The sequence below is a fragment of the Saccostrea echinata genome, unplaced genomic scaffold (genome assembly GCF_033153115.1).
Source record: "Saccostrea echinata isolate AGI-Se365-2 ecotype Australia unplaced genomic scaffold, CSIRO_AGI_Sech_v1 ptg000004l, whole genome shotgun sequence".
Lineage (NCBI taxonomy): Eukaryota > Metazoa > Mollusca > Bivalvia > Ostreida > Ostreidae > Saccostrea > Saccostrea echinata.
The window spans coordinates 6,086,778-6,158,866 of NW_026889753.1; the positions used below are offsets into that span (position 1 = coordinate 6,086,778).

The 72,089-nt window shown below is 32.5% G+C and overlaps 3 protein-coding genes across 3 annotated transcripts; 1 reads left to right on the top strand and 2 right to left on the bottom strand.

The window, feature by feature from the left end:
- Positions 1-2,614: 2,614 nt before the first annotated feature.
- On the top strand, positions 2,615-6,190 carry LOC133179433 (uncharacterized). Its single transcript, XM_061314193.1, has 2 exons — positions 2,615-3,132; positions 4,902-6,190. The coding sequence occupies exon 2, from the start codon at positions 5,085-5,087 to the stop codon at positions 6,084-6,086; it is 1,002 nt and encodes a 333-aa protein (XP_061170177.1). The 5' UTR covers positions 2,615-3,132; positions 4,902-5,084; the 3' UTR covers positions 6,087-6,190.
- Positions 6,191-16,462: 10,272 nt separating this feature from the next.
- Positions 16,463-21,673, bottom strand: LOC133179081 (leucine-rich repeat-containing protein 74B-like). The gene is made up of 13 exons (XM_061313808.1): positions 21,623-21,673; positions 20,292-20,586; positions 19,742-19,932; positions 19,390-19,497; positions 19,162-19,255; positions 18,863-18,912; positions 18,677-18,758; positions 18,463-18,548; positions 18,185-18,379; positions 17,950-18,045; positions 17,032-17,313; positions 16,791-16,876; positions 16,463-16,610 (listed from the first exon to the last, which is right to left on the bottom strand). Exons 1-13 carry the CDS (start codon positions 21,671-21,673, stop codon positions 16,463-16,465), a joined length of 1,764 nt encoding a protein of 587 aa, XP_061169792.1.
- A 3,194-nt stretch (positions 21,674-24,867) lies between these two features.
- On the bottom strand, positions 24,868-58,811 carry LOC133179085 (leucine-rich repeat-containing protein 74B-like). Its single transcript, XM_061313815.1, has 13 exons — positions 58,747-58,811; positions 47,349-47,505; positions 32,078-32,286; positions 31,738-31,845; positions 31,554-31,647; positions 27,839-27,888; positions 27,648-27,729; positions 26,933-27,018; positions 26,577-26,771; positions 26,259-26,348; positions 25,857-26,117; positions 25,534-25,619; positions 24,868-25,239 (listed from the first exon to the last, which is right to left on the bottom strand). The coding sequence occupies exons 1-13, from the start codon at positions 58,789-58,791 to the stop codon at positions 25,038-25,040; spliced, it is 1,665 nt and encodes a 554-aa protein (XP_061169799.1). The 5' UTR covers positions 58,792-58,811; the 3' UTR covers positions 24,868-25,037.
- Between the last annotated feature and the right edge of the window lie 13,278 nt (positions 58,812-72,089).

Sequence of the window (72,089 nt, forward strand, 5' to 3'; positions counted from 1 at the left end):
CCACTTAGTAAGAACCCCGTTCTTGAGTGGAAAGATGGGGTTCTGAAGACAGTGAGTAATGTTCATCCAAAATTATTAGTAGACGTACTAGTTGTTGGAGATGTAGAATTAAACAGAATAAACAGTCATTCATGGTTTACGGTGAGAAAGCTTCCTCGTGCATCAAGCGATCCTTTTATAGGAGTTCACAAACCTGTAAATTATTTATTTCAATAATAATCCTCAACTTGCAAATATATTACTTTTAATTAGTCAACTGGTCATCAAACCAAAACATTCTTTGAATTGCAATAGCAGTTCCTTCTTGATTCTACAATTCTGAAAATTTGTTTTTTATATTTACAAACTTAAAGTAGAACCAAAGCTTTAGATGTTTACATATATAGTTATATCATAGGTTTTACCTGAATCCAGGTTTTGAGTTCATGCAATTAATCTCTTATTTAAATTTCTGCATTATTGATTTCTTCTTGCACTCCATTTTATTGTCTAGTAAATGTATGTATGTAAAAGAAATGGATCTGGATTATTCATAGCACAATACAACGGCTTAGAAAAGAGAACGATGATCGACAACTCCTTGATCTGTGATGTCAGAAATGAATACGCTGATCAGAATATTCAGACCTAAAATTGTCTTTAACCAATTGACAATCTTTAATAGCCAGTAAGTTTAAAGATGGTATACCAGCCCTTTGGACATTTCAAACTTTTTTGGGACAACCAAGATTTCTAGATAAAACGATTTTTTTTTTAAATTTACAATATTTGTATCAATGGCGCACAGAAGAATCATCAAGCTTGTTAAGACACTTTATGGCAGGTAAAAACCTTTTTAAGGCAAATAAACAAAACTAAGAGTGTCCTAGAAGAGGGCTATAATTAACCAGTACTGAAAAATTATAGAAACAAAACTAACGTAGGTAATCCAGAAAAATCAGACAAAGTGAATGAATAAAATTTCATTGCGACGATCGAAACGGACCTCTGCATATAAAAAAGAGCATTACATCAAACATAGACTTTTTTGTTGTATGACCCAGTATATTATTAACATATAACATACAGCAGCTGTGAACGACAACTTGTAAATGAAATGATTTCAATGTGTCTTTAAAAAGTAGTTATATAGACTTAAAAACCAATAATCTATTGTTCAACGACCTTTATTTTGAAATCAAAACATTACCGAGAAAGGAAAGTGAAACAAAATTTGAAAACGATGGCCATTCACAAATTTAAACCTTTCTACTTGACTAAAGATCGCTTGCTAAATTCATGGCAAGAACTCTTAAACTTGATTGCCGAACAAAAGGTAGCTAGGTAGAGGATGAAATTACATTTTGTTAGGATTAATGTACGAGTAGCGCTCCATTCCTGAAAAGTTCCCCGAAGGAGGCGAGGCCCATTGCTTTTAAGGAATGGAGCGCTAAGAGTACATTAACCCGCTTAAAATCCACTGTTTTAAATGCTTGTAAATATTGTTTGTTAATATATAATAAGGATATATATAAAAGATACACAGTAAATATTTATTTAACATATTAGTAGTATTTAATATATATATAGAGAGAGAGAGAGTAAGGCGAGTAAAGTGTAATAAAGTAATTTAAATCCGTCGGCTGTCAACAGCTTCGATAGCGTCTGACTATCATGGTGAGGGTACCGGGATTGATTCTCGGTGGTGCCGATAGGTTGTTTTCTTAATATGAAAATAAACTTTAGTGAAATTTCCTAAGTTCTTTCTTCGGTAGAGACAGGGAAAGGAGAATTTGAACAAAGCAAATACCGTTTTTAATGTAACTTGCAACTCGCTATTCCTGAAAAATAATGGAGTGCTCAAACAAAAAAGTGATGTTACAAGTGGATTTTAATTTCTACTTCATCACTGTCAAGGTCATTACGGAACCACATGAGATAGCGCTAGCTTATCAGACTTCAGTGTGCGGCTAACTTGGCTTCAGTGTAGATGTTCTTATCTTGTGTCTGGATTAATTTACGAGTGCGTTTTGTGTGAACATTTGTTAAGGGGAAGTTTTTATATTTCATAAACATGGCCACGGGTCATGAGAACTCAGACGATATGTCAAAAGATGATTTAATTTTGGAGTCTGATAGACCTTCTACTAGCAAGGTGGACTCAGAAATGAGCATTTTAAATGCTCTGTCATCGCTGCAAGGCAGCATGGATTCAATGGCCATGGGCATTTCAAAAATGGGTGAAGCATGGTCAACCCTGGCTCAATCTAAACCGGTTAAGGACCGGAATGTCAATCTCAAGAACAAACGCAAGGCGGATGATTCTGAGAGTGAAATAGACTCAGATGTGAGTGACAGTGTTTTATATGACGACGAAGATGATGTTAAAAGCCTTATTAATGGGCTGAGTAACAAACAAACTACCAAAGAAGTAGACAAAAAAGAAAAGGATGATGATGAAGATCAGTGGTTGGAAGAGATTGGGCAATCATTAGAAGAAGATGATGATATAGGCCCAGATACTAATCCTAAATTGGCTAACATAGCTAATAAGGCGTTCTCCAAGTTAACTTCTGGAGAAATAATAAAAAAGAAAAAGAGTACTTACAAGAGACCAAAAAACTGTGAGAAGGTTGTGGTGCCAAGAATAAACAAAGAAATTTGGAGGCGCATGAAAGTGGGTTTCATGAAAAAGAGAGATATGAAAATGACACAAATTCAAACATGCATAACTAAGAGTGCATTTGCGGTTATGCAGGTTGCGCAATATATATTAAAACAAGATAAAGCAGTAGACGGTAAAGAGGATGCAGTACGTGCATGTACTGACGTTCTTTGTCTACTGGGAGATGCTAGCACATCAATATCTTACAGAAGAAGAGAACTATTAAAACCAGTTCTTAAGAGTGACCATGCTGGCTTATGTGACACAAACGTCCCAGTAACATCTTTGCTATTTGGGGACGATTTATCTAAAACTTTGAAAGAAAGCAGAGAAGCAAATAGACTGGGAAGAGATCCTTATCAGTCAAAAAACTGGAAAAGGACGGGCTACAAGTACCAATATGCCCAAAACAACGAGAAGCAGGAAAAACAAAGCCTCAAGAAGAAACAAAGAAAGTTTTAGAAGAAACTGTACAGACTGTAAATAAGGTAAACAGTTTTACTAGCATTCATGTAAATAATGTTATAACAAGGCAAAAAGAATGTGAAGATAGGTTTCAACAATTTGTTTCTAACGCGTGTACACAAGCAAATGCAGACATAAAAAATTTTAAGGGAGGAAGAGTAAAACAATTTTTAGATCAATGGAAGTCTTTAACATCAGATAATGAAATTCTAGGTATAATACAAGGGTTGCACCTCGAATTCATTACAAGTCCACATCAGGATAGAATTATAAGACAGAGGAAATTTAGCGAATCTGAATCATTGGCAATTGATATTGAGATAAAAAACCTACTTAGTAAAAGTGTTATTGTTGAAAGTCAACATGAAGAAGATCAATTTTTATCGCCTATTTTCTTGAGACCTAAAAAGAATGGGACTTACAGGCTGATATGTAATCTGCAAGAATTGAACGAAAATATTGCATATCACCATTTTAAAATGGAATCATTACAATCAGCAATTCAAATGATGACAAAAGATTGCTATATGGCTTCCATAGATTTAAAAGATGCATATTATTGCATCCCAATTAATGAAAAATATCAGAAATATCTCAAGTTTCAGTGGCGTTCTAAGATCTATATGTATACAGCGTGCCCCATGGGTCTTTGTATGAGCCCCAGAATATTTACTAAAACGCTGAAACCAATATTTTCCACATTGCGATATCAAGGTCATCAATCAGTTGTGTATATTGATGATACTTATTTACAAGGGGAGACAAAGGAATCGTGTTGCAGAAATGTTGAAGCAACTGCTACACTGCTAACAAAAGTTGGTTTTGTCATAAATCCTGATAAATCTGTGTGGCATCCCTCACAATGTATTGAATTTCTTGGGTTTATATTAAATTCAGTAACGATGACTGTGTCGTTGACAAAATCTAAAGTAGAGAGAATATCTGAATTGTGCAAAACAATCTTGAAAAAGAAATTAATTACAATTAGAGAATGTTGTCAGTTTATTGGAACTTTGATTTCTACTTTACCAGCAGTTTCTCATGGGAAACTTTTCTATAGGCAATTAGAAAATGAGAAGATAATAGCATTGAAGCAAGCTGGTGGTCAGTTTGAAAGTAAGATGCAGTTCTCACATATAGCAAAATCTGACATTAATTGGTGGCTTGAGAATATACATAAAGTAGTCAATCCCATTTGTAAGGGGGAACCAGATGTGGTCATTGAAACTGATGCTAGTTTGAAAGGTTGGGGAGGCGTTTGTCGGCAACTTAACCTGTTAGCAGGGGGTCCATGGAAAGAGGACGAAGCTAATTTCCATATTAATGTACTAGAATTGCAGGCAGCTCTGTACACATTAAAGTCCTTTTTCTCGGATAAGAAAAATATACACATACAATTGTTAATGGATTCAGTAACAGCTGTATCTTATGTCCGAGAACAAGGGGGCAGTAAATCATTAAAGTGTAATGAGATAGCTAGAGAAATCTGGATTTGGGCTTTACATAGAAATATTTGGTTAAGTTCTGCACATATACCAGGAAAAAATAATTGTCAAGCTGATTTTGAAAGTAGAAATTTTAATGAAGATTATGAATGGAAACTAGATGAAAATATATATTTAAGTGCAATCTATAAACTTCAGTTTAAACCAGAAATAGATTTATTTGCTAGCAGAATAAATCATCAAATTTCTAAATATGTATCTTGGCGCCCAGAACCAGAGGCATATGCTGTAGATGCATTTTCCTTAAATTGGAAAAATTTGAATGTGTATTGTTTTCCTCCTTTCAGTATCATTCCAGCAGTTCTCCAAAAAATGCATACAGACAAAGCAACTGGAATAGTGGTAGTACCAAACTGGCCAACGCAGCCGTTCTATGCAACAATCATGAAAATGCTAATAGACTATCCAATCTTCATAAAGAAAAGCCCTTCACTTCTAATGCTACCAGGGAAGACTTCGGTTCACAAAATATGGGACAGACTAGACCTCCTAATGTGCCTATTATCCGGCGATCCATTGAAAACCACCAACTTCCGGAAAATGTTACAAGCATCATCATGTCGTCATGGAGGAGGGGAACAACTAAACAATATAGATGCTACCTCAACAAATGGGAAATTTTCTGTAGTAGACGGAACATCAATTCACTTCACACATCTGTAAACAATGTGTTAATTTTTCTAACAGAATTGTATGAGACTGGCATAGGATACTCTGCCATTAATACAGCGAAGAGTGCATTGTCGAACGTTGTTTCACTGTCAGGAAATGACAGTGTACAATTAGGAAATCACGCACTTGTTAAGCGTTTCATGAAAGGAATATTTAATAGTCGACCTTCTCTTCCGAAATATACTCAGGTGTGGGATGTTTCCCTGGTGCTTCAGTACTTGAAGTCTATTTCTATTGAAGACATAACATTGAAACAGCTGACATTGAAAACAGTGATGTTACTTGCTGTATTGTCTGGACAACGTGTGCAAACTTTGGCGATGTTATCTATTACTAACATGTGTTTGACGACGGATAGTGTACAGTTTTATATAGATCAACTGTTGAAACAAAGTAGACCAGGAAAACATTTAGGGATACTACGATTTCAAAAATATCATGAAGAAAATGTGTGTATCATAAAACACTTGAATATGTATGTGGACAAAACGAAACATCTACGTGACACAGATAATTTACTTGTTAGTTACCAAAAACCACATGGGGCAGTAACGCCTGAAACGATTTCTCGTTGGATAAAAAGTGTGTTGGCAGCAAGTGGTATTGATACAACTGTATACTCCGCGCACAGCACGAGAGCAGCGTCTACCTCATCAGCGGTAGCTCAGGGGTGTCCAATTGATGTGATTTTAAAACAAGTGGGATGGTCAAGAGCAGAAACATTTGGAAAATTTTATAATAAAACTACTGATAACAATTATACTTGTACGATTGATCAGAAAGTGTTGGAAACAATTTAAAGAACGCTGAAATGTTTAAGCTGTTTAATTGTACAGTGATTTGTAGCATGCATTTATTGTTTTTTAGCAATAACTGGTAATCATAATAAATACTACAGTTAGTATTTGTAATTTTCTGTTTTAGGCATCCAATGGCCAAATGGCTTTAAAATCTCATGTGGTTCCGTAATGACCTTGACAGTGATGAAGTAGAATTGGAAATTAAACGAGACTTACCTGTAAGTTGAAGTTTGATTGGAATTCTACTTCATTACTGTCGGGAATGGAGGAATCACATGCCACACCCTTGCTAGCTTCCCCACCCTAGACATTTATTGCTACTTCATTTTTTAATTGGATTATTTGACCATTGGATTTTCTTTCTCGGTTTTAAATACTGAAGTCTGATAAGCTAGCGCTATCTCATGTGATTCCTCCATTCCCGACAGTAATGAAGTAGAATTCCAATCAAACTTCAACTTACAGGTAAGTCTCGTTTAATTTCCAATTCTACGAAGTACATGCACAAAGGAGCGCTTAATCTACGACAAAAATGGAGTTATGGACGGGGCCGATGTGCATTTCCCAAGGAAATGTATTTTAGCCTGAAACCAAGAATTGGAAGGAGTTTGGATGGGAGTATGTCTTTTAAGTCTCGGGAGACCGGACATTTTACCATACGGTAACCAATGTATTGCCTTACCAGCAAAAGATATTATTTTTTACCTAGGTGAAAAGTCAGAGAAAGCTGACGATGTTGAAACAGAGGAGGAGACCGACGACGAAAAATATATGCATAAACTGACCCCATCCTTAATGGAGCCGAGGTCGTTATTTGAAGAAAAAGAGAAATCTCCTCGTAGGAAAAAAGTGAAACCAAAAAAGATAAAAAATTTTCATGGTATGGAATGAAGAAAACCAACTGGAAGCGGGAGGAATTTCTTAAGGATTCATCGACAGAAATAAAAGCGAAGGGAAGAACAGAAGTCAACAAGAAAACAAGGATTAAAGATGACAGTATTAAATTCCTAAGTATGCCAGGAAACGATGATGCGCCTTTACTTTTCTTTGAAATTGCATATACCTTCAATAGACGTAACCAATACGTTCGGATGCTTCTCATTTCTAATGAGGACAGGCAGGTTGACTGGTGCAGAGAAAATTTGCTTGAAGTTCCTTTGGATAATAATCCCATTTTACAACTATGGAATGGAAAAGTGACGACATCAAAACATTCCCATCCCAAACTGATTCTGGAAGTTTTCATTGTTGGCGATATAAATCTGAAGAAAATACAAAGCGATCCGATCTGGTTAAGAACAAAGAAAGGAAAACGGTCATCACGTGACCCCTTCATTGGTGTTCACCGAAAATAAACATTGAAAACCAGGACAAGAATTAAATGATTCGAATCTGTGATAAATAATTCAGTGAGATAAGACTTTTAATTTCTATTTGAAGATACTAGTTTGCTATTTATATTTAAAACATATCACGAAAATGTACATGATAAAAATATAATATGTTATATCTCTCTTTTAGCTTAAGATATAGAATTGTGAAGGGAAAAAATTAGATCTGAAGGTATTTGGCGACTATAATTATGATGCACTTTCACTTTCTATTTTGTTTCGTTAAATGGGAAAATTATGGGAGGTATTCCTAATATTTAAACATTAAATGATTTGTTTATATTCATAGAATGTTTAAACCTGGGAGGTTTTGTTTGTGTTTCTGGAAAAAAATTCGATGCTGTATGGCTAGACTTGATTTAAAGGGATGACTCAATATATGTGAGATCAAAAAGAGCGATTACTGCTCACTAATACGCTCATATGCTGCACAAAAATTAAATCTTGTCTCGAAACTGTAAACTGAGAACAATTTTTCTGAAGTAGTTTTGAATATATAGCATTTTTCTTATCATGTGCTTGTATCAGAATGTCATACACACTTGAAACTTTTCAAACAAAATTAATAATTGTTAATTATAAATCAAATTAAAAAATTCAAATCTAAATTATGATGTAAATCTGTTATCAATTTATGGTCTTCGAATCTAGTATCTGTTTCATTTCTTTTGGATTGTAAATTATTTGTATTGTCAGTGTGTTTGCGTGTAAATCAAAGTAGAAGCACTCAATTTATATTCACCTTATTTTTTAATATATTGTATGTGTACTGTAAGAAAACTATTTTTTAAAATTAATTACAATCAAATCATTACAAATAGTATTTCAAAAAAGTATATTTTATATTAAATTGAAGAAATATTATATTACTTTTTGTGGCATGGAAAAAGAGTACTAGTTTTTTTTATGTAAATGTTTAACAGTTATTGCTTGTGGTTCCTAATTAGAAAAATTAAGAAATTGTGGAGAACTGAGAACTTAACACCTCTTAATTCTTTATCTTTATAATTTAAGAATAACATTTTTTCGTATCAAAAATGTGTTTTCGATAATAAGAGTTGGTTCTCAACCGAAAAAAATATAAATTGTAATGATATAGAAAATATGACAATACTCTTTTAATGTTTTTTTTATTTAATTATATATATTTTTTGTTATATATATATATATATATATATATATATATATATATATATATATATATATATATATATATATATATATATAAGGGGTGATCAAAAAGATCGCGAACTAATTGAATAACTTCAATAAAAGAAATATAATTAGGTTTCAGTATTTATTATTTTTTAAAGTAGTCCCCTCCGATTTTAATGCACATCTGCCACCGTTCTGCTCATGCACAAAACACGTTGTCCAGGCGGCCACGTGACATGCTCTGTAGCGTTCTTTCCATAGAGGACTCTGAGGTTATTTTTTTTTAACAAATCCTTATCCTTATCCACTATGAGCATGGTGTCCATCACAACCCGACTCCTCTGTCTTTGGTGCGTCGTTTATCTAATTTGGATCAAGTATGGGCGCCTTCTCTTTATCATATCCGATATGTTTAAAGTCTAAATTAAAGGACATTTAAGGGATTTTTCTAACTGTAGCCTGGCGATCTTTCATAACAAATTGCTCAACTAAGGACACCACTTTCCCATCTTACTTTCACTGGGCACCAGAACAAACATCATTTTTAACCATTTCCCTTTCTTCAATGAAACAGTCAACCAGATTAATGATTAAACTTCTGTCAAGTCCTTTATCTTCATAAACCTTGTACATATTATTATATGCTACTGCAAAGGAATTTCCGAAACTTACGTTAAACTTTACAGCCTTTCCTCGCTCGAGTACGACTGAGTCAACCATTTTTTGTCAAAAGTCATCTAAATATTGACGTCATTTTCACAGTGTGACGTCATAAACATAGAGCAAAACATTACGTAACATCTGCTATTAATAGAACATGTTTATATGTCTATATGTGTACCAAATTTCATTTTGATCTGAACTCGTTTTCTCAGGATTATAGATGTTTATTAGAGGTCTTTTTTCTTTGGGACGATCATAACATGTAGTATATCATTTGATGATGCACAAACAAAATATATTTTACAAAGACATATTGAAATTCCAATTAGAAATGACATTTCTATAAATTAAGAATTTTTTTTTTATAATTTCTAAAATATTTCATATGTAAATGTAAAATTCTTCAGTCATATGCGTTCCGATTCCAAAATTGTATTCGAGTTGCGAGTTGAAATGTTTGTTGATTTCGAGTTCCACACCTAAAGAGAAAAAAACCTTTTCTTTGTTCATTAAAAATGTTCAATTGAACATACGGTCTGCCAGTTTTCCGAAATTAAGAGTGTTTTTAATAAAATCTTGAGTACTTCGCATTTTAAAGTCAAAGGTTTAGCATCCACATAAATAGGGGAGATGAAAATATCACCATATGACCATCTAATTCTGTTATAATTTTCTGATGAGATCTGTACTCACAATAGGTGTGGTACATGTATGTTGCACTTCTTTTACTGGCAGTATGTCTTAAATTATCAAACAGCTCTTTTTTTTTTCAACTTTCAGAGTCTCCATCATCATTAAAATCAAGAAACAAATATTTACGACAAATTAATCTTTTCTACTTGGCACGCAGAGTGCCCTTTTTGTACCATCCTCTTTAGATGACACTCAGGAAAATTAATGCAATAATTCAGAAACAAAACACACTCTGACTCTTACAAATTTATACATCGAGGATGTAAGTTTAAAAGAAAGATTCTCTTTAACTCTGTGTTTTCCAAAGTATGGCATCTAAAATGTTAAGAAAATGTAAAAGAAATTTAAAAAGTCATGAGATCCTTCTATGGGTGATTCATTGAATCATATAAACTGTATAGATACCATTGATCAGTTACCTATATTTTGATATATATATATAGGTTAAGAAGTAAGCGCAATTTAATATTCTCTTTTACAAACTATATTACAGATATGTTGTCTGATTTTACGCAATACTTGGTCCTCACAATATCTCATCGTTAAAAAAAAATGGTTTTTGCATATTATTTTTAACCTAATTGACAATTTTATTTATGAAATATTTACACTGCACCTTAGGCCAAACAGGGAATCATTTAATATTTATGAAATTGATGGGAATTGACATGAATGCCAATAGTAAAAATTTGTTTGATACCTGCTCAGTAAATTTTTTACATACAACATATGTAATACGAAATATTTCGTCGTTAAAATTAAAATAAAAACAAAAGCCTAACAATTTATATGAAAAAAGTCAGCCAAAATACGATCCAGTGATAGGTTACATGTACCAGGTACATTTGCTAACAAGGTCATTATAACGACCACAAAGTTTACGAAATGCCGACTGGTTGTTGAGATCCACATATCATTAACTTACTAGTATCTGCCAATGGTAGTGTTATATATTTCGCCTTCCTGGCTTACTTTTTTGAAAGAGAAATAAAATATTTTAAAATACGTTTTTTCCCCTGAATTTCAAAAGTTGCTCGATACGTTTAAAATTGAGTTATCTATTTTCATTTCTTTTCGAACTATCCCCCTTTGCTAAACACATGAGAACAATGTACTTTATAATGTACCTTACGGAAAAGAAATCAATTCGCAATATAGATGTTAAATGGTTGTTTTTGAGATAACCATGTGTGAGGTAAAGATAAGTACCAAAGCGGGGGTCTGGTCACGGTAGCCTAGTGGTAGCCTGTTCACTTTGTGATCGGGAAGCCCGGGTTCGATTCTCATAGATAGTGACTGTTCCTTCGCCAATGGTCCGGTGTAACGACGAAAAGTGACCCCCGTAGAATATTGACCGGGGGTCATTTTTCTACGTAGAAATTTGACCCCCTGGTCAATATTCTACGTAGAAAAATGACCCCCTTTTTTGTAGAAATTATGGCCTGGGGGTCATTTTTCTCCGTGTGGGTTGTAGAAAAATGACCACGTAGAATAATGACCCTGTGTCTCTTTTTTTTAATACAAAAAACTGGTTTTTGTAGGAATATTCTTGTTAGGCATATACGTAGAGGTAAATCACGTAGCCTAAAAGCTTTAAAGTTTAAATAACAAAAGGTTATACTATACCTTACATGTACATTAATAATACAAGATGTTTTATCCCATTAAAGGAAAACAAATAACTATAGGCTATTATGCTGTTCGATGACTATAAGAGCAAAAATACAAAAAAATGTTCTTATATTTGTTTTATTAAATTTTATATAAATAAAAAAAAAAGTTTCCACAGTCGTTATTTAAAAAAAAACAAGATTATTTTCTTAACTGGTGTCAGAGAGAGAAACTTATATATGAATAAAAAATGCATGGTTTCTGTGTATAATTGTAACGATCCTCTTTAAATTTTACTCTGGGTAAATAATGTAAAAAAAAGAATGAAAATAAAGTCTCAAGCATTTTTTCTTCAGAAGTTACAAAAAGATTAATGTTTTCGAACCCTACCCAAATAAATCTGCATGAAAAAAATGGACAATTGTTAAGAAAATTAGATCTCATATATATCTTCGATTTTCTAGTAAAAAACTTCTCATAAAAATATGCGGAAGATTAAATTTGTGTAAAATGACAGACATGACTATATCAGTATTCCTTTGATATTCGATCTCAGGGACACAAAAAAATGGTTAGCTCAAAATCTTTATCAATGTCTTTTGTTGTTTGCTAGTGTCAACAAAACCTAAACAAAAAGAAGCTTTTTACAAAAAAAAATGATTAATTAATAAAAGAGGTGTTTGGTATACTAAGAATTGACACAAGTTTATACACAGTAGTACGTATTTCCCCTTTCTAGTTACATGTAAAAAATTTTACCAATAGAAAAAACCGAATGTTGCATTATGAAAAAGCTTTTCTGCCTAATTTACATATTATTTTTTCCCTACGTATTTTTGGCAATATTAGCACAATTGAAGTTGCGTTTGCAAAACTACATAGAACTGTGCCAAAAAATATTGTAACACATATTGTGTTCGAATCAAGTACGTGATTCGTGTCAGCGTATATATAGTGGTAAGTTTTGAGGGAGTGGGTAACGAGGATGTAACCCCGTCTTTAAATTTGCTAGCCTATAGAAAAAAAACTGGCCATGTCTTTCCTATAACAAATTAAGCGATCTTGCTGTGTGATACGAGGTTTGAAAAATATAAGAGTTTTTAGGATAAAAGTAAACAAAAATCTTTTTTTCTTACATCAAAATCCTACTTATAAGGAGTTACTTAATGCATATGTGCATGATAATCTAGATTATACATGTATCTATATAATAATCAAGGAAGGGGAGTATATTTCCAGTATTTCTATCACAATCGAAGTGCACTACTATCAAAAATTTACTGTAGTAAACTATAGGTAACTATAGTTTACTATTATTAACTATAGTTAATACTTTGATTAACTATGAAACTTTGTTTGGAACTTTTTTGAGATTTCAAAGCTAAAACTTTCTTAAATTGATATCAGTAATGTAAAACTTTGGGATGATATGTTAAATTGTTAGTGAACAAGAAATACGAGGGGTAATCAAAAAGTTCGCGAACTAATTGAATTACTTTCATAAAAGAGATAAAATCAGAATTCGATGTTTATAATTTTTTAAAGTGGTCCCCTCCGATTTGAATGCACATCTGCCATTGTTCTACCCATGCGCGAATCACGTAATCCAGGCGGGCACGTGACATGCTCCGTAGCGTTCTGTTCACAGAAATTAAAAGATATTTTGGAGTCTTATATTTCTCACCATGCAAGTTATTTTTTATAACAAGAATAGCCCATTTGTCACAAATAGGATTGGTGGATTAGGATATCTTTTCCCAGAATGAGCATAGTGACCATCACAACCCGACTCTTTTATATTGGGGTGCGTCGTTTATCCATTGTGGATAAAGTATGAATGACTTTTTCTTATCATATATGATATGTTTAAAATCTAAGGTAAACGATATTTTAGGGATTTAATAATTATATTATTAAGATATTCAGTTATTTTTCTAACTGTAATTTGGCGATCTTTCGTTACAGATTGCTTAACTGAGGACACATCTCATCCCCAGCTTACTTTCACTGGGCACCAGAACAAACATCATTTTAACCACCTCCCTTCCTTCACTAAAACAACCAATCCAATTAATGATTGAACTTCTGCCATGTCTTTTTGTCTTCATAAATCGTGTACAAATTATTATATGCTACTGCAAAGGAATTTCTAAAGATAAACGTTAAACTTTAAAGCAGTTCGTTGCTCAAGTACGACTGAGTCAACCATCTTTTGTCACGTTATCTACATACCGAGTCATTTTCATATTGTGACGTCCAAACGTGGAGCAAACCTCTGCTATTTATAGAACATGTTTATGACTAAATGTGTGCCAAATTTCATTTTGATCTTAACTGTGGTTTTGTAAATAGCGAGATAGTTCACGAACTTTTTGATCACCCCTCGTAGTTCTCTAAAATATAAAAAAAAATGTGCACATATAAATTTAAGAACATAAAATATTACAATCATATATCCAAAAAAATATTTTGATTTACTATAGTAAAATTTTTGATACTGCGACTTTGCTCCTCCCCCAATATACATTTGAAAGAAAAAAATCAGGAGACTCTAGGCCTTCACCGACCCTCCCCAACATCGGATTAACGAATATCACATCTCATTTCTAAAGATTTAATTATAAAATATAGTGAAAAAGTAGGGGGTCAGATTTCTATGGGGGTCATTTTTCAACGTGTATTGAGTCGTAGAATTACCGGCCTGGAAGGGTTTTCTACGGTCGAAAAATGACCCTACTTGCCGTAGAAAATTGACCGGGGGGTCATTTTTCTACGGAGAAATTTGACCCCCGGTCAATATTCTATGGGGGTCACTTTTCGTCTTTACACCAGCATAAGTGAAAGTCACACGTCTTTCGGACGAGACCTTAAAAACCTAGATCTCATGTCACAGTAGGCATTGGCACGACAAAGAACCCTCATTGCTCAGTGACCCTAAGTGCCGACTATTGGTCTAGATTTGAAGTCCTTCACACGTATGGTGATGTCTCTATATGTCTTAAAAATTCTCGAATGCGACGTAAAAAAAAATCACACAATCAATCAATCACCAAAAGCAGGAAAATACCATAAATTCCCTGGAAGTGCAACCGCGAGAAAAGAACCCAAACAAAAAAAATTAAATTTTTAAATATTGTTTGTTCAGTGTGTACATGTATTACTCCGCGTATAGATTTAGATTGTCTGTGTATGTTGAGCCTTGGGTGTTTTCTTGATGAATCTCATCATTGAAAGATAAGTATTGAATGATTAGAAACGAATCTTTATTATTTTTTTTATTTGATCGATGTATCAAAGGTAAAATTGGACGGAAGACTTCATCATTGCTCGTAGGTTTATATAAAAAATTTTCAGAAAAAGTGTATACTGTGGACTGATTAAAATTCGTAGGGCCAATTTTTAGTGGATTGCTTAAATTGTACAGTTTTTCGTTCATCTCTTATACCTTCAAGAGGAAATGTGACATTGGCACGATAAAGAACCCTCACTGCTCAATGTGACATTGATACCCTAGTTTATTAATTCGTGGAGGGTGTTAATTCGTGGATCAGAGGTACCTAAGAATTCCACGAAAACTGAACCATCACGAAATCAAATGATTCCACATTATTGTTTCATGAATTAACCAATTAATGTTTTGGTAATAATAATAGATATATCCAGTATTGGTACGAACGTTTTCCTGCAAAGCGATACCGATTTTTGGGCTAACATGGAATGCCTAAGGTGCTTCATAGCTATCAGAATAGCAAGATCTACCTGTGTAGAGTATACATTGTAATAAGCTTTCTGAATGAGGAAAATGCTTTTAAGAATTGGAACATAGGTCTAATTGACAAAATTGTCCCAAAGGATAGTTCAGTCTCTGTAAGTTTGAGTGGTAAAAAATTTTCAGATAGGTCCTTGGTAAAGATCTGGTCGAACAAATTAACAAAGAATTAATGGACATTAAAGAAAAGAAGAAACCAGATTCCTGAGGTAGAATAATAACGGAACAATTATTTACATGAAGAGATATATCATCATCCAAAATTCACCCTTACGCATACAGTTTACAGAGAATATTCGATCTAGTATGTAGAGAAAATGCATTTGAAAATATTGAATATTAATCCATCTTGATCAGTTTGCATCCTTTTTATATTTGATATCCGAAAGAGTCCATAAGATAAATGACTTCTCTGACCTCTTATATGATACATAAATGACAGTTCTGTGTTATTTTCAATAAAAACATAATACGCTCCTGTTTATTGTCAAATTCAAACGAGCTCCGCTTGTATGAGATGAAACTGTAAACAATTTTAACATCCTACCACTATCAGTCCTACACATGTGTTTGGTTGCGAGATCTGGAAAGCAAACGAAAGCAATGAAAAGAAAATAGATGCATTTCAGAAACAATAATAGAAACCATGAAAATAAAACACAACAGAAAATTTCAAATGAAGAATTCTACAAGAAAACAAGCATGAGCACCACCAAATCAGTACAAACACTACAAAAAAGCATGTAATAATGGATAGGATAAATTTCAAAAGTGTAAGACACCAGGATATGTTTAACATCTTTAACAAGAAAGGACAAATGGGTGAAGGAAGACCAAAACGTCTTTGGAGAGAATGGCAAACTTAAGGGTGATCGATCATACATTATGGGTAAAAGGAATGATGTGGAGCAAGAACGATGACCAACGACAAAGGGAAACTAACGAATGCACAGATTCGTGTGTGCCAAGGAACATAATGACAGGACTACATTCCACAAAACAGGGAAGAATATGCTGGTATATCACAACAATAACATACAATGATTTCGTTTTAATTTCAACAGAACAACAATATGAGATGATAAGAACAGGTTTTAAAATCTGCGCATAAGAAATCTTTTATACATGACTTTCCGAAGCAATCTGTCTATCCGGCCAATTTCAGTCTCTTCCACTGGCCGCTCGCCTTTCATGTAGGACTTCAGCAACAATTTATGCTTCTGCTGTGCTGCCATCAGTTCACTAGAATGTAGAGCAGAAGCGCACAATTTTACTTTGTCTTTATACTGTAATAAAAGGCATTTTTTAAAAGTCATCTTAGGTAAGGAAATGCATTGTGCAATGTGTTCTTACGTGAAAAGATTTGCCTATTTTATTTATAACAATCTATCTATATATATTAAATTCCAGTTATCTCTTTACCCAAAGTCGATTTCGCCGTCTCCATCTTTGTCCATTACATCAATTAGTCTATTTAAAGATTTCTTGTTCATGGGAATATTTACTTGCTGAAAAAAAAAAATAACAAATTCTGAAGGAAAGACATTCCTTGTAAGACACCAGGAAGATTGTTTGTTATCGAGCTTTCGATTCTTCTCTCAAACAAAGATTGAATGATAAACTTTTCCTTAAAATAATATTCTGAGATGGTACTACAACATACAGCGAGTCCTTTGGAAAATTCCTCCCTGTCGAGAGATCCACTGTTGTCTGTATCAAGCTGTTTAAACATGTCTAGCAACCGAAAGTTTTGTAACCGCGCATACTCAAATAAAACCAGCAGAGGATCTTCATTGAGGAGGTCTTCTTCTTCCGGTTCTTGGTCAGCGCTGGCCAATGATTGACGATCAGTAGCCCACACCATGCCATATATGACTGTGAATGGTTTTCTGACCTCCTGAAGCTTTTTGTAGAGGTTTTCAAATGTATCCATCACCGGTGTATCCTGTAGGATACAATAGATAAATGTTAATCGACAGCTAAACGATAATTGATACTATAAATAAGGTGAATCTAAAACAATTGTCTAAAAAAATTGTTAAAAACTACTATTACACTGAATGATGACACCACACCCTCTAGTGTAGCAACAGTCAACATTACTTGACGACTGGTGATATTCAAAAAATGTTGACTGTGCACATTTTATGTGCGTACAGTTCATCATTATTTAAAATAAATACATATTCATAGTTAGGGGTAAGATTGAAAATTTTCAAATCTCGCAAATCACTGTCAATCCTGGCTGCCGCTCAATTTTCTTGGAGGAAGATTTTCATTATTACCATCAACTACATGCAATATTTATATATCTACACATTCATGAACCTTTCAAATGAATTTACCTCATTTAAACAAAAGTCTAGATCCCATTTTGGGAGTACTTTTTTTCAAAACTAAAATTAACAGATTTTGTAATTGATTGAAAATATATCCGTTCAGTTAGTATTATTGAATGCCTTTAAAGTTCACACCAAATATTTAATTCTATCAAATTCTATCTGAAATTATATTCATTGGAAATTCTATTATAATGATCATACACCGAAAATATATGAAAATTATATCAGTGTTTACTTACCCCAAGGTCTAACACCTCCAATGCTATGCTTGGGGTGTTCTCTATACTTTCAAGAATTTTGTAAGCACCCGGTGGATATATCTGATTTTGAGCTATCTAAACACAAGATAAACACAAAATAACTGTCAATCTTTAAAAATGAATCTTGCAGAAGTAGATAATTAAGATTAAAAAAAATTACAAAATCGAGTAATGGCTGATAAATTTAGTTTGAAATGATAAATATTGTATTTACTCTGAGCACTTTTAAGGTTGAATTCTTTTTAAGTCCATTCACTAAGATTTGAATACATCCATCTGACAGTCTGTTACAACTTAAATTTAGCTCCAGGAGTGTGGTGTTAATTTCCAATGCTTTAGATAAAGTGAGAGCACCACGGATATGAAAACCATTCCATGAAATGTCAAGTTTTTCTAAATGTCGGTTTATCTGAAAGAAAAATCCGATATCAAAATTTTTAGCAAAAATTATGTTTATGATTTAAAAAAATGAATGTCAATGATTCAGTTTACCTGTAAAGCAGACCCTATTGCCATTGCACCACGCATGCGTAAATGATTCCAACTAAGATCAAGTACTCGAAGAAAGTCGTTGTTACCTGAAATATATCAAGGGGAAGTACTTCTAAAACTGTGATTATTTCACAGTACATGTACTAGTAACAATTTAATCCAATTTCTCAATGTGCAGTTTGAAAAAAAATGTAGGAATTCATGACTTGCTTACCTAAGCCATCAGCGAAAATTTCTCCTCCAACTTCTTGAAACTTATTGTGACTCAAGTATAGCTCCCTCAAAGCATGATTTTCCTGAATATGAATTATTATGGTCATATAAAATCGCTTTTTAAGTAGTAATAAATTGACATTTCAGCTTTCATACGAACTTTTAACGAATTTTAATTACATCTTACATCAAGCATATCTTTAAAATATTTTGCGTCATCCTCATAAAAACCATTCCCTGAAAAAAAATATTTTTTAACAAAACTATATTTTCAAAATCATACAGGTGCATTGCATGTTTCTTTTTCACAATCCATAAAGGTACAAACAGCTGTGGACTTAACCTAAATATTGTTGTTTATTGTGATTATACTGCAGTTTATATCAATTCAGCATTTTTCAAGTAAAATTACTCTTGTTTTACAAGCATATTGCCTATTAAAATATATTACATATAACAAATGGTATATACTTAACTAAAAAGTACCTTTCAAATCGAGACGACGAACATAATTATTTTTACGTAGAGCTTCACAAATAACTCGAGCACCCTCACTTCCAATATTGTTTTCAACTATTCGCTGTAAAAAAAAAAAAAAGATTGACTTTTTTCTTTTGAAAATTAATGTTAAACTTCATATTAAAAATATGTCATATAAAGCGTGATTAAGGATTTCTAGAACAAGTTCTCCTTTAACTTAAGTGACACCCTTACTATTTCTGTGAGGAATTCATTTCGGGATATTGCATCTGAAAAACATCTAGCACCATAACCACCAAGCTCATTGCTTTCCAGAACAAGAGTTTCAATTGTCGTATTGCGCTACAATGTAAAATTTGTATATGAATTTTGTGAAACGTAAAAAAAAACTTTAATTATGTTTAAAGTATATTTTGTACGTCTTATACACTGTATCTATATTTTTTGATAGCGGTAGTATATTAATCATATCAATGATGATAATAACACTTAACATTTTATCATTATACAAAAAGAGAAAATATAAAGATAATAATATAAATCCGTTGGTACTATGATAAAATACAAGTTGCGTAGAAGTAGTTACCAATAATCCTATTGCACAAGCCTTTGATTCTTTCTTCTTTAGAATGACCCCTACAATGGCCAGTTTCTCGGTATCTAACGCTTTATACACTGCTTTGATGGGCGTCAGTCTCATTTCTTTACACGCCTCCATGTACATTTTCTGGCTGACATCTTCATCCTCAGATTCGGTAGCCGATAGATCGCTGTCAGCTACAACGAATTAAGCTATTTTCTCACATCATGTTAGTTTTTCAAAGCTGCATATCAAACGGCAAAGATTTAAATCATGCTATTCTCAGCTGTCTTAGTATGTGATTACAAGCAGTAAAAACAATATATTTTGGTGATTTTCCTTCTTATATATAAAGAACTTAACTTTCGACATCTTTTTAATGATTATATTTTATTGACAATTCTTATTAACATATTTTATTTACAACATGTCAATGGAATTGGACAGAAGCTTTAATAACTTATGTGGTCCCCCAACTTTTAATTGCTGATTTTCGCAGGAATACTTTTTGACTTAACATGAAAGTCCAAATGAATTAAAATCTACTTCTTCATACCGTCAAAATCAAAGTCCTCGACATCTTCAATTTTTATCTTTTGTTTCCGCTTTTGTAGTAATTCCGCTTCCTTTTTCCGTTCTTCTTCAATCCGAATTTGTTCCATTTCCTGTTGGACCTGAAGGTCTATTTCCGCTTTTCTAATTCTGGTAACTTTGTTTGGAGGTTGTTTGGAGGGTGTAGACGAGACGGAGGGTACAGAAGAATTACTGGAGAGTCGGTACCTTGCCGCCATTCCCAGGGAGGTGGATTTCAATGTCCGGCGGGCCTCCCTCTTTGCCGGTGGTGTGACCATCTATTGAAAATAGATTAATAGAAGCTAGTGCCAAAACACTTGTTCATGTGGTACATGTTGATTAATGAAAGTCTTTGAGACTTTCAGTCTTTGAGAATTATTGATTATTTAAAAAAAAAAATTAAATACAATTTAAATTTATTTTGTATAATGATCAATGGGCAAAGCAAATACTTTTATTTTTGTGGTGGCTAACTATTCAGTATGTTAAAATTCAAACAATTGGATTGGTCATTTAAACTGTTGAGAATTGGCTTAATGTTGAGCAGTTCATATCGTAAATCGACATTTGAAACTTAAAACGGAGAGTTTACGACCAAAATACATTATGCAATCCCAAAAATAGTCCACTTAAGGGATTAAAAAAGCACTTTAAGTACCCAGTGTTTCATTTTGTAAAAAGTACATTTGAATAAAGCATCTATATACTTTGTAATGACTTTCATATTTACTAGACAATACAAAATGAAACAAGTACAAATGATGATAAGACATCAATTTAATTTTCATTTATGATGTTAAATATCAGAAAATTATGAGCCATTCATTGAGACTGGCTTTTCAGACACACTTCTAATTACATGCAAGTTGAAGTACACTGTAATTTTTAACTGTTTCAGCGTAATGGTACAAAATGAATAAAATTCTTCTGTTCAGTTTATAATAAGGAAGCAAATTTTCCAGCCTTAGAAAAAACACATAACCTAAGAAATTTGGTGCTATAAATATGTCATTCTGTTTTGATGGGTAAGTGAAAACTTTTCTATCAAATGTACAATCACCCAACATGCAGATTCAAAACAGAAAATAAAATACAACTGTACTTCTATTTACTCTAGAACTGGTTGCCATGTAGACAGAATAATCTGCAATTGAAAATCTTTGATTTTCAACTGTTAAAAAAAAAACTTAGTTTAGCTTACTTTTGTTATTTTGTTCCCTATTACCCATGTGATCTGGATCCATGCGCCTACATTTTTATAAACATTAGCAAGTGGAGTGCATGACTGAGTTTTAACACATTGACACTACTCACCCTGAAGATTTTTTCGCCCATGCTTGGGCTCTCGCTTCTCTGTACATCCATTGTGTATTGTGCGTCTAGCTTAAAACATCGCTATTTGGAGTTTACACAGGGACGAACACTTAAAAATGCACATCTTTCCATACATTAATTAATCAATGGCCTTTTTCGTGTCCCGAAAACCTAGGGCTGTTGAACATTTTACGGATCCAATCTTAATCGGATTATTGCAATTGAAATTGGTGTTCGGGTTAAAGGATTAAAAGTAATTAATAAAAATGGGTGTAAATATTCGATACATTAATCCAAAGAGCGATGTAAAATGTATAGATTTTGTCCAATTAAGCGGGTTAGACAGTTGTCAGACGTGTAACTGATCATTTAAACATATGCTCTATTAACATCTTGTTCGATCTTGTTTTTTTCTAAATTAAGAAAAAAAAAAGATTTTAAAAATTTTATATAAATGAGTGCACATGAAAAAAACCCACATCGTTCTCTGATTTGAGAGCAGTTGAATGTAGGTGTAAATCTATGGAGTTGATTTTTTTAAACAGCATGAACTTTTGCAATCAATATCTACACACAAATCATGTATTCAGTATATAAAATTTCCTTTTTTTTAAAAGTTGAAACGTAAGCGTTGAAAAGTATAACGCGAGAAAGTTTATGTACCATATGTCTAGCCAATAGGAGGCAGTTTATGTAAGATGAAGACATGTATGATATATATAGCCAACAGTGGGCAGTTTGTGTAAGATATGTCTAGCTAACAGGAGACAGTTTTTTTGTAAGCTATATATAGCCAACAAAGATAGTTTTATAATATATATCTAGCCAACTGGAGACAGCTTTATAAGATACTAATATGTCTAGCCAAGAGGAGACAGTTTTATAAGATATTTATAGCAAACAGGAGGCAGTGTAAGATATGTTTAGCAAATATGAGGCAGTTACGTTAGACAATACGGAAAATTAAAACGACACGCTTTTTGGCGGAGCTCTATTTTTAAGTAAGTAAATGGCATAATTTTATTTTTGAGAAAAAAAATATATTATATGTTTAAAGTTCATAAAAATTTTGTGTATTCAATGAGAAAAATAAAAAAAAGAATCGAGTCATCTTTTATCTATAAATGCTATAAAGCCTCGCAAGATTGTCCAGATTAGTAAAGTTTCCGGCAATACTTGGATCTTTTTTCAACATCAAGTCTAAAATGAATACATGACAAACTCATTTCCTACTTCAGATTAAACATTAATAAACGACTCATGCAATTGTATTTAAGTTTTATATATGTGTGAAATGAAAACAAATATAAAGGACAACTGCACGTACTTAAGAATATGCGAAATTTGCGACAAAATAAACTTTCAAAAGAAGCATTTTTCTTTTTATTGCAAGAATGGTCAACATCCAATCTACAACTTGTAATTAATAAAAGCATGTATTTACAAAGTTCGAATCTGTTTTCAAAGGCAGGGGTCATCACAATTTCTTGAATCTCCGTGTGATAATGAGGACGCCCACTTTTTTACTGACATTATACATAGTCAGCGCATGTTTGTCTATTGTTCTTCGTTTAACAGTAGTTGTATATTTGCATTAATTATAATGTGTCAAAAGGACATTAATAAACAAACATGCACTCATGGTTAAAAAGAGGAAAAACTGCTTCTTCTTACATTCGCTCTCTGTGTTGTAATCAAGCATTGTGACATGTTGAATATTATAATTCACCACGTGATTTCTTACCTCAGGTAACTTTGTGAATACGAAATTCCGTCACATGACTAAGGTAGCATGTTTTGGGGTAACTAGGACATTGTGTTCGAACACGTAAAGGCATCTGGCATTGATATAAATCTGCTTTAATTACATCGACGTGCTCATATTGTTAACTTGGTTTTTTAAAACCTTTGTCAGAAGTGAATATGTGCCATACAGAATGGAGAGGGAGATTGGAAAGAGTGATCACATTCTTTTTTTCAAACATGTCATTGTTATTTATCAAGTCTAATTTTAGACCCATTCTTACAATGTTAGCTCCACCTCTCATGCATATCTAATGTTCAATCAAGGGCAGGTAAGTTTAAATTCACTATATTTGGAAAGCAGTAAGGACAAAAAAAACATTGAATCATTTTATTGAATCACAGTCTAAAATCATTTTGAGTTTTAAATTTGGTTCCAAATTGACAGGATTCTTTCAAAAAACATACAAAAGTGAAATAAGGTTAAGATAAAAAAAAAAGCAACAGAAGCAACCGAAAAAGACCCAAAAAACAGGTGTTAAGTGCAGTCATCCTTTTACTGACATGATGTTCAAAAAATTTTGTTTTTTTAAAAAGATACATGAATAACTGCTGTAAGTGTATTAAGTAAACAGGTCTGATTGTGGCGGAAGAAATGATTGTTGTGAATTTTAAGGCTCTGTTCTACGACTTTGAACCTTTCGTCTTATGACAGTAGAGGGGGTTACCAGTACATGTATATGAAATCTGAAGACAACGAACAGTAATGGAACACAAAGTCCGTTAGAACGATCCGAATCTGGAGAAGAACAAACACAGATCTCTAAAAACATTGGAGTGATATCAGATGCCATGGAGAAACATGAAACAAAGACACACTGTACCTAAAAATACACTTTTATGACACAACATTCGTATCTTTCCGAGAAACTTCTGAAGTCGATTTAGTAAAGTTTCATTTCACAAAAGTGATTTAAATGCCACTATTTGTTATGTTCTGTGTAGCGTAGTGGTAAGCTTTTTAGTCTCGGAGAAAAAAAATCTTAGCACACTTCTAGTTACTGTCTTAAGAATGTACTTAAGTCTTTCTTAAGCATGGTCATGGAGTAAAGTACCCTTTATGTTATGACCCTCTGGTCCCAAGAGACTACAAAGATGGTGTCAATGAGAAATTCCAGCATCTTAATAGCATTGATTAATTTCAGGGTTTGTATGTATAATCAGAATTGTTTTAAAAACTAATTTTGTAGTTGATCAGTCAGAAGACATGAAAATGCAAATAATTTAAGCAATTTTTTTTTATATAAACAAAGCTTCGTTTTAGAATCTCATAACGAAGATGGATTTCATATAAGAAATGTTTTCCAAAACAATTCTCATGGTAATAATTTTAAAGTTAATATTATTTTTTATAATATTATAACCAAGTAAGGTGTATATATTTTAAAGAATACTCCAACAGTTAAATACTCTATGCGACGTTCAGTCTTAATAAAAAAAAATCATGTATAATATTTCTTTATTAAAATTTCAAATAACTAAAAACATGTACACCAGTAGCACATGTAGCACTGTCATATCATTTTAACCACTACTAAAGTATTTAAATAACAACAAAATAAAATTTTGCGTAAGCAAAGCGAGAAATCTACGAATTCATTCATCTTTCACTTCATGTGTCTTTATTCTCGCCATTTTTCTCTTTCGGTAAATTCAAAGCAGTGTACTTTTTAAGAAAAACTCCCTTGTCTTCAAACCATGTGAGAAGTTCTTGGTGTACTTGACCAATGTCACTTTGTAAAAATACCCGCTCTCCCTTATCCATCAGCTTCCTTACTCGTAAATTATGTTCCTTCTGCGCAATCATTAATTCACTAAAAAAAAAAAACAACAACAACAACACATTCAACAGATATCTATGAAAATTGTCTTGCTACCTTAAAGTGAAAAAGAGGACTTTAATCATGTATAATTTTACAAATGGTTTTATTTTTAATAAGTTTTTTCGCAAAAAAAGTTTTTATTTGGAAAACTAGTAATTTAGAAACGCTTAAGATTTTTGTCTCCAACGTAAGGCTGCTTTTAATCAGATCAAATGACTAATATTTCTTGCATGTTTTCTGCAAAATTTGAATTTAGAAAGTGGGGAAAAAAATCGAGTTACTCACGAGAAGTTTATTTCGCCGTCTAAATTAATATCAATTCTTTTTATTATGACGTCCAAATCACGCAATCTGACTGGGATCTTGCTGAACTGTAATATATCAAGAAGTATTCGATATATAATTTATTTAAATTTCTTACTAAATCATGCTAAATGGTCTTATATGAAGAACAGATTGCAATTTAAGTATGGTCCATATATTAAGCTAATCGAAATTAAACCATGGCTGAATAGTGTGTTTAATGATACTGGCAGATGTTTATATCTAAACATGAGCATATACAGATAAAATGCGGGGAAAGTACCAAATATATGGGAATTAAATACCTGTACACCTTCTTTAAACTCATCCCACGTGACAGAATGGCTACCATCTGTGTCAAAAGTGATAAATAAGTCTAGGACATCTATTTCTTTCATCCTGATAAATTCAAACATAATATTGACGGGGTCTCCCCGAATATACATGGTGGGATCTTCGTCTTCAGAGACTGGCTTTAGACAGACTTTGCCATAGGTGGCGTGTAGATCGCGACTCTTCTGGAAGGAAACCAAAGTAGTCACAAAGTCCATGTCAACTGGTTGTAACTATAAAAAAAAAGAAAGTAAAGAAAACTTTAGTAGAAATATAAACATTATTAAATAAACATCTTTATTTTCCAAACAACAGATTTTATGCAAATTATGTACATCAATTTCTTGGGATCTTTTCAACAAAGCCATACTTACACCAAAGTCGATATACTTGATGTGTGGGATATATTTCATGCTATGTAGTACAAGTAATGGTCCCTGAGCTGTTAGAGGATTGTTTCCGATCTAGTAGATACAAAATACTAAATCTGATTATGATTCAGTGGAAGGAACTTTACAATAAAACAAATAATAGCGAAAAGTAACACAAATTAGTTTTAATCAATACTATAGGGTGGGATAATCTACATAGTAATACTAAATAGTAATACTTTTGACTACAAAGAGAAATATCTGATTTTATCAACCCTCCAATATGTTTTTTTTAATGCATGTACCACTGAAACCACAAACCCTAAGAATCTCAAGGGACGAATTTCGTTTCAATCCTTCCATAAGCTTACTGACAGCCATTACACCAATTCTGTTACTGCTTATGTCTAAGTCTGCCAAAGTGTTGTTTTTCTCCAGACCATGTGCCAGACCATGACAACCAACAATATCAAAGCCATTCCAGGATACATTCAGGATTTTGATCGTTGAATTTCTCTGTCAAGATTATATTGGATGAAAGAATTTTTTTCATTTTTGAATTTCAACTTTTGAAGAAAAAATTGTTTTGATCATTCAAACGTCAGATTCTATCGATATCACACATAGTTTTTATAGTTATATATAAAAAAAAATTTCACTTAATTCAAAATGTTTACCTGTAAACCAAGACCTATTGCGTGTGCTCCCTTTCCTCGAATATGGTTCCAACTAAGATTTAGTATCTTAATCGTGTCATTACAACCTGACATGAAATAAAAAATTGCTTTTAGTTTTACTAAATATTTCTTTCTTCAAATTTAGAAAAAGAATCCTACTAAAGATAAAATTTAATTAAAATTCTTATCTAAATATTTTACATGTGTATATATATTTTAAAAATCTTTATGTTTTAACATTCAATTGGAATCATAATATTGTTTTAAAAATACGAATTGATAGAATATCCTAATAAATTCATAAAAATTCTGGTTATAGCTAGTAGTCATTGTGGAATTAATAATACAATGTTGATCATTGTAATCGAACTTTAAGTATCGCTAATCATTCTAAAATACCTAAGGCATTGCCAATCATTGCAAACTTACCTAAAGCATTGTCAATCATTGTAAGCTTACCTGAGGCACCGCCTATCACTGCAAATAACCTAAGGCACTGTCTCTTACTGTAAGCTTCCCTAAGGCACTGTCTTTCAGGGCAATATCAACTTGCATGTAAATCACTGCCTTTAAGGGTAAACTTACTTAGGATTCTGCCTATACTAGTTAGTTAGAACAATACTTAAGTCACTATCTTTTCAGTGTTAATTTATACCTAAGGCACTGCCTATCAGTTTGAACGTACGTATGTCAATATCTTTCTGCGCTAACTTACCTAAGGCACTGCCTATGACCACGCCGCTTTCCACGGAGAAATTGTTGTGGCTAAGATTGAGCTCATGAACAATGTTGTCACCCTTGCAAAAAATTATTTTTAAAATTTAAAGCACAAAAAATGTATGAAATGCATAATTTATAAAACAATGCATACTTATAAATGTGTCATACAATCTAAAAATAACCTACGTGTAAAATCTCAGAAATATAGACAGCATCGGTATCCTCAAACTGATTATCTACCAAAAAGAAAATATAAATGATGTAGCAAAACAATAACTGTGTCCTCAACTGATAAACTAAAACAAACAAATTATACCTTTAAACCTCCTTCCACTCCCCGACACTTTGATTAAAAGTCTGATCAAAACTTTCAAGATTATCTTCCCAATTGTGACACGATTGCGGTGTTTTTCTTTGAAGTTTGCTGTTCTGTATTAGCAATACAGAACGGAAATACGGTGGGCGGAGCTACTTTCCGTTCTGTATTAGCTCTGTATACTGTCTTGTATTAGCCAACTGTTCTGTATCTAAAATACAGCACGGTCTAAAAATAAATCTGATTCAATTTATCAAAAGCACGTACAAATAGTAAATGCTGATTTTTTTCCTATTATAATTCCTTAGGAATGTAAAATGTCAAAATTTCTCAATCACTTTTAAAAAAATTATTTCACACAGAATCTACACGTTATTTCGATCCAAACGAAAAGGAAAAGTCGCAATTATGGAAAACATCCTATGTTGGAGAAATTCCTGAAAATCTGTTTGCTTTCCCTGCTTTTTGTGTCCCCTTCAAAATAGTAAAGCCAATGGGTTCGCGGATGCAGCATACATTACGTGAAATTCGCACTCCCCCTCCCCCCATTTTCCACTCTTCTCGTGTAAACTCAATGAAGTCTATTTTTTCAGGATTTTTTTTTAATTTCATCTTAAATCCTTATCGCTGACGACTGCCGCACATCTCTTTCACTTCGTTTTTAATGTCGCATTTCAATTAGATACAAATTTGGGGTGGATGAGTGCGTAGCACGAGTCTCCACCCCAAATTTGTATCTACGATACAGAATCTATCGAGTTCTCTAAATGATTTGTGACACGATCAATCAAAAAGAAAAAAGCACCGCCCACTTCATACCCGTGCAGCATCCAAACTTTCGCCAGAGTTCGTTTGTGCTTTCTGTAGATGAGGCCTCGACGGGGAGTATACATCCGCAGTATATATATATTTTCACGGACAACGTAAGATTTAGTCAGATTAGTTTTGACAACGGGGTAGATGTAACAGACTCGAAGTCAGTCTTAATTGATAAGGTGTACGATTTAACCTTGTTGTAAATGGAGATTGATCCGAATTTATTTCAGGGGTCTTAAAATCTCAGTTAACTATAGATACACATACAGGCGATACAGACAGTTTTTCGATGGACTTCGATCATATGTTACGGATTTTTATTTTCTACGATACAGTACCTGTCTCGTTCTCTAAATAATACTTAGAAAACATATTTATTCCAATGAAAAAAACCACATATACCATTATCACATGCATACGTCTCCCAAGTGATTCATGCGCAAGAACATGTTCTTTGTATGAACAATTTCGAAAACGAGGCAGGCTATGATTGACAAAAATATGAAGATTGAAGAATATCAACAATCTCGTTTAAAGTAAGAATTTCGCATTCTATGGTCTATACAATGACTCCGTTTGTAAATACAATCTGTCGTTAGGTCGAATGTTGACTGACGCTTTTCACAAAGTGTTAAGTCATTATTTTTACACTGAATTGTCTACGTATTTTTCCGTTTGCCCGATCATGACTTAGAGCACATGGAGGGTGTGACCGGTTGACAAGGGATGATTACTGTAGATTCCTTATTTTTCGCGAGTACTTACTGTCGCGAAATGGTTCTTAAACGTCAAATCGCGAGAACAAAAATTCACGAATGGACGGTTGATCAAGAGATTTTAGATTGATTTCAGCACCATAAAAATAAAAGCTAGTAATTTTATTTCGCGTGTGGTGCTTCTCGCGAAAGTACTTATTATTGGAAATTATTTCCCTCGCGTATTAGGAATCTGCAGTACTAATCCTACTCCCACCTCTGTTTACAGAGGTCTGTGTTGATCAGCTCAAAGATTGTATTGTTTATGTGGATTTTTTGAGAATGATAACTGTAAGTTAACTTAACATTTCATTTATTCATTAATGAAATTATAAATAAAATTCAATGAATTTTAAGGTTTCAGATGATTAGATGATTCTTAATGAGTCTATTCTATATCCATTCATCTATCCATCCTGTGATAAGTTATATTTGTTAACAAGGTTACTTGAACGATCATAGAATTTACGAAACGCTGACATTAAAAAAGGCTGATGAAATCCCTGTAACATGAACTTATTTGTCAGTAGCCCGCCTCGGTTTAAAAATTAATCGTACTTAGAGCATGCTCTTGAGTATTGAATAAGTTTATAGACGTAAACACTATATGCAAGTGATTAATAAGGAAGGAAGACGATGGAAAAGCTGAAGTCATCTCGTTTATGATACAATATAGATGTTAGTTGGCCCTAATCGTCTATAGTCAGGAAAACATCTAAATAAAAAACGGATGTGGCAGACTCTGTAATGTCCTTTATTTCAGGTTCACTGGGATATATCGAGTCGACATGAATGAAGATTAACTATTTTGAATTGATAAAACGTCGTCCATATATCTGAATGTCAAGTTGAAGGCAAAAACAAGTGTTTTCTTCTTCTCATGTAGAAGTATAATTGAATAAATTCTGCTTCATACGAATATATTTACATTTGCTGTGATTTTCTACTAAGCCAACTGTGAAATTGATTTGAAAGTCATTTTTGTGTATACTCACGCGTAGAAATATACACGGTGAAACTCGCGCTAAAGTGACGTCACAATGAGACTACAGAGACGTAAATAAAAAATTAACGATATAGGGCAGCAAGAAATTCAAATATTGAGTATATTATTGTTGCTTTTAAATTTGTAAAATGTAAATATAATGAATGTTTTTCAGTTTAGTGTGAATTATTGGTGTGTAAATCACACAGACTTGCACGTAGGCATATTTTTCGTGAAGCGCTAGCGCGTTTCATGAAATATGCCTACGTGACAAGTCTGTGTGATTTACACACCAATAACTCACACAAAACTTAAAATCATTCCTTAAATAAAAACAAGTCGGCTAATAAAGGAGCACAGTTATTGCCTATCGAAATTCCAACATTTTCTCGGAAGATCTGATCTCCGAAGATTACATACATGTTGTCAATGAGGAGCTCAAGCATCCTTTTTTTTAATCAACTTCAAAGTACTTTTTTGTAGAATCAGAGTGATTTTTAACAAAGTAATTTTGTTGATGACCAATCACAAGATAGGAAAAATTATGCGTTCATTTTTTTTTTATTGAAGAAGCAGTTGTTTAAGATAGCAAAAACTTTAGAAAGTGTAGAAAAGCTGTACGTTTTGATGTCATTGACTTTAGAAAAAAATTGATGATTTTAAATTTTCTGAAAGTTCTTTGGAGTTTTTGAAAATCCATATCTGATTTTCACCGCTTCTTAAATATGCTGTATCATAGTACGTCTGAAGTTTCTTCTTAAAGCGGTTAATATTTTTGTAAAGAGCAAAGAAAGGGGCTTGGTACAGAATTTGTCAGAACTTGCAATGTATCTTTGTAAGGATTTCATATGAATAAATGTATATCAATATCTCGTTACTTTTCACTACCTGAAGTTGGATAAGGGCATAAAAGATCTACTGATCCTAGAGAAAGTAAATTCGTATCGTCAATATCTCTATCTGAATAGATGCTGACTTCATATATAGACAAGTTATAAGAGTTTGCTAAAGTTTAATTTATATACTCACTTGAGAGATTAATTGATTTAATGTGATGGTTTGAATGGAAGAGGCGGACAATCCACCGTAATCCCTCCGTTCCAAGTTTGTTGCCGCTTAAATTCTGCAATACAAACACAGAAAAAGCGGTGGAATACACGACATTTCACTTTTCTTAAGTATGTGATTTCAGTGGCGACTCTAATGAACTTACGACTTCTGTAATATTAGTTTTCCTATGTAGTAGATCGAACATATACTGGGCACCGTACAACCCTATCTGACAGCCTTCTAGATCCAACGACTGGATACGTGAATTCCTCTGTAAAATAATAAATTAATCAAATATGATGAGTTGAGAAAATGTAAAAACAAAACAAAATTACTCATATTAAACCTTGACTGATCCAGAATAAAACCATTGTTCTTAAAAAATTTTGTTAGGTATGGAGAAGGAAGTCTAAGTTTTTTTCTTCATTTTAATTTTACACCTAAATAATTTGATGCAAAGTACACAGGCGTGGTTCAAACATAAAGTAATAAAATACTCGTACAAGTAAAGCGATTGCACAGGACTTGATGGCGTTTTTTGGAAGAAGCTGAAACCTCAGAGACATATTTCTTTCTCCAAGCTGGCGTAAAAAGACCGATAGAGGTACAACTCCACAATGCTTGCATGCCCGGAGATAGTCCTTCCGACTGACATCACTGCTACTTTGGTATCTACGCAGAGCTACATTCAATTCAGTTTTGTAATTTTCAGCTGAAAAGGAAAAATATTTTTAGAGTTTTGTTTTGTTTTATTTTGTTTGTTTTTTTTTTTAACTTAATTAAATATGATTTATCCATACATAATATATGAGCTGTCGGTTACTTACAATAATGAAATTTAAAAAAAAAACTACCAAAATATACAAAAAATATTCATTTAATGCAATTTTATCAAAAATCATTGTTTACAACTCAGTAATTGAATAGTACGAAATAAAAACTCAATCAAATATGCCACATTATCTTTTTTCTTAACTTCCGAGTAAATACTAGTTTGTTTGTTTGTTTTGTTTTTGTTTTTTTAAACTTAACATTTCTTTCTTTTCATTTACATTCATATGTAAAAATTATTTGTTATACCCTTATATAAATTTCACAACATATAAAACATATCTATCTGAGCGTTAAATTCTTTAACTCCAACGTGATGAAAGTGCCCAAAGTAAATGGTATTTCATATGAAGATGAACCCTGATTTCATCAGTACATTTCAAGTTTATTAATACTTATTACTATAAAAATTATATTTGCAAGTACAGGATATAACAAGGCAGCTATAGATTCTTTTTTTTTAATTCTTTATTTAATACACAATCTGTGTATACAATACAAAGTTTAACATTTTTACAGGCTGTGGTTTTTAAGAGAGAGAGAGAGTTGGCATGTTATCACATACATGTATTTCATTTAATACATGAATAAGACTGATTCTTATAACAGATTAAAAAAACAATTGATTCCATTGATTCCAGTTGGTGTCAAATACCTCTTTGTCTCCATTTTTGTATAATAAATATTTTTGAGTTTCAAAGAGAAGTTTAATATGTGAAGTTGCAGGTCTAACATTAAATTTTTTCCCTAAACATCTCATTGTGTAAATATAGTATTTTATCCACAAGGCCAATAAGTTATGAATATCTTTGCTTTTTCCTAGAAACCCCAAAATAAATCTTTGCTTTGTGAATGAAAGTTGCAGCCCTGTCTTTTGCTCACAATATACTTCAAAATTGTTCAGAAAAGTCTGTACATTATCACATTCCCATAGAACATGTATTATTGTTTCTTCTTCCACATTGCAAAAAGAACATAATTTATCATCTCTTTTCCTAATTTTATATAGATAGGAGTTTGTACCAAGTATTTTATTTAAAATTCTATATTGAAACCATTGAAGTTTACTATTTTTTGTAATTTCAAAAGGAAGTTTAAAAATCATCTTCCATTCATTTTTCCCCAAATCAAAAATATCATTCCATATTGTTCATCTTTAACATTAATTATTTCATAAAACTGTTTTGCTTTCTTACACTTTGAAAGAATATGACTGCTAGACAAAATTAATGGGTTTGGTAATTTTGCAGTAATGTCATTTATGTTCATTGCTTTCATCCATGCTTTTACAGCATGTATTATACCTGCAAACTCTAAGAAATTGAGCTTAACATTTGGATATATATCACAAAAACCCTCATAACTGTAAAAGAAACCATTTTCATCTATAAGATCATTTATAAATCTAATATTCAGGTCATACATATTCTTATATATTATATATTCAGCTATAGATTTTTGTTATATTCAGGTCCAATAAACCATACATTGCCCTCATACTCGGTATATATATATATATATATATATATATATATATATATATATATATATATATATATATATATATATATATATATATATATATATATATATATATATATATATTATAATTTTTTATTAGGTTTACTAGGTTTTTTTTTTTTTGTTTAGATTAGATCTGATCTATTAGTAAAATTAGTATTAAATATTTGTGGTTCTTGTTCTTTTCTCAATTAATCGGATTAATTTAGAGCTTAAATCGATTTCTTATTATGACTATAATACCAATGCCTTTTAAATTTTAAATATCTTTAAACATTTTTCTTTTATATACATGTATATATATATATATAAACATTTAATTTGATAAATTATCGTCAATTATCTTTAAGTCAATAAACCGGATTGTTAGGGAACAAAATCTTACAATTAAGAGAACATTTTCAATACTGTAATGGTAAGGGGGGAGGGGGGTAAGAATGTAAAATACTCAGTATATTTACAATGTTCGACAGAGTCAGTTGATGTACATGTACATGTTCATGAAATAGTTTCCGTCACCAATGTTTGAAACAAAACATGACTACTAGAAATATGTAAACATGTTATATATAACGTATAAATAGATCATTAATCCAAGGAATTAATACATATTCCAAGAAAAGAATGTATATCATTTAATTTTAAGTGTTTAAATTTATCTCATACTTTTGTAAAACTCTAATATATTCAAGTTCAACAAATCTTTTTATTTTGGCCTTACCTTCCACATCGATATCATTGTCCTTTTCGAAGAATTCTGTAATGAACGCCCGTCTTGCTGACTGCGACATCAGTAATGGTTTTCTCCCTCGTATCGCAACATTTCAGAGACCTTTTTTTTTAAATAGAGCCTTTGATATTTGCTCACGGTATAAAATTATACAATGATTGCTCAGTTTTACAGACTGAAATTATAACATTATTAAATCTTGTATTTCCTCTATATTCCCACAGTTGTTTAAAAAAAAAGACTTCACACAAGCTCCTCGGAGTTCAATTTGTAGCCGAGTGGGTCGTAGATAAACCTTTTCTAGTAGAGATTTTAGCTTTGTTTTTGTTTCAATATGACCAGCTGGGTTTATCAATGATGGCATCTCCGAAAGTACAGGTCACAAACCAGATTAAACCTTGTAATTCATAATCCGGATTATTTTTTTTTTCTTGTGTCTTGGCGTACCTTCTATTTGTTAGAAGTTAAAAGTTTGGAAAATTATATATTAATCTTATTTGTTAGACATTGCATGTAGTTCCACGTGCATTTAATTATAAGTTCCTAAACCAGTTAAACAGAGGTTTGTTTTTTTTTTTTTTTTACATGAGTACAATTCTCTTCTTAAGCTTCTAGTTATGAATATATGCAGCTTTCGGTGACAGAATGAATAAAAATTAATACAAAAATAAATATAATTCAATTTTCTCAGTTTTAACATTGGATTCATGTAGATACCAGTATTATTTCACTAACAACCATTGGACAAATTTTAGAGATACATTTATTGTTTCATAACAACCTAATATCTGAAATATATAATCACATGTAGAACTTTTACATATTGTCTTTCTTTAAGTATCATTTGAAAACATATCATTTCTCTTGACTTTATCTATACAATTTAATCTGATCTTAATTCAAAGCATTTTATAGTAGAAAACGAATTAACAAGAGAAATTTTCAAAATTGTAATTACCTTAGCAATAACTAATCATCGAAGATTGCATTGAGATCCATGAAGACAAGCGATTTTTTAAAAATAAAAGTTCAAATATTAAGAATATCAAAAAAGCCGAGGTGGAAATATGTATTAAAGCATTAGAAAAATATAACAATCGAAAAATGATTTTTTTTTTTTACCCTATAGATCTTTTTTTTAAAAAAAAAGATTTTTATTGAAAATAGAGGGTGATAACTCTTCAAGAACAGGTCAAGGTCACAAAAATTTAGGATACTTTCCATTCTTGCATACGGATAACAAAAAACTTGGAATTATGTCTAAATATACATGTACTGAGTGTTCAATCCATTCATAACTGTTAAGCATTCAATTTCATTGAATCTGAGGCTACTATGGGTTGAATACCTTAATCTGAATTTGCCACTTAGTGATTTAACAGGTCTTAAATATAAGTACTTCATTACTGACTATTTACAAAATCGGAGGTTAGAATTTTTAACTTATAATTGCGATCAATATTTAACGACTTTGTATCACGAAAGTTATATAAAAAGAAGTGCTAACGAACTAAATATAAATAATTTGAAACCAGAGATGAAAGAGATTTAAAATCTTGTTAATGAGATAATGACGTTTGAAATGTTTAAAACTTTAATTAAATTATGATTCAACCAGGCAGTTTATTATGTAATCTTACTCTTCAATGTCAGGGCACGATTGATTTCACAATTACTTATATTTAATAGTCTCCTACAGGTAAAACCAGAGAACCAAAACTTGTTTAACCTTCGTTTGTAAGAACCCTCACTGCTCAATGGTCCCGAGTGTGAATTACAGATCTAAGTTTCGGCATACGGTGGCGTCTCAATATGAGTGAAAGCTAATACCAATATGTTTCCTCAGGTGACCTAATGAAAAGGCTTAGGTCATTATTTATGTTACATCTTACAGTGTAGCTACTGTGTACAGTACTAGAATGTTGGATTTGCAAAATTCTCAAATTCAAAGTATCAAGATTGATCGATTGATTGATTGTATATTGTTAAACGTCCCATTCGAGAATATTTCACTCATATAGAGACGTCTCCGCATGCCGATGAAGGCCTTCAAATTTAGACCTATACTCCTCACTCAGGGCCATTGAGCAGTGAGGGTTCTTTCTTGTGCCAACGCCTACTGTGACGCGGGACCTCGGTTTTTAGTCACTTTTGTGCGCTTGGCGAAGGGATCAATCAGAGGACTAAGTTTTTATAACTTGTGTCCAATCCCTTTGACACATTGTCAATAAAATATGTTCAAAACAAACAAAAAAAACAACAATCAGTTTAAGTCTTAGGTTTTAAGTGTTAGGTTTTAAGTCTTAGGTTTGACGCGGCGCAGCGAACGAGAATCGAACCCGGGACTCCCGATCACGAAGCTAGCTCGCTGCCACTATGCTATCGTGACCGGTTCAAAGTATCAAGAATCAAACTGTTTGAATTATGCATTTGAGTAGCTAGGGGGTATCACTCGATTCAAATGTCTTTTGAATATAAAACAACCTTGCTTGTCAATACCTAAAAGCATAGCAGTAACCACTAATGATAAAAAAAAAATCATCTCATGATATATCACCCATGGATGACTTTTGATCCATTTATTATATAATTGAATCTATAATTAACTATCATGTTCATCACTATATAACGCCTACTAATGACACAAATTGTGTTCATTTATTGTGACAATTATGTCATTCATCAATAATACGAATGTGTTTTAAATAAATAAACATTGTTACAGTAAACTGATGACAAATAATACTAATAAATCATTAATGAATATCTATTAAATCATCTATTAATACTACAGTATATCATTATAGATGACATTTGATCATTAGTGGTTACTGCCATGAAAACATTACCAATATACTTATAACTTATAAAAGAAGACGTATAAGATAAGTTGTACTGAGGTGAAATAAGAGGACTACAAAATCTAACACCAGAATTTTTACGCAACTTTTCCTAGACGTACCATACATGTACACACCTAAAAGTTAAAAAATATAGATGTTTTAAAGTATCCATGTAGATTCAAATGAATATAAAGACTTGCAGTATCGGCAAAATAAATAAATGAATAAAAAAGAAAGAACAATAATGATACAGAAAGATGTATGATGGACAGAAAGATAGCATAAAATAATTAGTTCTGGAGAGTGAAAGGAAGGTCAATCTGTTTTTTCTGTGATTTTGTAACCAGGTGGGTTGCCTTTCCCTGCCATACAGTAGGCGTCCTCGTCCATTACAGTAGGATCCCTCAGGATGGAGTATAATTCTGTCTGGTAACCGTAACTTGCGTATCCGTAAGGGAACAATCGCAGGTCTGTACGGATGGTGGAAGAGTTGGACTTCAGGTACATAGAGCTTGTATTCGGTGATTTATCATCATCTTCGAGGATGTAACATCGGCATAAACGTATGTTGTCGTTAATATTTCTACAGAAAGTCTCGTCGGACATGTAGCTTGAAGGAATGGTTCTGTAAGAATATCCGTTAGATGAATCTAGTTTGACATCTCGTACGTACGTTACTGTAATGGATGGACGACTCCATTGAGCTTTGATGAAAAAAAGAGAAAGTGGATTAGTTTCAAGTTCACTGATTTTGATTCCTCGTAATATGACAAACGATAACACATATATTGAATAAAACGAATATGAAGCCATCACAAAAATAAATTCGAAGATACATGTATTTGCATCAGTTATCTCAAGTGTGGACCACGTTTTTTTTTATACTTACGTTTAACACGCAGTTTGAACCGATCATTTTTCTTAAGGCAATAAAATAGATCTATGGTATATCGTCAATATTATAAAATCGGTGACAATGAATTCTCACTTACACAAAAGGATTTGAATTTAATAATGGTAATGTGGTAAACGTAATCTATCCAGGACAATTAAAGTTATAATACATGTATCTGAATTTGAATTTTTAAACGTTATTTAGTCTGTTCCCAGTAAAGGATATTTTTATGCTCTCGTAATAATTGATTGATTGTATATATGTTGTTTAACGTCCCATTCGAAAATTTTTCACTCATATAGAAACGTCACCTTATGCCGGTGAAGAGCTTCAAATTTAGACCTATACTCGGCAATCAGGGCCATTGAACAGTGAGGCTTCTTTATCGTGCCAATGCCTACGGTGACACGGGATCTCGGTTTTTCAGGTCTCATCCGAAAGACCCGGAACTTTCACATCTAATGCCTGGAGCTTGGGGAAGGAACAGTCACTACCTATGTTTACGTCTTAGGTTTGACGCGGCGAACGAGAAACGAACCCGAGCCTCCCGATCACGAAGCGAATGCCCTACCACTAGGCTACCGTGACCGGTGCGCTTGGCGAAGGAACAGTCACTACTTATGTTTACGTCTTAGGTTTGAATATAAACCACTAGGCTACCTTGACCGGTACTCTCGTAATGAAAGATTCAGAGGCATATTCTTTTTGGTCTGTCCGTCTGCTTGTCTGCAAAAACTTTAACCTTGGCCATAATTTTTGACACTTGTTGCTAAGGCTTTCTTTTTTATAAAGAAACGAATTTGGGGATATAATTTATACGAAAGTGGAAACTTTGAATTGAGATTTTTTTTTACTAGAACAATCGAAACAAGTAATTTTAAGGTTAATGAAACAAATATCTTTCTTCTCAACATTATGTGAATTGAAATTGTTTATAATTCTTGCTCTATATAGTATGATTTGAAGTTGTTGGTAATAAAACTTTATAAAACATACCTTTTGTAGTTACAGAAAAATGGAGTCTTCCAAAGGTTGATAAGACAGTAGGGCCAAAATATTTCCACTTACTGGGTTTGCTGTCTTTGAGCGGAAGTGTTTGTTTGTATGATCGAATTTTACGCCCCGAGGAAATTATAATTTCCCTGAAAAAAAAAAAGTTTTCAAATTTAATAATTACTGTAATGCTGCATAAAAATAACGACCGAGAGTTTCATTGTAGGGTGTTTTGGACAGTGATTACATTTTTCCGCCGAGTTTTTGTGTCCGGTAGATGACGTATAATTTCTTTTTTGAAACATCTGCATGTATTATAATGAAAATCATCCTCATAAAATGTTTCAGTTTAGTACTGCTTTGTGCTAAGGAACTTTTGTCTTCAGCGAAAACCCCACTCATTGTACTTTGTTGTTATGAAAACTTTTTAGAGGTTTTCATCTTTGGGAAAAAGACCTTTTCGTTTGTCTACGGTTTCTTCTTTTTACTATAAGGTTTTCTTAATCGAAATAAAGACTTCTCTTATTCTGATTTTAATGTCAGAGTCTTCTGATACTGCAGTTTAAAGTCTTTCACAAAGCACAAGGTATGGTAACAGCCGAATTCGGCGTCTTAATTGATATAAAAATAAAAAAAATTCAAATTGTGAAAGTGTGTAGTTAAGAATTTTAAATGATGCTTATTTTAAAACCAGCACTTATTTTGATTGAAAGCATACAAGGAGGCCCCAAGAGGGTGCCAAAGTAGGACTTTCACCGAATGTTCACAATTCTGGTGGAATTCTGTCAGATTTGAGATACTTTTCAACTCGGGAAACTAAGCTTGCCTTTCTGAGATTCATATACACATGTTGCATCTGATACTAATGAAATATATAAATTTGGTTGATAGAAAAGCTTGTGCTCTGTGTTTTCAGAAACAAAATGTGCTTTAAAATTAATGAAAATTTGTATAAAAATGAAAATATTCGGAAATAGAGATATTTTGTTACCTTCTTCCTGTGACCTTTGTGTATCCAATAAATTAGAATTAATACCTATTTTGTAACAAGGATGACAACAGGTTTTGATGATGAACTACCATAATAGCATTGTTGTTAGAAACATCGATATCAAAAATCAATGGCCAAAAAGTGGTCTTACCCTATCTCGTCTCTAAATGAAATTGCTGAATCTTAAATTATCGATGTTTTCATCATGTCACAATTTTGCAAAAATATTTAGGGCATATTATCCAATGCACCTAAAGTCCTTAACTTACAATCAAGATATGATGTCAAACTGCTTTTAAAGTAACTATCATTTTCTCTTTGAAGATAATTTGTCCTCTAAAAAATTATTTTCAAAAAGATATTTAGATGTTTGACTATGAGTAAAAACGAGTAGATTTAGCAATTCGTAACAATAAGCGCTAGATAAGGATTTTTAGGTCACCTGAGTCACTCAGGTGACCTATTGCTATCCGTTTTCGTCCGTCGTCATGCGTTAACATTTGAACATTTTTAGCTTCTTCTCTGAAACCGCTCAACCAATTTCAACCAAATTTGGCATGTAGCATTTATGGGTAATGGGGAACAAAAATTATGAATTTCATGGTCCCTGCCCCCCTGGGGCTTGAGGGGTGGGGCTAAAACCACCAAAATTATTGCAATCTTTAAAAATCTTCTTCTTTACTCCTGGACATCAAGCAGTCAAACTGTTGGCATGATTGTAATAAGCATTGAGTTCTCTAACAAAATTGTGAAATTCATGGCCCCAGGGTCAGGGGTTCTGGTGCTAGGGCGGGGCTATTTAGATCATATAGTAAAAGTGCATTATTTCTTTGAGAATCTTCTTCTCTGCTCCTGGGTATTAAATAAACTAACCAAGTACATAGTTATAATAAGCAAGAGTGCCTCTTCAAAAATTGTGAATTTCATGGCCCCTGGGTCAGGGGTTCTGGTGTTAGGGCGGGGCTCTATTGATTATATAGTGAAAATGCATCAATTCTTTGAAAATCTTCTTTTTTGCTCCTGGGTATTAGATAAAGTAATTAAGTACATAGTTATGATGAGCAAGAGTGCGACTTCCAAAATTGTGAATTTCATGGCCCCTGGGTCAGGGGTTCTAGTGTTAGGGCGGGGCTCTATTGATTATATAGTGAAAATGCATTAATTCATTGAAAATCTTCATCTCCGCTCCTCGATATCAAATAAAGTAACTAAGTACATAGTTATGATGAGCAAGAGTGTCTCTTCCAAAATTGTGAATTTCATGGCCCCTGGGTCAGGGGTTCTAGTGTTAGGGCGGGGCTCTATTGATTATATACTGAAAATGCATTAAATCTATGAAAATCTTCATCTCTGCTCCTGGGTATTAAATAAAGTAACTAAGTACATAGTTATGATGAGCAGGAGTGCCTATTCCAAAACTATGAATTTCTTGGCCCCTGGGTCAGGGGCTCTGGTGTTAGGGCGGGGCTCTATTGATTATATAGTGAAAATGCATTAATTCATTGAAAATCTTCATCTCCGCTCCTCGATATCAAATAAAGTAACTAAGTACATAGTTATGATGAGCAAGAGTGTCTCTTCCAAAATTGTGAATTTCATGGCCCCTGGGTCAGGGGTTCTAGTGTTAGGGCGGGGCTCTATTGATTATATACTGAAAATGCATTAAATCTATGAAAATCTTCATCTCTGCTCCTGGGTATTAAATAAAGTAACTAAGTACATAGTTATGATGAGCAGGAGTGCCTATTCCAAAACTATGAATTTCTTGGCCCCTGGGTCAGGGGCTCTGGTGTTAGGGCGGGGCTCTATTGATTATATAGTGAAAATGCATTAATTCATTGAAAATCTTCTTCTCTGCTCCTGGGTATTAAAGAAAGAAACTAAGTAAATAGTTATGATGAGCAAGAGTGCCTCTTCCAAAATTGTGAATTTCATGGCCCCTGGGTCAGGGGTTCTGGTGTTTGGGCAGGGCTCTATTGACTATATAGTGAAAATGCATTACTTCTTTGAAAATCTTCTTCTCTGCTCCTGGATATTAAATAAACTAAGTTCATAGTTATGATGAGCATAGTTGCTTCTTCCAAAATTGTGAGTTCATGGCCCTTGGTCAGATGTTCTGGTGTAAGGGTGGGGCTTATTTTATTTAATAATATAGTGAAAATGCATTTCCGTGAAAAGCTATGCTTCTGGGCATATGCGAGGCAAACCGAGTAAAATTTTTAATGGGCAAATGTATTTTTACCAGAATTTTGAACAACCTGGACCATTTAATAAAGTGTTCTGGTCCTGGCCAGGGCTCTATTAATTTAAAATTGTATTCTGCTGAGCAAAGTTATTCCCCTTTGCCATTCACCTTTGATAATTAATCAATGTAAACAATGTATTTGAAAGGTTAATAGAATAAGAGAATTATGCACGAATATTTATTGTGTAATACAAAAAGTACTTTCATATTTTTAATGATCAGGTAGACTTGGAAATAATAGATGAATAAAAACAAGACAAAAATAACTTATCTTTTTAAATGCTCTTCAAAGGCCAAGAGAGGCCAATGTGAGAAGTAATAATATGGGTTTATAAAATATACATTTTGTTAATAGTCTGCATGGTAATAGTGATAAATAGAGGACAGATAGATGCTAGACCAATCATTTTGTTGATGCTAATCATACTATTTTTCTTGCTTTTGGGCAGCAAAGCTTCATTTATCAGTTTATGGATCCTCTAAATTGTTGTATTGTACTCAGGTGACCGTTAAGGCCCTTGGGCCTCTTGTTTTTTTTAGAGAAGAGTTAAGTCTTTGATCATGTTTGTCATCAAAGTTAATAGCTATAGTCTTGTAAGCTCATGTGAAATGAGCTCTTACCTTACATTTTAAGTTTTGTATTTCTTAGACTGGTATATAAAGTTGGGTTAGAGATAAAAACCATTGAATTCAACATGAACAACTGCTCTACTGTGCATGTTTCTAATAAATAAATACATACCACTGTAGGTTTTTCTGTAGATCCAGGGTTTGTGAATTACTTTTGACATTTATATCTGTGGGCATCTTAAATCCCATCGCACCATTTCTTGAATATGAGGTTAGGTATAGAAAATCTGTATTTGAAGAAACTTTGTAATTAATCCGACTGTCTTTCCTTTTCTTCCCAAAATCAATTGTTGTTTTGCATGACGAGCTGTAGAAATTAACATGGATAGCTTTGTCTGCTGCATCAACGTTTTTGATACGAGAATACAAGGTTGACGAGAAAGGGGAAAAACCCGTCTCTTCCACAAACCAATCAGGATCATTATCTAAATAATGAAAAGTTCAATTTTATTTTTAATGCATTACAAATTATTTCAATGTCAGACTGCGACACTACTAGATAGATTACTGAGAATTCAGAAGAATCCCAAAATTTTGAAGCAATTATTAAATCCATATTGTAACGCAGACGTATACCAAACATTGAAATATCTAACTCTCCACTACAGGACTTTAGGTTTGTCACTCGTCAGCTTTTGAAAAAAAAGTTGGTCAGAACCTCTAATGTCAAAATTATCAATTACAATTCAATTTTTATAATAAATATTTGAATTTTAAAAATAGCAAATTATGCAATATTCAATTTTAAAAGTGCTTAAAAAACCCCGTTAAGAAACAAAATTTACCGGGGACTATTTCTTGTAGTGGAAGGATATTTAGAGAATATTTATCAAATCTACACATTTCTTTAATCAAAATATTTTGAAATATAAGCCCTCTATGTTTTAGCTCAGAGATTTTTTTTTTCGTTATTATATGCTAGTTATATTTATAAATAGGTCTCAACTTATATTTTTAGAACAAATTTTATACATTCACTCAACGTACTTGGTCAAAAATGAAGATACATGTATACTGAAGAAGTCAAGGTAAATTTACTTTGTTTTCGCCTGTAAATCACATATTCTGACCAATAACTATAAATTTCCATCACTGGTCTCAGCTTTTTCTTACGTTATTTTAAATTACACATTACTTTTACATGATCGGCGATAAAGTCATAAAAAGCTCGATACAAGAAAATTTTCTATTGCCTGTTCAGATTATCCCAAATATGATACTTATAAGTGCAAAAAGGTCACACGAAAATTTACGTGCATTAAATTTCAGGATTTTTTTTTTCTAAATATTATTCAAACCAGACCTGGAGTAATGGTAATACATTGTAATCATTACATTTTTTCAATAATAATGGGATGTAATGTTTAATGGATCCATCTTTCAATTACAAGTAACTGTAATTTAATGCATTACTTTAAAAAAAATGTCAATTGCATTTTGTATTAGTCACTAAGACAGTCTAAAATGTAAAATATTATTCTATATTATACAGTATCTTATCATTTTAAAAAAAAAAAAAAGAGTTTATTCAATAGTTATCTATCTATCTATCTATCTATCTATCTATCTATCTATCTATCTATCTATCTATATATATATATATATATATATATATATATATATATATATATATATATATATATATATATATATATATATATATATATATATATATATATATGACAATGTATAAAGCACTACAAATTACGTCCTAACTAACACAGAAATAATGGCCTTCATTGCACCTTATATATCTACCTTAAAATACACTTTTCTTGACATATTTTTTTCTAGTAAGCTGCATTCATTTACACAAGAAGTTTGAAAAAGACAATATTATTCAGTTTTTCTTGACCAGAACAATATTCATATTTCATTTCAACTTCAATAGACAAAATAAAAATTAAGAAAACCATGAAATGTTTCTGAAATATCATAGTCATTGACAATTTTTTCAGATCGAATTTGTTTGTTAGGCTCATTATTATACCACTACGCTTGAAAAGTGGGAGGGTACATAGTGATCGGGATGTCCGTCCGTCCGTCCGTCTGTCCGTCCGTCTGTCCGTCCGTCCATCTGTTACGCTTTGGGGTACCCATCTCTTATCCACAACTCCTCTTATACCACTGAATGAAATTTTATGAACCTTTCACAGAATATTTGTTACATAGTGCCATTGTGCACCTCCTATTTTACGTTTGATCGGACACATATTTCGGATTTCCCATAGCAAAAGATGGACACTGCCATTCTTTCTATAATATTGAAGGGTACCCATCTCTTATCCGCAACTCCTCCTATACCACTGAATAAAACTTAATGATACTTTCACAGATTCTTTATTACATAATGCCATTGTGCACCTCCTATTTTACTTTTTGATCTGACACTTATTTCGGGTTTCCGAGAGCAAAACATGGACTTTGCCATTATAATCATATGGGAGGCGGGGGGTATCATTAAGTGAGCTCAGTGCTCACAGTACCTCTAGTTATAACTGTATTTTAGAAGAACTTGATTGTAATTCTTTGTCTGGAAATCCAACATATACTTACAGTTCACTTTCTAAAGATAAAACTCTTCAAAATCACCTTTCAGTGTTTAAAACTTTTCTCATCACAGTCAACAAAATGATGATCTGCCCTAACTATACTGGATTCCTAAACTTCATTAAAATCCTTACAAACAAAGATACATTACTGGGCGCAGCAAATGTTCTATTGAACACCTATCTTTACTCCTTCAAAAAATATCAACTGCTGCAAAAGGAGAAATTTCAGACGCACTATAGTAGCTATATTGACTTCGTTTACAAATTTAACTGAAAAAAAATTTAACAACCCTGACAAATAGGTTGATGTTACAGGGATTTCAACAACCTCGTTTAAAGTCAGCATTTCGTAAATTCTATGGTCGTTATAATGTCTTTGTTAACAAATTTAGTCTATCATTGGGTTGATTTTTGCTGATATGTTTCATACCATGAATCGTTGGGCCTTTATTTTTGTACTAAATGTGACTACTGAATTTTTAACCTACCTGATGAATACATAGGGCTCACGGCGGAGGTGACCGATCGGCAGAGAATGCTTACTCCTCCTCGGCACCGGGGTCCACCTCTGGAATTTCTGGAAGTGTTTTCTGCCCTGTTCACAGATCTGTATCGTTTCTATATTTTTTTTAGATCGGTCACTGTTCATTAGCTTCACCTTTTTCATTAGATGTGACACAAGTTTATTATACCCCGCATGAAAAGCGGGTGGTGTATAGTGATAGGGGTATCCGTCCGTTACGCTTTGAGGTACACATCTCTTATCCGCAACTCCTCTTTTACCACTGAATAAAATTTAATGATACTTTCGCGGAATCTTTGTTACAGAGAGCCATTATGCAACTCCTATTTTACTTTTTGATCGGACACATATTTCGGTTTTCCAAGAGCAAAACATAGAAAACTGCCATTTTTCTATAGTATTGAGGGGTATCCATTCTCTTATCCGCAACTCCTCCTATACCACTGAATAAAATTTAGTGATACTTTCATAGAATCTTTATTACATAAAGTCATTGTGCACCTCCTATTTTACTTTTTGATCGGACACATATTTTGGGTCTCCCATAGCAAAACATGGGCTTTGCCATAATAAACATATGAGAGACGGGGGTACTATTTTGTGAGCTCAGTGCTCACAGTACCTCTAGTTCTGCATCGTCATCAAAATCAGAACTAAGCCTTCACAATAATTTGATAGGTAACTGCAATTTATCGAATATCATTAAAGAAATACAGGAGAGGCAGGTAATGGCATGTTGTTTAACTGTAACATAAACAATAACCCCCTTAATTTCAATTCTGTGCTCCTTTATTGGCCAACTTATCAAGGTCAGGGGTTTTTCTAAATTTAGAAATTGGGTTTTTCTTAATATAGAAACTGTGTTCAACTTCACACATTTTTTTTTTTTTGAGTAACCGATTACAGATTTTCCAAACAATTACCATTGTACTGACCCCGTAAACAGTTAACAAATTATATATTATCTGTCAGAAAGTACTGTACATTGTATTTCTGCTAGAAAAGATGTTTTAAACTTACAGAGAATTGGAACTCCATCGACAAACCACATGGATGGAACAAATCCTTTTTCTTTGTTGGTGTAAGTCACAGAACATTTTGCTCCATAGTCATCCAGGGAAATGGTTTGAGGGAAAATACCGTAATATCCCTCTTTTGATGCACCCGACAAAGATTCCTAAAATAATTCGAAAAACAACTCAAATATTTTCCAAAATTATTGATTTATTTATACTGAAAATTTCTACAGGGAATTGAGGTACAGAAAATTATGCGACTGATTATTTCAATAGAAGAAAATTGCCAAAAAGGACTTTTTAATTTTCTTATTTTAAAAAAAAAGCATTAAAAAGTTTGAATTGATTGATTTTTGATAACATTGAAAAACAAGTTTAACTCAATTATATTTATTTTTTTTTAATATATTAGGAGTTAATGTTATTTATTAAATCGGTTTATCTGAGAGTCAAAGACAGCATGTTTGTATGGTATTAATTATCCCCCTTGATCATGTTACGTGATTTAGACATCACGCAGCAGCCGACGGATGGTAGTCTGAAACACAAAGCCAATCGTGAGGAAATTGCTGATATTCTTAGGTTTGTGTAATCTTCTCTGTTAACTTTGTTGCTAAATTATTGTACATAAAACATTGTACCAAGTAGGATATGTATGTCAAAGTTTTCAGGCAGCATAGTTTAAGATTATACCAGATTGTGGGGACGCTTTCACCCGAGTGTAATAGATAGTTTTCAGTAGGCCCAAATTAGCAAGAGTTATTTCCCGTTGGCCGCCATATTTCCTGGTTGACCACCAAGATGGGGGCCAAGGGAAATAACTCGGAGAAAAAAATACGTTATATGAAAACTATCTATAGCCATGTTCGCCAAGCTTTGTTATAATCTCATGTCACTTGTAAATCAAAGCTATATTTCATATAAATTTATCAAATAATCATGTTCCGCCTCTAGTTTATACGCTAGGTACCGTGGACACATAGACTGGTTCTACTAAAATTGTGTTTGCAGCCCCCCCCCCTTCTTCCCCATTTTAATAATAATATATTTTTAAAAAATAGAGACAATATTAAAATAAATTTCAAAGGAAATAAGAATAGTTGCATAGCTTTGAAGGAGTGGGGGGGGGGGGAGAGAGATATCTAGACATTTCTTAATTTTTCTAACCATTCTGCTCCGGGGTCTTCATACGCTCGGGCGTGATGACGTCACGCGTCAACATTGTATATTTGAACTGTTTTAAGGTATGTCACTCGTGAAATTAGTTATATCAAGGATTTTTTAAGAAGTATATTTTAGATAAGTACTCATATAGTATGACTCAAAATCGCAAAGAAAATGGGGGGTCAGTGTACATCTTACTGAGCTACGGTACGATTAAGTTGACCTTTTTGCACTTAAATTGTAACTTTTTTGTTATTCACTTTAATCTTTATCATATTTTATCAGATGTAATTATAGCAAGAAATATAACCTTATTTTACCTAAAATAGTTTGAATAATATTTATCATTGAACAAATCATGCAAATTTTAAAATGCGCATATATTGTGTGACCTTTTTGCACTAAAAAGTCTCATATTTGGGGTATAAAAAAATCTAAATAGGCAATAAAATATTTTCTTGTATCAAACTTTTTATGACTTATGTGCTGATCGGTAGGAAGCATCGTGTTGTTTAAAATAGTGAAAGAAAAAATTGGGGTCAGTGATGTAAATTTTGAGATATTGGTCAAAATGTGCGATTTTCAGGCAAAAAACGGTGTAAATTTTATCTTGACTTCTTTAATACATCTTCATTTCTTGGCAAAGTCTGTTGAGTGAACGTGTAAAATTTGTTCTAAAATAATACATTGAGACCTATACTTAATATTCCTAGCATGTCATAATGGAAAATATTCTCTAAATAAAAATATGTGGGACTAAAGTTCCAAGATATTTAATCAAACAAATGTGTAAATTTGAAGAATTTTCTTCTAAATATCCTTCCACCACAAGAAATAGTCCCTCATAAATCTTGCTTCTTTATGAATTTGTGAGCAGTTTTTTAATTGAATCTTGAATAATTTGCATTGTTTAATTTAAATATGTTATAAAAATTTAATTGTAATAGATAGTTTTTGTGATAAAGGTTCTGACTGAACTTTTCTAAAAAGCTGACGAGTGACATACCTTTACAGCATTGCAGTTAATAGTAGTTTCAGCAGACCACCTTGTGAAGACAGAGGGCATATGCAGATACTTTGGTGGGGTGACAGTCAGAAAAGAAAGGTAGACTTAGGTAGCGGGGTACATATTGACAAGTATAATTACACATGTACATACTTGTATTTACAGATAAGTATAATCAGCTGATAATTGTGCTTAAGGAGAGTGAAGTCTGTAACAGACAAACTCTGCAAAAAAAAAAAAAAAAAAAAGATTCTTCAGAATACAGATATTGTTGAAAAGTGCAAATGCACAAGTTTACATAATTTTCAGAATACAGATATTGTTGGTAAGTGCAAATGCGCAAGTTACAATTAAAGTGATTATAGATGTAATTTACGAGTTCATCAGATTTGCATGATTTAATTTAAGCATGCCACGGGGAAGGGGAGTGAAAAGGCGACCTGCAGCTGCCAACCCAGTGCACTCTAGGCAGAAGGCAAGCAGAGCCATGGATTCAAGGGAGGAGTCGCAGAGCCAGGAGGGAAACCGGCTGGTAGGAAATACTAACACAGTCAACCTGCAGTTATCAGACGACCAGTTGAATGCCCTGGCAGAAAAGATAGCTACCGCACAGGCCATACCGACAATCACTGGTAGTAGCGACCCTCAAACACTTGGTAATTTCAATGAGTCTGCACAAGATGCATCATTATTTCAAACTTCCAGTGTTAATCATGAACTTAATTATCATGTCTGAAACACTATCAAATCAAAGATTATCAACTCAGAATATATTGATCTAGCTTTGTTGTTACCCAGTAATTTGAATGTAGATGATGATAGTAGGGAACTTTCACTATCTGGTGGTTTGTTGATTGTAAAACCTAAAATGGCCAGACGAAAAATCACAACTATCAGTGAGTGGACAAATGCATTTATTATTTATGCTAGCATTTTTTTCAACAGCACAGCCCGAAAGCATATCCGGAATTTTCAAATACATGTACAATGTACTTTTGGGAGCCAGTAGGTTGCCAGTGACTAGTTTAGGGTGGAAAGCTTACGATATCCAGTTTAGGTTAAAGAAAGTAAATAATCCTTTCATTTCATGGTGCAGTATAGATCAGAAACTCTGGTTGCTCTATATGTTTCCGTCTACTACTGGGCCCAGTAATAATTACAGTAAGGTTTCAACAGGCTCGCTGAAATGTTATGATTACAATTTTAATGGGGTCTGTGTTAGGAAGTCGTGTCATTATAATCATAGATGTTTAAAGTGTTCAGGTTTTCATCCTTCAGTGAAGTGTAGAGTTAACGTGGGTAGTTCGGCTTTTTCCACTTTTAGGAACCCTGCAGTCTAAGCTGGTAGTGGTCAAGCATACTCAAGACCACGAGCATCAGGGCCTAGATTCAGTACCCCAAGAGGAGGAGGTGGAACAATTAGAGCTACTGTCCCTCGCTCACACTCCAATTAAAATAGAATGCCTTAGACCTTATTTGAATGATTACCCTTTAAGAGACGATGCAGAAGAATTATTATTGGGTTTTCTTGAGGGTTCTTTTTTGATCCGTTACAGTGTAAGTAGTTGCCCTGATTTGTCTTGAAATAAGTAAATTGAAATGACTCAATGGAATGTCTTGGATATAGTATCAACAACGTGATTATGATTGATTGATTGATTAATGTTTTACGCCGAATCGGCACTATTTCAGCCATATATCGGCGAACAACGTGATTATGAGACACAGTTTTTTTTATTGAAATATATTCACTCAGTACACCTTTCAAAATGCTGTGCGAGGTACATTAATTGGCCACTGTTGCTTTTTATCGTACTAAGCTGGCGACAGTGGCACATACAACTATAAATGTAAAAAAAAAAGTCGACCAACAGGTCGCTATGTTATTAAAAACTGCATGAAATAAAAGTAAAATGTGAAATGTTTTGCTATAACAAGCTGGGCATACCCGCCGTATAAATAAAGACATCTACGTTGTATCTTTATTTAGAGATAACTCTTCATGCGTCGTAGCTATTTAAGGAGGGATTCTTATCTGGCTTCTGACTAGATAAAATATTCAAAGTATATTTGCTATATGTTTTATATATTTAGATGTAAGAGATTTAAAAGGTCATATTTTTCTTTCCTCATCACAATTGTACAACTTTAAATAGAAATGGTAAACTGAGTTTGAAATCTAGCAGGGACTATATTTTTGGCGGAATGGCGGCGTATGAAAATATCTTCTTTTCTGCCTCTCAAAATAATGATAGAACAATGAATTTAGTTATGATTTTTACACAATCAGGGACTTGGAGAAAATTTTTAAATATAAGTTAAATTAATAATGAGGGACTAAAGTTTTAAAATATATCAAATAAATATGATTTTCCAAACAAACTACAAGTATGTTAGTTTTTAAAAGCTTCCAATCTAAGTTCAGATTTGAGCCAAAAATCCGTAAAAAGGGTTTTTCTCTCTTAGTAAACTGTCAAAACTTTTTGTTTTTATATCATTTTGTATCTTTTTGTAGAGTTTCATATACTTCATTTGATAAGGCCATTGACATGATTAATTCCCTTGGGAAAGGTGCCCTCCTGGGCAAGCTTGATGTTAAAGGTGCATTTCGTTTAATGCCGCTACACCCATCACAGTTTGAATTGTTAGGTTTCAAGCTTTGTGATAAGTATTATTTTGACAAATGCCCCCCGATGGGTTGTGCTAGTGCATGTTATCTATTTGAAAAATTTCATCATTTTTGGAGTGGGTCTTAGTGTCAAAGTCTGGGTTGCAAAATGTTGTGCACTATTTAGATGATTTTTTATTAGCTGGGGAAAAGGGTACCCTAGATTGCAAGTTGCTTATGGAGTTATTTCAGGATATTTGTAAGGAAGTTGGGGTGCCTTTAGCAGATGAGAAAACAGTAAGGCCTACAACTGTTATCGAGTTCTTAGGTTTGGTGATTGATACTAATAATCAACAAATCGGATCCCAAAGGATAAGTTGGAAAGGCTTTCAGTTGCATTGTTGGAAATTTTAGGCAAAAAACGGTAACTCTAAAATGTTTGCAGTCTGTTACAGGGTTACTTAATTTTTGTTCAAGAGCAATCCCTTCAGCTAGGGCATTTAACAGGCGGTTTTTCGATGCAATGGCAGGACTCACATCTGGTAGACATCACATTAAGGTTAGCAGAGAGTTGAAGGAAGATATCAGAATTTGGTTAAACTTCTTAGAGAATTTTAATGGTTATTGTTACTTTCAGGAGATAGATTGGTACACTATGGTAGATTTGCATTTGAACACTGACAGTGCTTGGGGTGCAGAATTAGGTTGTGGTGCAGTGTTAGGAGCTCATTGGGCTTATTTAAAGTGGCCGGCAAGTTGGGCAGACACCTCAGTCATGGGTGATCTTACTTTTTTAGAGTTGGTACCTATTTGCATGGCAGTTTATATCTGGGGGATATTTTAACAAACAAGAGAATTATTTTCTTTACTGATAACAAGGGCCTGGTATTTGTATTGAACAAAAAGTCTTCAAAATCAAAAAGAGTCATGGTGTTACTGAGGTCACTGGTTTTGAGCAATATCTTAAATAACATATTCTTTAAGGCGCAGCATATTTATGGTAAAGAAAATTCTGTAGCAGATGCTTTTTCTCGACAGCAGTTCACTCGGTTCCGGCGGGAGCATCCACAAGCAGACGAGGCCCCGAGTCCTATTCCAGATGTTTTTCGACAAATGCTATTGAATGTGAATCTACAAGATTGTTACCTTCATCCTTAGCCTTGAATACGCGCAAGGTTTATGAGTCAGGCTTGAGGGAACTTAAACTTTTTTGCAATATTTATAAAATAGGGTCATCTTGGCCTCCAGGGATAGCTGTTTAGTTAAGTTCATTTCATACCTGTCATTAAAAGGGTGTGCTTAAAAGACTGTTAAGACATATCTAGCAGGTATATCTTTTCACTGCAAGATTTTGGGCATGGAAGATACCACAAAATCCTTTATAGTTAACAAGCTTTTAGAAGGGTTGGGTAGAACTAGCGCAACTCTGGATTTTAGAAAGCCAGTAACAATAGGTGTCTTAGATAAGCTTACTGGTGTGCTCATCCAGATTTGAAAAAAAAATTATTCACTGCAATTTTTGTAACAGCTTTCTTTGTTTTTTTTTTTAGAGTCAATGAGTTAGTTGTTAACAGTCATTCAGATATCGGTCATGCATTAAGCTCTGCAGATGTTTGTATAACGGGTAAGGGAATAGAGGTTTTGTTGAAGCATTCAAAAACTGATCAGAAGGGTAAGGGAACTTAAATGATGTTGCCTAGGGTTAAAGAAGGGCTTTGCCCAGTTAAAGCGGTCTCTCACTACATGAGAATAAGACCACAATGTAAAGGATCATTTTTGTGCATGCTGATGGTGTGCCGGTGACTAGGTATCAGTTTAATGCGGGTTTAAAAATGGGACTTAAGGCTGCAAAAGTAGATGTGAGTAGTTTCAAAGCGCATTCCTTTAGGATTGGAGCAGCAACAACAGCATGTCTAGTTGGTCTTTCAGAGGATGAAATCAAGGGGTTAGGTCGTTGGAAATCAGCATTAGTTATATCTTATATTAGAGTACTTACTTCAAAACTGGCCAGTAGTTCATAGGGCTGATGCAACCAGAAGTGTAGGGCTGAGTGTAAAGTCTTCTCTTTGGATTGTTTGTAGTTAATGTATATATGTTTAGATAATAATACTCTTACACTAGATAAGTGTAAATATGTTAAGACAATACTCTAACAATATACATTTGTAGATGATGTACATGTAGGTACTGGTTCGATTTGGATAGTAGGATCATCTATCATTAAAAGAGCATTTATTGAGGCAAGATCTAGTGAAGAGTGTGCAAATTTAGGGTTAGGGAAGATAAATGTAAGTGTTTGGAGGCAAGGACAAGGAGGTATGCGTTAGCATCAATTGCTGGGGAAATTGAAACTCTTATAAAGATTGGAGGATCCTCCTAATTATTTAATTATTCATTGCGGTGGTAATGATATAGGATGTAGATCTTCAATAGAGTTGCGGCATCATATGGTAGGGACAATAAGAAAAATTCAGGACGTGTTTCCTACAACTGTTATTATTTGGTCACAAATTTTGCCCAGATTAGTATGGCAGGATGAAAAAAAGCATGAGGCTTTAGAGCTTATTAGGCGTCGGGTGAACAATAAGATTGGTACTTTGGTGAAATCTATTAACGGGCATTACATCAGATATCCTGAGATATCGGATGGTGACTCGTCACTCTTCTTACCTGATGGTATCCACCTTAAAAAATGGGCAATCAAATTTTTCTACATCGTATTCAGCAAGCTATTTACTACTTTGTTACAATTAAAGGCTTTGTTCATCCACCGGTTGGAGAATGGGGTCCATGGCTGCTTCCGTCAGAGTATGTAATTTGAGCAAATTTTGTTTATTAATGTGCAATTGTATTGGTTAATAAATTAAGTTGTCATTTGGATCTGAAATATCAATTCTAATGTGTAGTTTGGCACAAGTTGAGCATATCTTGTTTGGTTGCAGACAGTTTCCTCTGCTATAGCTTATTATATAAATATGTTTATTTACAGATTATAGGTTCTGTTAAGTTACTGAAGTATTTTGCAGACATCTGATTCTGCCATATGTTGTGGCACAATTTATGCAAATTTAATTTGTTGCAGGTATTTGTTCTGCATTTAATATGTGCTGTCTCAGCAATTTGTGACACAGTTTGTGTAGCTAGGTTAGTTATCGGGTTTAAGCTCGAAGCTAAGTTTTAGCCAGGTGCCCCATTACTGAAATTTGAATAGTTGCAACTTTAACCTGGTATCGCAAACATGGGGTTGATGCAATTGCAAATTTTCGTTTTCCTTTTAAACTACCACTAATGGAAGAGTAGCATTTGGGCGTCACTGGTGGCGGTGGCTATATTTGCATATAGCCAGGTGGCGCAGTTTTTCAGTCGCACCAGTATCGCCAGACGAACTGTGGTATCATTTTATGAGTGAACATAATCAGTTTGCAGAAACTTTCAGCTTATGAATCATTAACATTTTGTCATCATCTGTATGGTTACCAGTTGAACATCTGTTCCTAGGGTTCAGCTCTTAACAGTTCATTAACTAATACGGCCATGGCCGATTCTGCCAACGAGCAAGTAAAATCATATTACATGTATTTGTGTATTTGTTAAAGTTGTTTTGCCTGTATTAAATTTTATAAAGTGAAATTTGGTGTTTTGCTTCTCTGATAAACTAATGATAATGTACTCCAAAAGCAACCAAATTATTTCTTCACTTTTACCAGTGGAGCTTTATTTCATTAAAACTAGATTGCCATATATATGGGTGAATTAAAAAATAATGACCAACATATTGAAATTTTATGACAAAATTCAACTAACCATAACATATTTTTCATTTATATCACCAAAATATACATGCATTCTATTTAAAATTCCAAAAGTGGCTATAGAATAGACAATTGCATAAAAAAGTTTCAGAATTTTTATAAGTAAAATTTATTTGAAAAAAGAAAATATCATTATTTCCTAAAAGACTTTCTAAAATACATAATGAAAAGAAATTATAGTATTTTTTATGCTTTAAAATGGTGTCAAAGATATGGATGATTAGATCTAAACCTTGACTGAGTTTTTTTTTTCTCTTGTATATGTGAAAGAAATTGGCTTTTTATTTTACATTATTTTTCAATTCTGGTTTGAAATGTTTTAATATGAGAGAAATATAAAGCAATAAATTTCCCAAAAATGACTTTTTTGTCCATTTAAGACAATTCTTTAAATCTTAGCCAAAAAAGAATTTTGATACGCAAGTTTTCTTGCAAATATACTAGATTTTGAAGTGACCCTGTTTACATTATTGTTTTGCACTCCTGACATCTGATATGTATTTTATTTAACATTGGTTTAAAATTATAACACACAGTAACTCATTCAAAGTTTGTAAATCAGTTCGTCGTTTTGATATTTTGTATCATTTACGGCAAGTTTTTCATATTTTCAAGACTTCAAAACATGATTATTTGCAATGTGTAATGTATACATTGTATTTAAAAATATATGTAAAGTGATGAAAACTATTCTCTGAATTGACTGTAAAATGTTAAAACAAAATATCTGTAATTTGTTTATAGACATAATGATTTGAATATCAAATAGTATCAAACATTTTCTGCAATTTATTTTTTTTTTAGAAAAGATAGATGAAGTTCATTAATAAATATAAAACAGCTTTGTTGCACTCCTGACTACAGTAAAATTTAAGATTAAAATTATAAATTGATTGATTGATTGTATATTGTTCGAGAATTTTTCACTCTTATAGAGACGTCACCATATACTTGTGAAGGGATATAAATTTTTTGACCTTTACTTGGCACTTGAGGCCATTGAGCAGTGAGGGTTCTTTATCGTACCAGCGTCTACCGTGACATCCAGAGGACCAGCAAGTATCACCTCAATGTGCCGAGCGCCTGGCGAAGGAACAGTTGCTACCTATTTTTTATCGACTTAGGTCAGTCGCGGCAGTGATTCGAACAGACGACCTTCCGATCACGGAGCGAGCGCTCTACCGATTGAGCTACCGCGGCGGCTTAAAGCATAGAAGACAAAAATTCATACAGTGTTGGCATCATCAAATGTTAACGAAATTGTGCAATTTTCGTAGTCAAATACTTCATAATAAAAACACATGGAAGTATTTAAACTTGGCTTTATATTTTGAATTATTCCCTATTTATGTCAAAAAAACTATTTTTGTTTTTTATTTAAAAAATAAAATATATTTCATAGTATATTTTCCGGTACAGGACAAATACTGTAAGCAATTGAGGTCAAACAGAAACATTCTACTCACTAATTTTTTCGTTATATTTGTTCATATTTGATCAACAATGATTATCACATTTTTACTGCACTCCTGACCAAGAGTCTTTTAAATAGAATTGTGAAGCATAAATTACATCAGAACTTGTTCTGTTGTTTCAGTGAAGTTGACAAATATAATTGTGAAGCATAAATTACATCAGAACTTGTTCTGTTGTTTCAGTGAAGTTGAGGTGGAATTACTTGACTTTTATATTAGTTCTTCGGTGTGTTTATTTTTTACCTAGAAACAAATATTTCGATAAAAACACATCGTAAATCTTTTTTAAAAAATTGTTTCACTCCTAATCATAGAAATATAGATTTGAAACACAGACAGACCATGCAATTGAAAGATTTATTTGGTAAAAATGTTTTTCTGTCTTTATTTTCCAAAATAGAAATCAGAAAATCATATACTGATGATGAAAGTTTTTCCATACTCGGGAGCAAAACATCAAATGTTGCACTCCCGTCATAATTGGGTATGCACAGATACTTGACTCTCATTAATGCTGCTTGTGATTTATATAACATTTAAAAGTTTTAAATGGTATATCAGATATTGTCTTACACTTTGGAAATTCTTTTCTGACTTAATTGTCTTACAGATTTTTAAAATCGATGTTTTTCTTGGCAACACTACATTTTTTCTGTTGCACTCTTGACATGGCATAACCTTTTTTTCAACATAAGCCATGACCACAACTTGGTCAAACAAAAGTTGCTAAAGTCTACATTTAAAACTCGGTACTTTGAATATTATCAGGAAAGTCTTTATTTTAAACATAGACCAGTAATATTTTTTCACAGATCTTCAAAACATAATGAATTTTCATAAGTCACATAAAGGTGATGCACTCCTAACATTTTTAGCGTCATTCTCGGGCAAAACTTTTCTGTGACTTGGGATATCAGTGCGATATTTAGCAGGTATATTTAGACACTATCTAAAGACATATGCTAAGGCATAGATTTTATATATATATATATATATATATATATATATATATATATATATATATATATATATATATATATATATATATATATATATATATATATGATGATGACTTTTTTTTTTGCTTGTCAAGGAATTTTTGGTAGTTGATAGTGCCCCCCGACTGAAAATATATGGTTGTGCCCCCCCCCCCCAACTGAAATTGCTTCCTACGGGCCTGCATTACTATTCCATTTTAGCTTGACGTACTTTACATTGCCTATTCCTAATAAATCAATATAAACAGATATTTAAATATAAAACTTAAATCGAAATCAAAAATAGTGTGAAGCATTTAAAAAAAATCGCTTTTTCCTTGTTAAAAAACATATTCATACCTTAAATAATAAGAATACTGTGATGCACAGAGAAAGCTTTTCCATATTTCTTTGAATGAACAAACAAAATGAATATTCTAACTTTTGCCTTTACAATTTCTTTTATAAACCAGAGCAGCATTAAAAAAAAAAATCGACCGGCTCAATTTATTTCCTCCCGCGCTGATATACAATTATATTTCATTGTTAAAATGCCATTTAGCAAATTTTTCGAAATCAAATGCTTGTTATACAAAATTCAGAAAATGTCATCTAAAGGTTGCAGGGAAAATAATAGAAAGGGCAACGATGATGCTAAAGGACTGGAGAGAGAGAGAGAGAGAAGTTATTTCATGCACATTTGTACATTTATAACAGTAAGCATAATGAACATTTTTTATTTGGGATTCTTTGAAATGTATCCATTAACAAATACATATATCGAGTGTATTTCGTAGAAATTGTTTACAAGCTTGTACCCCCTTCCACCCCCACCACCTCCACTTAAAATCTCTCGTCTTTTTTAATTCTCCATATAAAAAATCCACTCATTTATTTTTTAGAGGGACCTAGACACAGTTGCATTGTTTACGTTTGAATTTTTTATGTATTTTTAAATATAAATTCAGCTTAATGAATTGAACTTACATTAATATTCTTAAAATTCAATGACAACGACATTTTTCTTTACATCACGTCAAACATCGTAAACAGGACATGAGCTTTGTTAGTATCGGCCTAAGCAGCGCCGATCTATTTTGTGGTTGTGTTAGAATGTACACATGGGGAGATGAGACATTATTTTTTGCATTGCTTATTTGGAAAAATTCCTTATTGATGCCTTGCATAAAAAATTATGAATAAAAGTTTTAAAAATTTCCTTAACAATTAGTCCAAAGAATTATTATAACGTTTCATTTTTTTTTTTTCATTTCTTATCAGATATTTATAAATTTATGATTTCTTAAAAAGTTGTTTCATGAACTGCTCCTCAACATGGGCGTGTGTAAGATATGAAAATAAACATATTGAGTTTCCGGATATGAATTACAATGCCTAAAATAATGAATAAATTGTAAAAAGTTTTAAAAGACTGAATTTTGTTTTGAATACACTGCATTTGCAAATGACACAATGAAATTTTTTCTGCACTTCACATTTATATTGATACAAATCTATCACAACACTGATCAGCGTTATCATGTGACAAAAATCAAGGGTATCAGCACGTGAAGTTTGTACGTCCTTTTTTATCAGAATTTAGATATTTGTTGCATTTGTCTTTGAATCAAATAATTTGATAATATTTATACATTCCTATACTTTATCATCTGTTTTCGCAATTCTGCTTTTCATATCCATGAATTTATTTATTTTGATTAATATTTAACAATTGCACACTGAAAGAAAAAACATTAAAAAATACACGGAAAAGTAAAGCAAGTGTAAAATATATCATGTATACTTTTTCTACTTTGAATTTTTTCTTTGAACTCTTTTCTTGTGGAAATACCTCAAAATGCTTAATATATTTGTGGCCGATTTGATTTTTTGCATCAATTTAACTTGTTATTGTTTACGATTTATCGGGCGTGTTCAATTTGTTAACTCTGCACACATCAATGAACACGGACTGACAATACTGGTGAGTTGGTTTTGCCTTTTCACATTTCCTCGGAATTCCATGAATTTTCTGGATTATATTTTTAAAATATTTTTCATTAATACATAACAGAAGTTTTACTTTTTTGGAATATATTAAGGATAAAGTTTACTTCGTGATAGTGCAAGGATATGTGTCAATCAAACGCGTCCCGAAATTTGTAGTTTTAATAATTTCCAGATAAAAGAAGATTTTAGGCAAGCTTTTATTATATTTCGGTGTGAAATGCTCTAGCAACATATAAGTCATGATATTATACTAAAAATTTTGAAAAATATTAACTTCAAATCTGTGTCCCAGTCCCTTTAATAAATCTTTTGAATCTAAAACAATAACTATGTGACAAGCCCTGATCTTAAGTTTTAAGGTCTAATGTTTAATTTATCTAAAATATTATGCTACATTATACACTGTAGTATAATGCAATAATTTCTAATGATTCATTGTGTTTGCTTTACTCCCCTTCAGAATTTTTCATAAAAGAATCTAATAAAATTTATTATGATTGTTCTGAATTTATTTGCTGTCCTCTTAAGATCTTTCTCATAAAATACCGTATAACGGGTATTTTCTGCGATTGTCCAATTTTTGCGGAATTTTGCGGACAGGACAAATCCGCAAAAATTACAATCGCAAAATATTTTTCAAAATTTCTTCAGATATATATTTTATACATGCAAGTATGATAAGTTGTGCGTATGTCACAGGATTCTCATTAACGCAAGAAGCTGCGTACTGGACGCAGCAAAATTATTTGGGACGCAAGGTTCTTAGAAACAATGCGTCCGCAGACTCATGAGTGGACACGTCCTCGTTAGCGAGAATATTCGGGTGTCATCGAAAGTCGAAGATTTTAGATGTCAGGATTTGTCCAAAACATATTGAATCAAAACGTTCCTGTAAATAATATCAATTTAATTATTTTATACAAAAGATCTTTTCTTGTACCTATTTCTTTATTTTATACGGATATGCATGTAGGCCTACATGTAAATGACTAAAAGAGATTTCGCAATTATTCGTCCAAACTCCGATACCTGCAAACAACACATATTAGCTTTTCTTTCTTTCTTTAACACTTTTTTTCAATCTTGTGTTTTATCTTGAGACCATAATTACTGCTTGTATACACAATGTGGCTTGATTGTCTCGTAAATTTCACTCAATGCAGACGACTGACAGGATTAGTTACGCTTCATTGCACATGGCACCTGTGATTGTATACGGTCAACTTTAGGTTATTTGATTATGCAACTGTTTGTTTGAGCTTAAAATATAAACACCAGGTTAATTTTGATGGCAATTAACTATAAGTGTATTTTTAGAATATGGCTTGCATGCATTAATTATCTATATATTTAAATATTTTAATAGATCGCATAAAACGTTTGTTACAATGTAGAATAAAGATTTTTATTGTTGTTTGGGTGGACTAATATTTTAATAATTCATTTCAATCGGGACTCGACATAATTGTACAAAGACTAACTAAAAGATAGTAGTTTAATTAAGCTAAATAGCTTAATACCAGTTCTCATGCACCTTTGATCAGTATGTCTCAATAAATTTATAAAACGTAAACATGGCAGTTATCTGATAATTCTCAGAGTTTGGTGATCATACCCAGTATATATTTTTTTGCGGTATAATGCAACCGCAGAAATTGAAAACGCAGAAATTAATTTGCTATCTTTTAGGGGTTAAATCGCAAAAATTTCCAACCGCAGAAAATCCCCGTTATACGGTAAATGAATAAATTTATAAATAAATAAATAAATACATACATATTTCTTGGAGTTTAAAAAATACTCTTTATTAATACTCTTCATGAAGTGAAGGAGAGTAATGCTTCAAATTTTTTTCACAGTAAAAATAACATTTTTGTTGTTTTCGCTGTGAAAGTAAGGAGTGTGAAATTATCAGTTTTATTCAATGGATCAATTACAATATTTCTGCCTTCAATGTGTAATAAATAAGGGATATTCAGTGTTTTGGATAAGGAATTTATTTCACGAGTGGGACAGGAATTTTTTAAATATATTTTCAGAGTGCTACAATGTATGCATTGTTAAAGCTGAACTTGACTCGTAAATAGGCATACAATACAAATCGAGAGCAGAGCAAACACGGACCTCCAAAAACATTAAAGGTGGGATCAGGCGCCATGGAGGAGTGAGCATCCCCTGCCGACCAGTCACATCCGCCGTGTTCTCCTTGTCGTGATTGGGAAAACGGAAAAATCCGAAGGCAATTCAGCTTGTAAATAATGGCATAACAATAAGTATGAAAAGGTCAGTCAGCATTTGATTTAATGATAGATTGTATTTGTTGACAAGTTCATTTTATTGACATTAAAACTTCGGAAATGATGACTTCAAACCAGGCTGTTGATATTCTTGTTTCATCAACTAATTTGTGAATAGTTTGCTTTGTTTTAGAAATTCTTCAAATGTAGAGCATTTTCTTGCGTATCGAAAAAAAATGAATTTGAATTACCATACCTATGCTGGATTCCTAAACGTCATAAAATACTTGCAAAGATACATAGAGGGTTCCAGTAAATGTTCTATCAAGCCTTTTCCTTTACAGCTCAATAAAATATTAACAACAGTGAAAGAGAAACTTCAGGAGTACTGTACAACAATATATTCGAGAAGTGGTGTAACTGTAACAAAAATTTACTATAGTTAACTATAGATTACTAAAAATAATATAATAAAAACTTTGATACTTTGATTTACTATGAAATTTACTTTGGAACTTTTTTCGATTTAAAAGCTTAAAATCTCTTAAATTTCATAACAGTTATGTAAAATGTGGAAGAATGTGAGTATGCAAATAATACTTCCATTTATTGTAAAAATATGCATGTATGAATCGAAGAACAAAAAAATATAACAATCTGAAATCCTTAATAAAAATACTTTGATTTACTATAGTGAAAAAACTTTGATACTGTAGTTAACTATAGTTACATGTAACTATAATGTTTTGTTTTTTTTTGTTAGGGAAATCAGATTTGGATATTTAAAAATTCCAAGCTTAAGGAACTTTAAAATTGAAAGCTGCTTTTTCAATAAAAATGAAACTCGTAAATTCAATTCCCTTGTCTTTGGTCATTTGTAACATCATTTTTTAAAAATAAAACATTCAGATTGTACACACAAGTACTCTGAAGTTGACATTAAAAAGATGATTGAGTGTCTGATTGACAATATTTATGAAGTTTTTGGAGACCAGGTCTTCCAACAATCTGTTGAAATTCCCATGGGTACCAATAGCAGACATTTGAAGTAGAATTAATTCAAAATCTTATACATGAGAAGGAAGCACTTGCTGTGGCATACAACTCGACGTTTAGATATATCGAAGTAGAATTAATTCAAAATCTTATACATGAGAAGGAAACACTTGCTGTGGCATACAACTCGACGTTTAGATATATCGATGACGTATTATCAATTAACAGTCGTTACTTCCATTCAATTGTCGACTCGATATATTCCATTGAGTCTGAAAAAATCATACCACAGAGTCTGAAATATATGTTTCATACTCGGATATTTTACTAAAAATACTAGTATACGTTAATTGTAACCTAAGTTTTATAATAAAACTTTTCAATCGTCAACTTACCTTACTTATGTTACAACATATACCCTTATCATCTGCATACGGTGTTTATGTCTCTCAGTTGAGCATGCTCTACATACAACAATAGAACAATTTCTAAAACGCGGCAAGCTATTGACAAACAAGATGATGAAACAAGGATATCAACAGTCTCGTTTAAAGTCATCATTTCTATGGTCGATATAATGACCTTGTCAGCAAATACAATCTTTTATTAAGTCAAATGCTAACTGATGTTCTTCATAATAATTGTTAGGCCATAATTTACACACTGAATTGTCTACGGATTTTTCTGTTTTTTTTTTTCGATCATGAAAAGGAGCACACGGCGGGTGTGACCGTCGACAAGGGATGCACACACTTCCATGGCACCTGATCCCACCTCTTATGTTTTAGAGGTTCATGTTTGTCTGCTCCTCATTTGTATTGTTTAAATGAACTTTTGAACTCGGATACTATTCGTTATCTCCATATTTCAATCAAGCATCCACATGTAGCTCAAATTAAAATTTGTTTAAATCCAAATAAGGGATAATATGTTTTAATCCCGTAATTTGACACACCCCTTTCTCAGGCGGTTTGGATTTAAGCAAACTTTAATTTGAGCTACATGTGGATGCAATATATTAGACAATTCTTTATGAATCTTTTCAGGAATTTCAGGGGTAATGATTTGTCAAATGCATATATTTTCTTCGTCTTAATCCTATGAACTGATCCGGATAGCATTAAATTTGTAGTGTTTTACCAATATCATTCATTATATATTTTTCATTTTCATGTATCATTTTGTTAAGCATCTTTTTTTTTCTTTCTGTGTCCTTACATATTTCAGTCGATTAGGGTGACTATCTTTTGGCTTCTGAACTTCTTGATCCATCTGGACATCCTATAACCTTTCAATTATAAAACTACACGTCTATATGTCCCTTTCATGATTTTTGGTATGCAAAACATTTTTCACTTATACCTGCATTTCCATTATTTTACAGAGATCATTTTTATTTAGGCTTACAACTCAGTGAAGTGAGAAAAGCTGCTTAAAAAGAGAAATTTTTCTTCCAAAAACCCCTAAAAACATGTAAATTAGCATGCTGTTTTTCAGTAAATTGGCAATTGTAAATAAAGCTATTAGACTTTGTAAAAAAAAAATTTATGTTGAGAATGGTATAAACCATGTGTTGCAACAATTATTTTGAGATAATTGTTAAATCCTTCTATCTTTGCACTAGGAAAATCTAAAGTTTTAATAATTACGAAAAATTCCAATGCAAGGAAAATGATTCTTTATGTTGAATACAAGGCTCTAAATATTAAATGATTAAAACAGAAAGGGATTTTTGTGGCACACTGACACATCGTGATGTCATCAACACCCTCTATGTAGTACAATGTAGGTCGGTGTGAACGTTTTGGAAAGGTGTGAAATAGAGGAAGCGATATGTTATCCATTAAAAGTTTAGTTGATAAGTCTTTAATATTTAATCACTGAAAATTAAAAAAAGCAGTAAAACAGAGATAAAGGTTGTTAGGATTTTCCCACGCTACATGACCTTGGTGTGGAAATCTAAACAATTAAATGAAAGAGAGAAAAAAAAAGTAGAACTTCAGCAAGGACTAACAATTGCCTAGCTGCGTCTAAAATTTGAAAATTACTATTATTATGCCGACATCATATTATCACTATTAAAAATAAGACAAACACAACCTAATATGGCTAGTAACAAGGCTAAAATGTTTAAATAGATTTTTAATTTTTTTTCCTTTAATTAATACATTGTCATATATATATATATATATATATATATATATATATATATATATATATATATATATATATATATATATATATATATATATATATATATATATATATATATATATCCATTTCAAAAATGTAAAAAGACAAAACAGACCGTTGTGTGTACATTAAGATTGTTTGCCCCTTCGAAAATTTTTCACTCATATTGACACGCCACAACTTACTGGTGGAGGGCTGCAAATTCAAACCTGTACTCGGCTCTGACGGCCTTCGAGCTGTGAGGGATCCTTTTCGTGCCAGTACCCTACTGCTACATGGGACCTCTGTTTATACGGAACCGGTCTCCACGTCCCGCAGTGAGATTCGAACCCACGACGTAAGGATCAACTTCTTACTCCGCGACACTATAGAGCAAACTCTCTAACCACTGCGCTACGCGGGCGACCATTTATAGGATTTTAAATATATTATATACCCGGTATAAACTTTGTAGTAAATCATAATAATATATGGAAAACTTAAATGTCTGGATTTCCGGCAAAAATTTTTACTTTCAGTAGATGAATGAAATGCACAACGACATTTTTTTTCATCAGATTTTGATTTCATATAGAAGCTGGAATTTCAAATATGATGAATTTTAAATTTACATAAGCTGCAAAACGTGAAGAGTCTGCACTTAAACATTAAGGTAATTGTATATTCTGTGGAAATTAATGATGGAATAGTAGTGCTTGGATGACAAGCGTGTGCGGTCAATAATTGATCAATATATCTAAGTATATGTGTCTTGCAACGCCTTATTTTTGAGTAGGTTTGAAATTCTATTGTTTTAAAACAGTACAAATTGAATGTTTGGACGATCAAGAGTACTCAAAGGAAATGGAAACTCGTAGTGCTTATAGACTTTTCCTTGTTTTCATATTTTTTTGCCTGTTGATTTTTGGTAAGTTTCTTTCCATAATACTGGTATATGTTTTCAACAGCTTTAAAATACATAATTTTGTTAATGATTTAATTGTGAAATATTGTAATTTATCCTTCGAATAACATTTATATTTTTCATAGACGTGTTATTTCCACCTAGTAAAAATAACAACTGGAACTTCGTCAATAGAGTCAAAGGAAGAACCGAAGAATTATAATAAATAGAAATTCAATATTTTGTACATAACTATGGTATTGGTTTTTTTCTATACTCGCAAGACAGGATACTTTTAATATTTCGTGAAAATACTTTTAAGATCTTTTCCCATTTGTAAACTAAATTCCATAATCTTGCACAAATCATTGAATAACCATAGCTATGATATTTTTAAAATTCAAAGATGAAAAGACAAATCGTTTTGATTACCATCTAATTTAATCTATTCATTTGAAAATGGTTTAATCCTTAAATACAATACAAAAACTGAGTTTTTTGAAAATAATATAATGCAAAAAGACAAACTTAAGACATGTAATAAAAACACGGAGATTCTCATTTCCTATTGTAATAAATTCTCGTGTAATAAATACACAGAGATTCCCATTTCTTATTAGATCATATATGATCATATGTTTCACCCATACAGTAATGGGATAAGGTGTCGTTCCGACATCATACCCTTGCTCTCGCTGACTGAAGTTCTGCGAACGAAAGTTACATGTAGAACAATGGAACTACAGATCGCTGCGCCTTCCTTAAGTTCAATTTCAAAACTGTTCGTATTTTACTGTAGAAATTGATGGAAAACATGGAATATATTTTTAAACATTTCCCAACCCCATTTAACTAATTTTCTCTTACAGTTATAATACATTGTTACTTAGCAAATTCATAACAAAGCTTTTGTTGTTTTGAATATGAGAGGAACATATTTACAGACCAAGAACAGCGAAAATGTTCACATTTTGATCAAGTTCAAACATTACTATGAAATGTTACTATAAAATCTTAATCTAAAAATCTGATGATCTTAATTTTACAAAAGAGAAAAATATTGAAAGATGAATTTTTCCATATCCATTAGTATATCCATGAATACTCATAAGGATTTCATACCTACTTTTTTTAAAAAAAAAAGTTGTAATTAAGAGCAATTAATTCATTGACATAGTAAAAATATTCATTAATTACTAGAAATTTATTCTACTTTACATTACGATATGATTTAACAGTTGCCAAACTTCTTTCAATATGTGTAAATTCGGAATTTATTGTGTCTAGTTCTTTTTTTAGTATCAACTATACCGGACCATTTTTTCCCACTGGACGTATATTTCCTTGAAAAATACTTTTTTGCAACATTATTTATAGCTAATTTTCATGGATATAAATCGTAAAATGTAACAGCATTGGGGACCAAGTTTTTTGGTACGATTTGACAAAAATTTTTCTGTACATGTGTAGGTTTTGCGGTGATATCACATGTCAAAACTTAAAGTACAGATTTGTTAAGAAATTATAGAATTTGGGGATATGAAAGGACCATTCTCTATAAGGTCATTTCCCGACCTACAATAAAATAACTTATAAATAAGATTTTATGTAACTTTAATCGCTCTATCTTATGATTCTGATGTTTGTTTTTCAACATCGATCACTCAAGTTACGTGATTTAGAGATAACAAATGGTAGTTAATAAAGAAAAATTGATGGTAGGTCTATTTACAACAGGATTCTATGCAGGTTTCTAAATGTAAATGATCAAATATTGTTTATTTATGTTGGACACATATCAAACTAAAGTATTGAATACAAAGATTGTTAAGATATTTTTGATGACGTGAATTTTGATGCATTCACATTTTGCATATTTTGAATGTAAATCTTTACAAAAAGCACACGGTATGATGTTGAAAAATGTTTAATTATCAAATTTAATTCAAAAGAATTATTTCATATGAGTTTTATTTGTAACTGAGTATTGCTTTTATAGATTTGCCACCCTTTTTTAAGCATGAAACAGTGGCGGATCCAGAAGTTCATGTGGGGGGAGGGGGGATTTAGGGCATAGGAGAGGGTGTTCCCCCGATATGTGGGGGTTCGGGGGCCTCCCCCGAGAAATTTTCTTAAAAAATGGCTCCAAATGGTGCATTTTCCAGCAAATGTTCATATAAGAAATGTGGTATCGAAGTATCTAATGAACTATCACAGTTGTGTATCAAATGTTGAAAACATTGAAGGACTTTTTGATTGTGATTGAAAAAAGGGAGTTATTATTTATAAAATAGATTCTAAATTAACAAATACAAAAAAAAAATAATAAAAATATAATATTAAATAAAGAACTCATTAACGTAGGATGAATCTATTAATGCAAGTACATGTTAATTAATCATAAGAGTAGTCGGTATACAAAACTCAGAGCGGTTGTAATTAGACATATATACTGGTACGAAAAATGAAATACATGTACATGGGCATTTTAAACTTTGAAGACAATTTCACTGATTCATTTTTTTTTGTAGGAGACATGGGTTATCAATGACTAAGACTGACCGCAATTCCTATCTAAATTTCTGCTGTAAGATTGAAAATCTATGAATTTATTATTTTTTTTTTACTTTTTTCTAATTCTACCGAATTCTACAGCTGTATATTTGTGTATTCCATGAATATAAAAAGCACGATCAACAATTTTAAATTGAAGTATGAAAAAAAAACTCAACGCCATCAGAATCAAATGTTCTAAAAAATCTATCAAAATTGTAATCCGAATGTTAATTTTTGTTTTAAGCTTATGAATGAATACTACGAGAGGCGATATAAGCAACGAATCAAAACTTCATGGAGCGAGTTACATGTACACAATTGCTATGTTCTAGTATTCATATGGTTTTTGTGTCTATTCTATTTCAACAAACCCGGTTTCGGAATTAGAATGGATATAAAAACCTGAGACGTGCGACTATGAAAGGGGGAGGGGGAAAATATTTCTCTATGACTTCAAGGTCACGAGGTTAAAAACCATCGAACATTCAGAAAACTCTCGTAACGGGTAATGCACATGTCAAATATGAAATCATTCAATTTTCTAGATATATATTGTGACAGTTGAAATACAATGGGTATATATAGTTGTGGTGGGAAGTTGTATTTCAGTTGAGCAACGTTACCTTAATTTGTTGAGGTAACGTTAAAAGACTCTTAAGGAAATTTATCATAATCAACACAAAAAAATTCACTATTACAAGTACTCCCAAATACCCTTACTAAATTACGTTATATTATATATACACTAATGCTATTAATTTTTTATTTCAGTTGAAACTTCTCTTCGGTGCAATAGGGCAGAAGTACTCCTAAGTTACATACTTAGAGATATGAGCAGCACCTCTGTGGTAATACAAAGAAGCACACATACATTCTAAGATACATACATTATTATAACATTTATAGTCTCTCTCTCTCTCTCTCTCTCTCTCTCTCTCTCTCTCTCTCTCTCTCTCTCTGCTTGGCATTAAGGGGAATCCCATTTAATCATGCATAGACCCTGTTTGAATTTTTTTTCATCAAAATACGATAGGGGAAAAAGTTCACTCAATTCACAAGTTTCTCTTGTGTGCAGACACTTGTGACTCGAGTGCCCCCCTCTCTCTCTCTCTCAGAAATAATCATATTGAAAAGTAAAATGAATGTCAAAACCTTTTTCTTTACTTTAGACGAAGAATGACCTCCAGGAAATTATATGCAGCTGTCGTCCATTATCACCTTGACCTTCTTTTGTACAATGTCTTCTCTTTTTATGATTCAACTGATAAATGTAAAGTAAAACATATATTTATATATATAAATGAACTCTAAAAAATGTTTACACTATCTTTACTTATTTTTTTTCCAAGATACATATATGTAATGAAATATGAAGTAAACGAACAGTATTCAAGCTCAAAGTCCCTTAAAGCAATACAAACGGGTGAGGAACAGACATGGACCTTCAAAATCATCGGAGGTGGGATCACTACCATGGAGGAGTGAGCATCCCCTGCCGACCGGTCACACCCGCCATGTGCACCTTATCATGAACGGGAAAACGGAAAAATTCGAAGACCATTCAGTGTGTAAATAATGGCCAAACAACTAGTATGAAAAATGTCAGTCAGCATTTGACTTAATGATAGATTGTATTTGCTGACAAGGTCATTGTATCGACCATAAAAATTGCGAAATGATGATTCAAACGAGAGTCTTGATATCCTTGTTTCATCAACTTGTTTGTGAATAGTTTGCTTTGTTTTAGAAATTGTTCATACGTAGAACATGCTCTTGCGTATCGAATGAACTGGGAGACAAAACCCCATATGCAGGTTGTAAGGGTATTTTGCTACATAAGTAAGGGAAGTTGACGATCGAAAAATTAAAATCATCACGTTTATCATAAATTTGTGTTGTTAAGTTACCATTAATGTCTTTTTCTTGTAAAATATCCATGTTATTTATATCATGTAAATATTCTTAAACTGATAAATCAATCTAGTACACACTTCCATCGACTGGAATGTTAAAAGTATTAAAACTGATACTTAAAAGACAAGGTATCGTAAGTTTTTGTTTTGATCATATTTTATTGTATAAAAGTTTCAAAGAGATTGGACACAAGTTCTTAACATGCATTCTCTGTAAGCACCAACAAATTTACTATAGGGCTTGGAAACAACATGTCTCGGATTTTGATGAAATTTGCATCACAGGTGTGTCTTGGTACAAAACTAGCAAATATGGTGTCGGAAGTTCCACACGTGCATCCGGTTGCCATGGAAACGGATCCATTGAAATTGGCCATTTTTGGCCCTTTTTGACCAAGTGAAAACCTGAAAATTGAGGAAATGTAAACGAATCTTTATCGGTATCTAATACACTTTAACAAAAATCATTGGATCATATGATAACATGAACTTTTAAGGTACACAGGGCATATAATCATTTATTCTAGAAATATTCCCACTCTAAGAAAACGGTCATGCAAACTGACATGGTTTCCGAAAATTTGAAAAATGGGAAAATTAGTATTTTTTAAGATCTTTAAGGCTATATAAGAAAAATTGTCCGCGGAAAATTTCCAAAACATATGTGTGTTTTTATACTTGAGTATTCGAAGTGTCATCTCATGAAAAAATATCGGTGGGCTTTTAATCCCATTTTTAGTAACATGTATCTATAAATAGATAGATTTTAGAAAAATGTAAAAATTTAAATTTTGGCAAAGTTTTAGATGTCACTGCTGGATAATTAGGAAGTATATTGTAAAATGTAAGATATTAATGACAGTAGCTGGACACCCCTAGCTGGAGTGGACAATGGTTGAGGGGTATTCCCATTTC

What these genes read in the sequence shown, in the direction of transcription:
- LOC133179081 (XM_061313808.1), bottom strand. Translation starts at nt 21,673, where the DNA reads ATGGATGTACAGAGAAGCGAGAGCCCAAGCATGGGCGAAAAAATCTTC. An exon ending in TGGGCGAAAAAATCTTCAGG is followed by an intron (nt 20,587 to 21,622) that starts GTGAGTAGTGTC and finishes TATTTTCAATAG; the next exon opens with ATGGTCACACCACCGGCAAA. An exon ending in CAACCTTAAAAGTGCTCAGA is followed by an intron (nt 18,046 to 18,184) that starts GTAAATACAATA and finishes TCTTGTGTTTAG; the next exon opens with ATAGCTCAAAATCAGATATA.
- LOC133179433 (XM_061314193.1), top strand. Translation starts at nt 5,085, where the DNA reads ATGGGACAGACTAGACCTCCTAATGTGCCTATTATCCGGCGATCCATT.
- LOC133179085 (XM_061313815.1), bottom strand. Translation starts at nt 58,791, where the DNA reads ATGGAAAAGCTTTCTCTGTGCATCACAGTATTCTTATTATTTAAG. An exon ending in TCAAGTATATCGACTTTGGT is followed by an intron (nt 26,118 to 26,258) that starts GTAAGTATGGCT and finishes TTTTTTTTATAG; the next exon opens with TTACAACCAGTTGACATGGA. An exon ending in GACGGCGAAATAAACTTCTC is followed by an intron (nt 25,240 to 25,533) that starts GTGAGTAACTCG and finishes TTTTTTTTTTAG; the next exon opens with TGAATTAATGATTGCGCAGA.